Source organism: Nothobranchius furzeri, chromosome 17 (genome assembly GCF_043380555.1).
Source record: "Nothobranchius furzeri strain GRZ-AD chromosome 17, NfurGRZ-RIMD1, whole genome shotgun sequence".
Lineage (NCBI taxonomy): Eukaryota > Metazoa > Chordata > Actinopteri > Cyprinodontiformes > Nothobranchiidae > Nothobranchius > Nothobranchius furzeri.
This window is the reverse complement of record NC_091757.1, coordinates 48928535-49000323: the sequence shown is the minus strand read 5'-3', so window position 1 is coordinate 49000323 and position 71789 is coordinate 48928535. Positions and strand designations below refer to the sequence as shown.

At 41.3% G+C, this 71789-nt stretch overlaps 4 protein-coding genes across 6 annotated transcripts in view; all 4 read right to left on the bottom strand.

Moving 5' to 3' along the window:
- Positions 1-19483: 19483 nt before the first annotated feature.
- On the bottom strand, positions 19484-31429 carry pggt1b (protein geranylgeranyltransferase type I, beta subunit). Its single transcript, XM_015972789.3, has 9 exons — positions 31131-31429; positions 30742-30860; positions 29171-29235; positions 28909-29060; positions 26547-26679; positions 25147-25192; positions 23321-23505; positions 22287-22395; positions 19484-19792 (listed from the first exon to the last, which is right to left on the bottom strand). Exons 1-9 carry the CDS (start codon positions 31256-31258, stop codon positions 19626-19628), a joined length of 1104 nt encoding a protein of 367 aa, XP_015828275.1. The 5' UTR covers positions 31259-31429; the 3' UTR covers positions 19484-19625.
- A 105-nt stretch (positions 31430-31534) lies between these two features.
- LOC107394050 (coiled-coil domain-containing protein 112) lies at positions 31535-34461 on the bottom strand. Of its 3 annotated transcripts, none has more exons than XM_015972786.3 (9): positions 34238-34461; positions 33483-33576; positions 33231-33311; positions 33081-33156; positions 32861-32948; positions 32657-32776; positions 32407-32544; positions 32142-32233; positions 31535-32029 (listed from the first exon to the last, which is right to left on the bottom strand). In XM_015972786.3, exons 1-9 carry the CDS (start codon positions 34274-34276, stop codon positions 31918-31920), a joined length of 840 nt encoding a protein of 279 aa, XP_015828272.1. In that variant the 5' UTR covers positions 34277-34461; the 3' UTR covers positions 31535-31917. The 3 variants fall into 3 exon arrangements, with proteins under 3 accessions (XP_015828272.1, XP_015828273.1, XP_015828274.1); XM_015972787.3 differs by having other exon boundaries at positions 32657-32773; positions 34238-34388; XM_015972788.3 differs by having other exon boundaries at positions 33483-33607; positions 34238-34327.
- Positions 34462-36073: 1612 nt separating this feature from the next.
- Positions 36074-39019, bottom strand: LOC139063740 (uncharacterized). Its single transcript, XM_070546445.1, has 5 exons — positions 37844-39019; positions 37471-37752; positions 37040-37369; positions 36506-36781; positions 36074-36139 (listed from the first exon to the last, which is right to left on the bottom strand). Exons 2-5 carry the CDS (start codon positions 37543-37545, stop codon positions 36074-36076), a joined length of 747 nt encoding a protein of 248 aa, XP_070402546.1. The 5' UTR covers positions 37546-37752; positions 37844-39019.
- A 28215-nt stretch (positions 39020-67234) lies between these two features.
- Positions 67235-71789, bottom strand: part of fem1c (fem-1 homolog c) — a 6524-nt gene continuing 1969 nt past the window's right edge. Inside the window, exons 2-6 of the mRNA XM_015972785.3 lie at positions 68947-69116; positions 68661-68849; positions 68063-68574; positions 67803-67979; positions 67235-67726 (exon numbers count right to left, since the gene is read on the bottom strand). Coding sequence (XP_015828271.1) covers positions 67462-67726; positions 67803-67979; positions 68063-68574; positions 68661-68849; positions 68947-69116 — 1313 coding nt within the window. The 3' untranslated portion in view covers positions 67235-67461. The remainder of the gene's footprint in view (positions 67727-67802; positions 67980-68062; positions 68575-68660; positions 68850-68946; positions 69117-71789) is intronic.

The following is a 71789-nucleotide window of genomic DNA, read 5'->3' as shown; positions in this document are numbered from 1 at the left end:
AAAGGATGTCAAAGTCGTCGGTTTTTTAAAGAAGTGAAGCAGGGGTCTGATTACGTTTGGAGACTCCGGACCCCGAAGGAATTTGAAAAAATAACTGGAAGTGAGGTTAAGAAAACAGATTGCAATAATTTAACTGATTTAAGTGACTTTCTGTTTAAATCCAATCAACCAGAGCCAATAGATTATGACGACACAGAGGATTTTATCGACCTACTGAGAAAGATGTTAAACGTGGACCCAGCACTTAGGATCAAACCAGCGGATGCTTTAAATCACCCATTTATAACAATGAAGCATCTACGTTATATCTCAGATGAATTTTATTTAACAGAATCCCAAAGGATTATGAAGGAATGCCAACACAGAGAACAAGAAAACACTTATAGTTCTCTTTCCACTCCAAACAGCAACAGAGAACAGACCCCAGACCTGGATTTTAGTAAGGAGGGAAAGATAAATCCCTCACATTTAGTTCAGACTAAAACCAGGACAGGAACCAGTGGCATTGAAACAAAAGCTGAAAAGAAAAACACGCCACACTCTGACCCCAGGAAAATTTCACCTGATGATGAGGAACACAATCAGTTGTTTAGCAGTGACATTTTTGAAGGAGCTAATTCAGAGGACTCAAAGATGGACCAGTCAATCAAATGGGAAACGGATTCCTCAGACACAGACGAAGGGTCGTTTTCGACTGACTCACAGTGCACCCCTTCAATGTTAACGCCAGGTATGATAGTTATGGGGAATTCAAAGGTTTACCAGGTAGAGGAAGTTCTTGATTCTGGGACGTTTGGAGAGGTGGCCAGGTGCCACATGGTGGGACAAGATAAGATGGTCGCTTTGAAAGTAATGAGTGGACAGTATGAATTAGAATTTTTAAATGAAGTTCAAGCGCTACAACTTCTGAACAAACTGACGCATTTCAAACACTGCTTTGTCAAACTGAACGACAGTTTCACCTATCGAGGCTTTTTATTTCAGGAATTCGAGCCTTTGGATCAAACTTTGTTCGACTATATGAAAAAAAGAGACGGCACTTTAAAGGTGGCTGAAGTCAGAGCCATTGCCCAGCAGATCTTAGTAGCGTTTAGTGCTTTGAAACAGCTTGGTATTACTCACACAAATATAAAAATTGATAATATCATGCTTGTAAATCATGAAGCACACCCATTCAGAGTAAAGCTGATTGATTTTGGGTTGGCTTTTGAGAATGAATGTTTACCACAGAAAGGTATCTATCAGGATTTGCCATACAGAGCTCCAGAGATAACGCTTGGTCTACCACGAGATGAAGCTATAGACACTTGGAGTCTTGGCTGTCTCTTGTCTGTTCTGTTTCTTGATTGTTATCTGTTCCCATATGAAAACGAATACGATAATCTGAGAATAATTTTGAAGCTCCTTGGTCAACCTGACCAAAAACAACTGGACGAGGGGACTCTAGTCTCAGACTATTTCATAAAAGTTAAGAACGGGTCTGAATGCTCTTGGAGATTTAAAACTCTGAAACAATACGAAAAGAAGAGTGGAGTGGTGTCTACGAGGGCAGACGCAGCCTATGATGATTTAACAACGCTGGATGACTTGTTTTTCTTTGAAAACACCAAAAACTCAACTGAAAATGAAGATATCAAAGCTTTTCTTGACCTTGTGAAGAAAATGTTAACAGTGGATCCAGCAAACCGGATTCTGCCAGCTGATGCTCTAAAACACCCTTTCATCACGATGGAGCATCTTGATGGCTGTTCAGATAAACGTTATGTGAGAAATGCTCGTAAACTAATGAGAAATGTCCAACCAGGGAAATTTCCTTCAGATGGTGAAAGTGTAATCAGCGAACGGCCTGGGCCCAGTCAGGTGCCAGGTGTTCAAACAGACTTCGATAGATCTTTACCAAAGGCAGAATGTGATAAATTGGCATTCAGTACAAAATTTAGATCAAAAGAAATAGTAGAGGGTTATTTAAAAGAATGCAAAAGAGGAAAAGTTACAGAGAAAACTTCTATTGACACAAGAGAGAAGAATGAGTTACTTCGTGTCTTGAAGAATGAAGAAGCAATTTGTAGCAAAAAGTTATTAGAGAAAAGCAGCACAGTAAACACAGAGGAACTGCTTATGGATAGTCTTTCATCAGACCTATCTACAGACTGGGAAACATCTTCCTCAGACACAGATGAGACAAATTCATCTGACTCAGAAAGCTTATCTTCAAAACTAATCCCAGGTATGTTGATTGATGGCAATTCAAATGATTACATTGTAGAAGAAGTACTTGGATCTGGGACATACGGAGAGGTGGCCAGGTGCCGTATACAGGGAACAGAAAAGGTCGTAGCTTTGAAAACAATGAGTCGCCGTGATTACAGCAATTTTTGCAATGAGACTAAAATATTAGAACGTCTGAAGAAACTCCCACAATACAATAACCATTTTATCAGACTGAACGACAGCTTCTTTTTTCAAGACCTTCTTTATCAGGAATTTGAGCTTTTGGATAAGGATCTGTGTGAGTTTATGGAGAAAGGTGGTTCTTTAAAGGTGGCTGAAGTCCGAGCGATTGCCCAGCAGCTCTTAGTAGCTCTTATTGCTTTGAAACAGCTTGGTATTACTCACACAGATATAAAAATTGATAATATCATGTTTGTAAATCATGAAGCACACCCATTCAGAGTAAAGCTGATTGATTTTGGGTTGGCTTGTGAGACTCAACGTTTACCACAGAAAGATATCTATCAGGCTTTGCCATACAGAGCTCCAGAGATAACTCTTGGTCTACCACGAGATGAAGCTATAGACACTTGGAGTCTTGGCTGTCTCTTGTCTGGTCTGTTTCTTGATTGTTATCTGTTCCCATATGAAAACGAATACGATAATCTGAGAATAATTTTGAAGTTCCTTGGTCAACCTGACCAAAAACAGCTGGACAAGGGGACTCTAGTCTCACATTATTTCATAAAAGTTAAGAACGGGTCTGAATGCTCTTGGAGATTTAAAACCCTGAAACAATACGAAAAGAAGAGTGGAGTGGTGTCTACGAGGGCAGACGCAGCCTATGATGATTTAACAACGCTGGATGACTTGTTTTTCTTTGAAAACACCAAAAACTCAACTGAAAATGAAGATATCAATGCTTTTCTTGACCTCGTGAAGAAAATGTTAACAGTGGATCCAGCAAACCGGATTCTGCCAGCTGATGCTCTAAAACACCCTTTCATCACGATGGAGCATCTTGATGGCTGTTCAGATAAACGTTATGTGAGAAATGCTCGTAAACTAATGAGAAATGTCCAACCAGGGAAATTTCCTTCAGATGGTGAAAGTGTAATCAGCGAACGGCCTGGGCCCAGTCAGGTGCCAGGTGTTCAAACAGACTTTGATAGATCTTTACCAAAGGCAGAATGTGATAAATTGGCATTCAGTACAAAATTTATTTCAAAAGAAATAGTAGAGGGTTATTTAAAAGAATGCAAAAGAGGAAAAGTTACAGAGAAAACTTCTATTGACACCAGAGAGAAGAATGAGTTACTTCGTGTCTTGAAGAATGAAGAAGCAATTTGTAGCAAAAAGTTATTAGAGAAAAGCAGCACAGTAAACACAGATGAACTGCTTATGGGTAGTCTTTCATCAAACCTATCTACAGACTGGGAAACATCTTCCTCAGACACAGATGAGACAAATTCATCTGACTCAGAAAGCTTATCTTCAAAGCTAATCCCAGGTATGTTGATTGATGGCAATTCAAATGATTACATTGTAGAAGAAGTACTTGGATCTGGGACATACGGAGCGGTGGCCAGGTGCCGTATACAGGGAACAGAAAAGGTCGTAGCTTTGAAAACAATGAGTCGCCGTGATTACAGCAGTTTTTGCAATGAGACTAAAATATTAGAACGTCTGAAGAAACTCCCACAATACAATAACCATTTTATCAGACTGAACGACAGCTTCTCCTTTCAAGACCTTCTTTATCAGGAATTTGAGCTTTTGGATGAGGATCTGTGGGAATTTATGGAGAAAGGTGGTTCTTTAAAGGTGGGTGAAGTCCGAGCGATTGCCCAGCAGCTCTTAGTAGCTCTTAGTGCTTTGAAACAGCTTGGTATTACTCACACAGATATAAAAATTGATAATATCATGTTTGTAAATCATGAAGCACACCCATTCAGAGTGAAGCTGATTGATTTTGGGATGGCTTGTGAGACTCAACGTTTAAAACAAAAGGGTGCCATGCAGAATTTGACATACAGAGCTCCGGAGATAACTCTTGGTCTACCACGAGATGAAGCTATAGACACTTGGAGTCTTGGCTGTCTCTTGTCTGGTCTCTTTCTTAAAACTTTTCTGTTCCCACATAACAGCGAATACGATAATCTGAGAATAATTATGAAGCTCCGTGGTCAACCTGACCAAAAACTACTAGACAAGGGGACTCTAGTATCAGACTATTTCATAAAAGATGAGAACGGGTCTGAACATTCTTGGAAATTTAAAACCCCGAAACAATACCAAATGAAGAAAAGAAAGGCGTATAGGACTGTAAAACCAGTCTATGATCAAATAAGATCCCTGGAGGAATGGTTCTTCATCCATAACACCAAAAACTCAACTGAAAATGAAGATATCAAAGCTTTTCTTGACCTCGTGAAGAAAATGTTAACAGTGGATCCAGCAAACCGGATTCTGCCAGCCGATGCTCTAAAACACCCTTTCATCACGATGGAGCATCTTAATGGCTGTTCAGATAAACGTTATGTGAGAAATGCTCGTAAATTAATGAGAAATGTCCAACCAGGGAAATTTCCTTCAGATGGTGAAAGTGTAATCAGCGAACGCCCTGGGCCCAGTCAGGTGCCAGGTGTTCAAACAGACTCACATAGCCTTTTAGTTAAAAGTTATGTGAAAAATTATCGTAAATTCATGAAAATTATAAGCATCCCTTCATGCAGTGAAACTGAAATCACCAGCACACACATAGATACAGTTTTACCACCAAAAAAGAATAAATCAGCTCACAGGCCAAATTCAAGTTCAAAAGAAATAGTGAAAAAGTCTCTCGAAAAACAGAAAGGAATAAAACATACTGATGCCAAAAGAAATACAGGCCTTAAGTGGATTAAGAACTTCTTCACCGAGAAGTACAACTCTGTCAAACGTTATTAGTCTTGAACCTGGTAGTTTAGTATATATGTAGAACTTGTTTTAGTTATAGTATTTTTACCAAATTAGTACCAAAAATGGGGCTGCATGGGACACACTTACTCTAAGCAAGAAGATTGCAGGTTCAGATTTCACCTGGACTTCTCTTACGTAGTTAACACGTTCTCCCCATGCATGCGTGGGTTTTCTCTGGGTGCTCCAGTTCATCAAAAACACCAAAAACATAGCAGGTTAGGTTTCAATCAATCAATCAATCAATACTTTATTAATCCCAGAGGGAAATTAAAGAATTTATTAGTGTATTTGAATTATCCCTAGGTGTGAGTGAGTTAGTCACCTGCCCAGGGTGTCTTATGTCTCTTACCTGGTGACTGCTAGGCGGCACCAGCTCATTCAGATAGTGAGTTATTTTCTGCTAGACTGAAGATACTTTTAATTACGGGGCGACGGTGGCACAGGAGTTAAGTGCTCGCCCCATAATCGGAGGGTTGCAGGTTCGAGCCACGCTCAGTCTGTCGCTGTCGTTGTGTCCTTGGGCAAGACACTTAACCCACGCTGCCTGCTGGTGGTGGTCATAGGGACTGGTGGCGCCTGTGCTCGGCAGCCTCGCCTCTGTCAGTGCGCCCCAGGGCAGCTGTGGCTACATCGTACCTCATCACCATCAGTGTGTGAATGTGTGTGTGAATGGGTGAATGAGTGATTGTGTTGTAAAGCGCCTTGGGGTTCCAGGACTCTAGAAGGCGCTATATCAAATACAGGCCATTTATCGTTACCATTTACTCCTGTAGACACTAAGGAAAGCTAGGGAGACATTTCAGCTGTTAGATTCACCCCTTCTTTCTATCGGCCATGAAGCGAGTCATGTAATGTACTGGTGATGTTTTAACCGCAAACTTATTTCCAACTGGACGCAATTCTGACGTGAACCGAGAGCGAAAGCACTCCACACAGCTGATCCTGTGACGTCCAAAAAATCACTGGAGAATCGCATCACCACACGTGATTTCAGACGTCCACGCAAAGGCAAGGCAGCTTTATTTGTATAGCACCTTACAGCAGTATAAATCTGACCAAAGTGCTTCACAGAAATTAAAACATTAAAAGACAATACACAAGATAAAAATGCATAAAAACTAAAGCTTAAGAACTAATACTAAAAAGAATCTCATGCTGAGTTAAAAGCCAAATCATAATAAAAGGTTTTCAAAGAGATTTGCAACCAGACAGTGAAGAGGCCGACCTAATTCAATTCAATTCAATTCAAGTTTATTTATATAGCGCCAAATCACGACAAGAGTCGTCTCAAGGCACTTCACATAATAAACATTCCAATTCACAGTTCATTAAGCCAATCAGAAATAATGTTTCCTATATAAGGAACCCAGCAAATTGCATCAAGTCACTGACTAGTGTCAGTGACTATACAGCAGTCCTCATACTAAGCAAGCATAAAGCGACAGTGGAGAGGAAAACTCCTTTTTAACAGGAAGAAACCTCCAGAGAATCCTGGCTCAGTATAAGCAGCCATCCTCCACGGCTCACTGGGGATCGAGAAGACAGAGCAGGCACACACACACACACACACACACACACACACACAAAGACACATCGAGACTTGGGAGACGGGGATGTCGAGACTTGGGAGACGGGGACATCGAGACTTGGGAGACGGGGACATCGAGACTTGGGAGATGGGGACGTCGAGACTTGAGATGGGGACGTCGAGACTTGGGAGACGGGGACGTCGAGACTTGGGAGACGGGGACGTCGAGACTTGAGATGGGGACGTCGAGACTTGAGACGGGGACGTCCACTTCAAAGCCGGGGCTTGAGACGTCCACTTCAGAGCCGGGGCTTGAGACGTCCACTTCAGAGCCGGGGCTTGAGACGTCCACTTCAGAGCCGGAGACTGGAGGCGTCCACTTCAGAGCCGGAGACTGGAGGCGTCGACTTCGGGGCTGGAAGTGCCGGACTGGGCGGAGTCTCTTGGACGGGATGGACCGGAGCCTCTTGGAAGGGCTGGACCGGAGCATCTTGGAAGATGCTTGTATTCAGCATCTCAAAATAAAGTTTTCAGATTTTAAGTTCAAAATGAATCTAAATTTTGTTCAACACAGCAAGTCTACAGCAGAAAGATGTATGCGTGAATGAGTAAAATGGCAAACTCATTCATTTAAAGGAACAGCCAAGTTCAAAATCCCTTTAGGTGGGAAATCAAGAACAGGCTGATCTCACATAGGGCAAATTTAAGATAAATCAAGAGAATTTAAAACCAGTGAAGGGTAGCTGTCTGTTAAGGATGGCTTGTCCGGCCAGTAAAACCTAACATGAGAACAAAATGTGACTTTTCAAGAATAAAAAATGTATGGAAAAGAGGTCCTATAACATCTATAAAAACTCTAAAAACGTTTTATTCTTTTGACCTCTCTGTGCGTGCGTGTGTATGTGTGTGTGTGTGTGTGTGTGTGCACGCACGCGTGCGCGCTCTGTCTTTTTAACGTCGCAGATGGGGCTGCCATGTTGGATTCATATGAGCGAAGAACACACTTTGATTGGCCATGTCATGGCTGTATTTTTAGGTACATCTAGCCAATTGATTCTTCCAAGAAAATGGATCAACAGGCTCAGTCCACCTGAATTAAATAATAAAGGTGAATTTGTGGTCATTGCCATTGCCTGGTTCACCATATCAATTTTAGAGCTGTTTATTCAGTAAACTTAGCATTGTTAAACCATTAAAACCAGTTCCTGCCTCTTGTACTGACCATCGATCATGAGACGAGACCGTTTTTACTTACATACCAGCGCCCCGAATCAGTATTTTATCAACGGAGATGCTACTTAACTACCCCATAAAGCCACATAAACCAAAGTGCTCATGAATAATTAATACAACACACTGATTGGCATGTTTAACAGCACAGCATGACTGAAGTTAAATAACTAAAGAAAATCCAGTCATTAGAAATGATTCAGCAACAACATAAAAATTTTAATGATTTTGTAACCCAGAAGCTAGAACCTTAATGAGGTATTAACTAATTGGCTTACTAATATGATCCATCCTCAATTTAGATAAAATATAAAATATAAATTAAGGAAATTAACAATACTAATTAATAGATATCTAATTAACTAATAGATAATTTCATAATGAATTATTGGAAGGGTGAATAACTAAAATAACGAGTTTAATATTAAACATCGGTTAAAACAAGAATCTTGAACATCCCTAACAGAAACAGAAGAGGAAAGCTGTATACTATTGGTCCAGGTGGGAATCTGAAATTTCATTGGCTGAGAGAAATAAGTCCCGCCTCCGCGAAATAAAACCGTGCGACGCAGCTGAGCGAGAGGAGAGACAAACGGCTGTGCAGCACGCAGATACAGAAAGCAAAGACTGAGCGGTTAGAGAGAGAGAGAGAGAGAAAAAAAAACAACGGTCGAGGCCGTGAAGAACCCTGATTTGGGTGCCGCATAGATAGAGGGAGAGGCGGACTTGACTCCTTCTAATAAGAGCTAGGAACTTGGAACCAACGCGATTTGTGTGGAGACGACAGAGTGAACCAATCCTCTGTAGGAGGGAACCGTTGGAGCGCGTTGGCTGGTTTTTTTTTTTTTCCCTTGGGTTTGATCCCGACTCCTATGATCACTCACTTGGAACGAGAACTGGATTTCTTCCTGACGAGGGAGATGGCGAGCCTTAACCACTGAACGAACCAGGACATCTCAAGTAACTGAAGAGCAGACTGCTCTCTTCTGTGAACAATCTCAACGGTGTGGTAGGAAAAAATCGCACCACCGGACTCTGACTTTCACCCCAAGCGTGGGGATTTGACTTGACGCCGGCTGACTTGTGACTCATATGATCAAATCTCATACCGACCATTTTACTATTGTCGATTGTTTTCATCTGTTTTTGTGTGTTATCTTTATGTGTTATATTTCCCATTATTATTAAAATTTAGTATATAAACCGTTTCATGCTATACCCGTGACTCCAGTCATTCTTAAACAACCTCCAATTCTCCCCGAACCTAATTATTGGCCCATTTGTTTATTTTTTCTTTTAATTATCTTATTGTATCCTGTAATCCGGTTACATAAAACTTGGCGAGCCAGCCAGGAGAATTGTAGAGTTGTTACCTTAGCTAACCATTGACTGACATCATAAGAGTGCCTGGAGGTCACAGTGGTTTGCCATTTTGGCATTATTGGTACTTTTGAGTGTTTTAAAATGGAAGTTGTGAAAACAGAAAAGGTCAAAGTTTCAAATGCTGTTTTAATCAGTGGGTTAACTGATACAGACCTTGATAACGAAGTCTTTGGGTTTATGGAAGGATTCGGACCAGTTAACAGGCGCATTAAGTTACCAAACTGTGATCAGATTATTGTGGAGTTTCAACATGAAGCCACTGTTAAGGAATTAAAGAAACAATGTTTACCCTATGACAAACCTTGTACTAGGAACCCAGATGTTTTCTTTCATATTCAAGACCTAGCCAGCGCGTACAGTCTAGAAACTAGCACATCTGCCACTGATGCCTATCTGTCAGAGCTCAGGGACATAGCTGCGCGTAGCAATCAATCATTTAAAGACCTTCTAATGGAGGAACTGGCAAAAATTGGGGAATCTTTAGGGAAGGGATACCCATGCATCTGAACCAGTCACTGAACCAGAGCCAATGCTCCATAGTGACCAAGTTACATATTCCCTGCCTTTAACACCAGAAGTTAACTATATGAACAACTCAAAGGACAATTGTCCACCTACAGAGACTGGAAAACAAAACCCTTGCATTCCACCAAATCTTTTAAACACACCTGAGGTTCAGCGAGTTATTGTGGAACACATTGTTAAAAGCAGTGAGGTTATCCCTCCGCCTACTTCACAATACAGACTAAAACCGTTCTCAGGGCGAGTTCCACACCCTTCTTTTGAAACTGACTATGATACTTGGCGTAGTAGTGTAGTGTTATGCATAAATGATCCTTCACTCACCAAGTCCCAAATTGTACGAAGAATCGTGGAGAGTCTGTCAGCCCCAGCAGCGAGCATCGTTAAAGCTCTTAGTCCAAAATCCGACCCGGAAACGTACCTTGAACATCTCGATTCAGCTTACGCAGCTGTCGAAGACGGCGACGAGCTCTTTGCTCGCTTCTTAAACACAAACCAGGACAGTGGTGAAAAACCTTCCGATTACTTTCAGAGGTTATACACCTTGTTAAACCTAGTTATTCAGAGGAATGGAATTTCCTCCAGTGACGCCGACCAGCAGCTGCTCAAGCAGTTTTGCAGAGGCTGTTGGGACAGCTCGCTGATTTCAAACCTGCAACTCGAACAAAAGAAAGATCCAACCATTGGCCGAGTCATTCAGCTGCTTATGACTGACAATAAACCGCCAACTGATACTATTGCAGAACCCCCGGTGGTTCTTAACCTTTTGAGAGAGTGGAAACGGTTTGAGTTTCAAAATGATTTACTGTACCGGAGACGCCAATTAGGACCAGAGACATCATTGCAGTTAGTCTTGCCTGATTCATTACGTTCAACAGTCATGCAAAGCCTACATGATGATATGGGGCATCTTGGGGTTGAACGTACGACAGATCTCATTCGGTCCCGTTTTTACTGGCCAAGAATGGCTAGTGATATCGAAATCAAAGTTAAAACTTGCGAAAGATGTATCCGTCGGAAGGCCCTCCCTGACAAAGCTGCTCCAATGGTGAGTATTACCACCACCAGACCTATGGAGTTAGTTTGCATGGATTTTCTCTCCATAGAACCAGACAGTAAGAACACTAAAGATGTCTTAGTGATTACAGACCATTTTACAAAGTATGCAGTGTCCATCCCAACCAAAGATCAGAAAGCCACCACCGTCGCGAAGAACCTGTGGGAACATTTTTTAGTCCACTACGGGTTTCCTGAGCGTCTTCATAGTGATCAGGGACGGGATTTCGAATCACGTACAATCAAGGAACTTTGTTCTTTACTTGGTATCCGTAAAGTCAGAACGAGCCCTTATCACCCTCGTGGCAACCCCGTTGAACGGTACAATCGTACATTACTCAGCATGTTGGGAACTTTACAAGCCACTGAGAAACATCACTGGCGCGATTTTGTAAAACCACTTACTCACTCGTACAATTGTACAAAAAATGACGTGACGGGATACTCTCCCTACGAGCTAATGTTCGGTAGGCAGCCTCGGTTGCCTATAGATATTGCCTTTGGGTTACCGCATTTGAACAAGCCCTCTATAACTCATTCTCAGTATGTTAAAGAACTGAAGAGTCATCTGGAACAGAGTTATGACATTGTCATAAAAAACTCTCAAAAAACAGCGAGGAAGAACAAAGAACGGTTCGACAGAAACATTCGTGAGTCCACACTAGGTGTGGGAGATCGTGTTTTAGTCCGAAATCTTCGCTTAAGAGAAAAGCATAAATTAGCAGACAAATGGGAGCAAACAGTGTATATAGTTCTCAAACAGATGGAAAACTTGCCAGTATACACTGTAAAACCAGAGAACGGAGAAGGACCCAACAGAACACTCCACAGAGATCTTTTACTGCCTTGTGGTTTTCTCTCTTCATTAGAAAATGAAACAGAACGCGTTACGAAACCTAGCAGACCTCATACAAGACAGAGTTCAGCCTTAGAACCTGACCCAGATGAGCCACTTGACGAAGAGGTAGATGAGTTTTATTACTCTGATCTTCCACAAGTGCTAAACCGACCATCCTATCAAATAGCGGTCACCTTGCCAAATAGGGAACTCATAGCAGATTCAGGACCGGTAAATAATATTCAACAACAAAACACACTATCCTTACACACAGGGGATCGCAAGGAACCAACCTTAGCTGGTAATGAAAATGCTGAATTGTCCTTACTTGACAAAGGCATCAACACCGAAACATTCTTACCTGACAGAATGAGTGAAACTGCGACATTCTTACCTGAAAGAGTGAAAGAAGCAGCAACATACTTACCTGAAAAAACGAAAAAAAACGAAGTATACTTACCTGACGTAGAAACGGGGGATGAAACTAACACAAACCTACCTCAATTGGGTGGTGTCCTAAAGTCGCAGCAACGTGATGTAAGTTTTGAACCCATCATACACGATCAGACACATACATCTGAAAAGACCAAAGTCTTAGAGAATAGCTCATCAGCTCTGTCGGAAACAGAGAGCTCACTTCGTCCTGTCTCAGTTGAGAATCAAACCGAAACGGATGAGCATGATACTGTGCAACCAGAGATGTATGTCAGGAGATCTGAACGAAGTAGTCAGCCTCCTCAAAGACTAACTTACTCTCAATTGGGCAATCCACTAGTGACCGTAGTTAGGTCCCTTTTCCAAGGACTTAACAAAGCTTTTATTGACTCTCTTACTCAAGAAGTTGTGTACCCCGTAGAAACAATGCACAGGGACGTGCATGATATTTAATGGGGGAGGATGTAACCCAGAAGCTAGAACCTTAATGAGGTATTAACTAATTGGCTTACTAATATGATCCATCCTCAATTTAGATAAAATATAAAATATAAATTAAGGAAATTAACAATACTAATTAATAGATATCTAATTAACTAATAGATAATTTCATAATGAATTATTGGAAGGGTGAATAACTAAAATAACGAGTTTAATATTAAACATCGGTTAAAACAAGAATCTTGAACATCCCTAACAGAAACAGAAGAGGAAAGCTGTATACTATTGGTCCAGGTGGGAATCTGAAATTTCATTGGCTGAGAGAAATAAGTCCCGCCTCCGCGAAATAAAACCGTGCGACGCAGCTGAGCGAGAGGAGAGAGAAACGGCTGTGCAGCACGCAGATACAGAAAGCAAAGACTGAGCGGTTAGAGAGAGAGAGAGAGAGAGAGAGAAAAAAACAACGGTCGAGGCCGTGAAGAACCCTGATTTGGGTGCCGCATAGATAGAGGGAGAGGCGGACTTGACTCCTTCTAATAAGAGCTAGGAACTTGGAACCAACGCGATTTGTGTGGAGACGACAGAGTGAACCAATCCTCTGTAGGAGGGAACCGTTGGAGCGCGTTGGCTGGTTTTTTTTTTTTTTCCCTTGGGTTTGATCCCGACTCCTATGATCACTCACTTGGAACGAGAACTGGATTTCTTCCTGACGAGGGAGATGGCGAGCCTTAACCACTGAACGAACCAGGACATCTCAAGTAACTGAAGAGCAGACTGCTCTCTTCTGTGAACAATCTCAACGGTGTGGTAGGAAAAAATCGCACCACCGGACTCTGACTTTCACCCCAAGCGTGGGGATTGGACTTGACGCCGGCTGACTTGTGACTCATATGATCAAATCTCATACCGACCATTTTACTATTGTCGATTGTTTTCATCTGTTTTTGTGTGTTATCTTTATGTGTTATATTTCCCATTATTATTAAAATTTAGTATATAAACCGTTTCATGCTATACCCGTGACTCCAGTCATTCTTAAACAACCTCCAATTCTCCCCGAACCTAATTATTGGCCCATTTGTTTATTTTTTCTTTTAATTATCTTATTGTATCCTGTAATCCGGTTACAATTTGAAATATAAAAACAGATTTAATCAGAATTATTTTAACATAAAATCCAGTTTTTATAGAAGAAAAATATATGTTTTTGAATTGCTCTACAAAAATGAAAGCACATTTTGAGTCTAATGAAATATTGCCCTTTTTTCCTCAAGTTTCCTTCTGTAAATTACTTTTTAAACACAAAAACAACACGTCTGATTCTGTGTTTATATTCTGTCATGACCTCGACTCGCTCAGCATGCCACTTGAGCCTGGCTCAGATTACCGTGTCAGTGCCAACAGTGGAGTCAGTGGCTGTGCTGTGCGGCTCCCAGGTGGGAATAAACTGCATGTGTGCTTCCATGTGTGATGGGTTAAATTTCCCCTCCTCCACAGCTTTTAATTAGGTCTTAGTCACTGACCTAGTAAGGAAAGAGCACAACGCTTCAACGTTGCAGGAAAACGAAGCAAATTAGGAAAACTCGCAACCAATTACATCCTTGTGTTTAAAAATGGAGACAGGAGTCACCAAACCACACGCTCCGTCTGTCATTTTAGAAAACCGGAGTTCTCAAAAGATTCATGTCACATTTAGATGCCCTTGTTTTAAATGAATACTAATTGCAGAGGGAAAACTGCAGAGTTTGCGTCAAAGATGAATCTACAATTCATTCCCAACATTGTTTTTCACCAGTTGGGATCACTTTTGACACATTTGCCCTTTCTAAGATTATGTGGTTCTGTTGACATCTTCAATCCATGACATTTAGTGAGCAAGGAGGATGTTCCGAGACATAAGTGACATAAGGATGGAGACAGACATGGACCAACAGGGTGGGAGGGATTTTAAATGTGCATTAAGGGCAGAAGGGTGTATCTACACTCAACAAAAACATAAACTCAACACCTTTGTTTCTGCTCCGATTTTTCATGAGTTGGACTTAAAGACCTAAAATTCATTCCAGATACACAATATTACCATTTCTCTCAAACATTGTTCACAAATGAGTCTAAATGTGTGACAGTGAGCACTTCTGCTTTGTTGAGATAATCCATCCCACCTCACAGGTGTGCCACATCAAGATGCTGATCCGACATGAGTAGTGCACAGGTGTACCTTATACTGCCCACTAAAGTTAGCATTCATGGAGTAACCCGTCTTGGCTCGAGACCACAGAAAGCTGAGTTGATTTACCATCCAGGAGAGAGCAGAGTAGGTCTTTGCTAGCAGAAGCTAACCATTAGCATTAGCAATTCCACAAGATTGCGAACTCGTTCAGACTATAGTTTAGTTTTGGAAACACATTGTTTTGTTTTGTTTTTTCCCCAAAAGAAAAGCAAATAAAGGCAACAGAAGAGTTGCATTGTTGTTAGCCAAACAGAGATATTTGAATATTGATGAGTAAGGCCTGGAATATACAGGTGCTGGCCAGTAAATTAGAATATCATCAAAAGGTTGAAAATATTTCAGTAATTCCATTCAAAACGTGAAACTTGTACATTATATTCATGCAATGCACACAGACCAATGTATTTCCAATGTTCATTACATTTAAATTTGATATTCATAAGTGACAACTAATGAAAACTCCAAATTTGGTATCTCAAAAAATTAGAATATTCTGAAAAGGCTGAATATAGAAGACACCTGCTGCCACTCTAATCAGCTGATTTACTCAAAACACCTGCAAAGGCCTTTAAAAGGTCCCTCAGTCTTGTTTTGAAGGCACCACAATCATGGGGAAGACTTCTGACTTAACAGCTGTCCAAAAGACAATCATTGACACCTTGCACAAGGAGGGCAAGACACAAAAGGTGATTGCTAAAGAAGCTGGCTGTTCGCAGAGCTCTGTGTCCAAGCACATTAACAGACAGGCGAAGGGACGGAAAAAATGTGGTAGAAAAAAGTGTACAAGCTCTAGGGATAACCGCACCCTGCAGAGAATTGTGACGACAAACCCATTCAAAAATGTGGGGGAGATCCACAAAGAGTGGACTGCAGCTGGAGTCAGCGCTTCAAGAACCACCACGAGGAGACTCATGAAAGACATGGGATTCAGGTGTCGCATTCCGTGTGTCAAGCCACTCTTGAACATGAAACAGCGCAAGAAGCGTCTCGCCTGGGCCAAGGACAAAAAGGACTGGACTGATGCTGAGTGGTCCAAAGTTATGTTTTCTGATGAAAGCAAGTTCTGCATTTCCTTTGGAAATCAAGGACCCAGAGTCTGGAGGAAGAGCGGAGAAGCACAGAATCCACGTTGCATGAGGTCCAGTGTAAAGTTTCCACCGTCAGTGATGGTGTGGGGTGCCATGTCATCTGCCGGTGTTGGCCCACTCTGTTTCCTGAGGTCCAGGGTCAATGCAGCCATCTACCAGGAATTTTTAGAGCACTTCATGCTTCCTGCTGCTGACCAACTTTATGGGGATGCAGACTTCACCTTTCAACAGGACTTGGCACCTGCACACAGTGCCAAAACCACCAGCACCTGGTTCAAGGACCATGGTATCCCTGTCCTTGATTGGCCAGCAAACTCGCCTGACCTTAACCCCATTGAAAATCTATGGGGTATTGTGAAGCGGAGGATGCAATACGCTAGACCCAACAATGCAGAGGAGCTGAAGACGACTATCAGAGCAACCTGGGCTCTCATAACACCTGAGCAGTGCCACAGACTGATCGAGTCCATGCCACGCCGCATTACTGCAGTTATTGAGGCAAAAGGAGCCCCGACTAAGTATTGAGTGCTATACATGCACATTCTTTTCATGTTCATTCTTTTCAGTTGGCCAACATTAGAGAAACAAACATTTTTTCATTGGCCTTTAGAATATTCTAATTTTCTGAGATACCAGATTTGATGTTTTCATTGGTTGTCACCTATAAATATCAAAATTAAACGTAATAAACATCGGAAATACATTGGTCTGTGTGCATTGCATGAATATAATGTACAAGTTTCACGTTTTGAATGGAATTACTGAAATATTTTCAACCTTTTGATGATATTCTAATTTACTGGCCAGCACCTGTACTTGATTTTTAACCTCCCACTGAAACAGGCGGCAGGCTGTGCTACTGAACTGCACGTAGTACTGGAGTGTTCCACTAGGGGCCACAGTAGTGAACTCAGACCAGATAGTGTCTCTGGTTTGTGGGGTATAACCAAAAAACAAACACGGTGTCAATAGCAGAGATTGATAACTGGTTAATTTTGAGATCACGACATAAAGACAGCGGCAGTATCGTATGAAGGACCTCTGAACCAGAGGAGGAGTGATCATGGTGAGTGTCCCGCTCATTTTGTCAACTCCACCTACCGATTATTCATAGATCAACGCATGCGTACATGTTGCGTTAATTTCGGGGGACATGAGCAAACGCTTCAAATCAACTCAAATTACGCAAAGCAGCCATTTTACACATGCGTACATTTAGTTAAAAATCGAGTAAATTCCAGGCGTTTTCCCCGCTCTTTCAACTTACCACAGCAGAATTATATTTACAAAGCGCACGCCTACTTTAAAAATATCATCTGGCTTTTAGTATAGATATACAGTATCACCCAACTTGTATTGTGATGTGTATCGTATCACCAGATTCTTGCCAAAACACCCCTAATATCAAACAAGTCTACAGAAAACAAAACAGCCATAAAAGTTAGTAATTTTATTTACCATAATTACAGTTTGCCGCCAAGCTTGAATCAACATTAATGTGTCCAGATTCAGCAACGAACTCCAAGAATTCACCAACATCTGCTTGTCCATTTCTGACTGATGGAAAACATTTTGTTCTTGAGCACTTGTACAACAAAAGTCACGTATTTATAGACATTTACAACTTTTTACACTGAACATGCCTAGAGCACAGAAGCCCAATCACATTTAACGTTCCGTCGTAACTACATGTGGTGGTACCTCACATCAGAGCGAGGGTTTCATGATTGGTGCGGTATTTTTGGCTGTGGTTCAGAATCCATTCACAGCTTTGTCGCTGCAGCTGTTTACGAAGTGCAAACCCGTCTCGTGCTGTGGGACGGAGCAGGTCTGCAGAGTGATGCAACCGAAAAAAAAATTTATAACAAAAAGGAAACAGCTTTGTGAATTTTTTTTTCTATCCAGAAAATATAAAAACACGCCCAACAACGTCTACCAGCCAATGAAAGTCCAATTATTTAAACAAGCTTGTCTGTTTAGACCAAAATGTTGATCAAACATTAAAGTAAACTGTGTGTGGATGTGTAAAAAGAAGCACTTGAGCAGCATTGAGCCAATAAAAATAAAATAAAACTAGATCAGGCACATTATGAAGGCAACAATATCATGACGTGTGACTTGGTCTATATACACAAACAGACGAAAGCAATAAAATGGGGTTATTTTAAGAAAGACACAGATGAGATTCATTCATATCATCTTAACTAACATGGTGCTGAAGCAAAAACATTCGTCATTCAGCGTGTTTTCATCTCCAGAACCTTGATTAACACCAAGAAAATACTGAAATATATCACATATTAAATAATAGTCAAAAAGCACATTTTGCATTAACATGTGAAAAATATGGAATATAAAGTTACTGAAGGGGTTTACAGCAGGATTCTAGAATAACAGTCTTTAAGACGAGATCAAACACTCTCAAGTGTTTGTTTCAGGCCAAGAAAGAACAGAACAAAAAAAACAAAAAATGGGTTTAAAACAGCGATCTGGGTTTAGAGAAGCGGGTATAGTCTCCGACAGTTTACTTTTAATAATAGATGGCTCAAATTATTTATTTATTCTCCTCTCCTCCCATACTCTCTCCTTACATCTGTGCTTCTAAATAAATAAAATAATCATAGTCTGGCAGGACGAGAGAGGCAAAGTCAGGTGTTTTAAGCCCTGCAGGAAAGGTGCAGCAGACAGACGACGGTTTTTCCAGCCTGCTTTGAAAGCCTTTCCCCATCACAAGCTCTGGTGGCAGCTGTAAAAGGCAAATGCTTCGGCTCTCCGAGGGTCTCGTTAAAAATCAGAAACTTTCATTTCGGCTCAAACCCGCTAAATAAACGGTTAAACCTGCGGAAAAATAGATGTTTCTGTTCGCAGACGACCCGTCACACACCCGAGCTCATTGTTCTGCTTCGCATCCTTTCTAAACAGAAATTTCCCAGAACAGATCAAAGCCCGTTTCTTCCAGTCAGGATGCTTATTGTCTGATCCGTCTCCTATTGCGTTGCAGCTGGGAGTAAAACACATATATAGAATTAAACGTGAATGAGCGTAGTTCAGCTCAAGGCTCGCTAAACACTGCTGCTTTTAAAGGGGGAATGCGTTTTTTTTTTTTCATACAATCTAAAATGCAAAGAAAATATTTGGTTGTGATCTGAAATCAGGTCATTAGATAAGCTTTAAAAAACTTTTTTTTTATAAAGAAATTTGCTTCCTGAGGTAGCTTTAGCCTCCTTTTTAGTGAATTTCATCCATTATTTGAACTTCTCGTTCCTTAGAAAATGAAACTAGAGGATGCAGCAGGTGAGCAGCTTGAAGCTTTGATGCATTGTAACAGCGCTGTACAACAGTTGCTCGTGGGAAATGAGGAGAAAATACATTTTTGCAGGGTGAGAACTTTTTTTGTGCATCTTAAAGGGAAAAAAATCCAGATAATCCTAAAAGGAACTAAAAAAATGGAGGAATCAAAAATGGCACGTCACTGCATTCTTACAAGCCACATTTGTGATCGACAGCTATGTTTATGATTAAAAAGGCAGCAAAGAGGTATGGCAGGTATTGCTCAACACTAAAAGGTAGATTAAGATGGACGTAAAACAAGGTCCTCATGATTATGAGCCTTGCAGCTTGAACCTCAGAAAAGTTCAGTGACCGGTGACCAACAGCTGGTTGTGATTTACTGGAGCTATTTAGCGTTGGATCATCCTGCCGTCAGTGTTGTCCGCCACAGCTGTTGGTGCTCTCCCTCCACGTCTGCTGCAGCTGCTGGAGGTGCTGAAAGGCTCTCTGGGTGATGTTCAGAGCTGGGTGGACTTTCCTCAGACTGGGCTCTCCAATCAGAGAGAGACCACAAAGGCCCAAGTAGGCGTGAAGGGGGTCTGTTTGGGAGGGAAGCAAACGGGGACAAAAGGGCAGAAGCATCAGCACGGCAGTAGACGACATCTTGGAGTCCTTGTGTTGTTGTAATGCATACATGCATGTCACTAATGCACACAGGCAGAGGCTGTTCGTCTCCCCTGGGAGGGGAGTAAAAGGTGCCCAGACCCATAAATGGAGTTTTGATTCAATTATAATGAAAGGACAGCTGATTGGACATCAGAAGCTTCGTCAACTGAGAGTCCGATTCAAGGTTGCTCTGAAAAAACTTCCTGATTTGGAGCTAAATTTGATTATTCAATTCAAAAAATACTGTTGGTGAATAGAGTGTGCTTTGTGTGTGACCAGCACAGGAGTGCATGGAAGCAATGACATCATCGTTTTAAGGTTTATGTCCATAAGTGACAACAGATCTTTACTTATTTTGACTCATTTCAAGGCAGAAAACTGGATTTTACTTCAGGAATAATCTGAATTATAAACATGGGTTTAAAGGTAATCCGGTTCACATAATCTGAGACATCAGCTGGCTTTAAATGATAAGCTTTGCTCAGGTTTGAAGTAGAGGGTGAGAGCAGTTCGAGTCCGGCGTTGGAAGTTTTGGCCCGTTGTACGAGGGGATTTCCCAGATTGTCGGCGCCACTGGGATGAGAATCAGTTCCTCTAAATCCAAGACCGTGGTCTTGAGTCGGAAAAGGGTAGAATGCCTTCGGGTCAGAGATGAGGTCCTGTCTCAAGTGGAGGAGTTTAAGTATCTCAAGGTCTTGTTCACGTGCGCGAGACCGACAGGCGGATTGGTGCTGCGTCTGCAGCGATGCGGGTGTTGTACCGATCTGTCGTGGTGAAGAGAGCTGAGCCAGAAGGCGAAGCTCTCGACTCCCATGACCCTCACTTGTATAGCGCCTTTCACAGTCAGAGGACTCCAAAGCGCTTTACACTACAGTGCATCATTCATCCATTCACACACACACATTCACACGCTGGGGGTGATGCGCTACGATGTAGCCACAGCTGTCCTGGGGCGCACTGACAGAAGCGAGGCCAGCCGAACACAGGCGCCACCGGTCCCTCCGACCACCACCAGCAGGCAAGGTGGGTTACGTGTCTTGCCCAAGGACACAACAGCAGCATTCCCTGTCTGGAGCAGAGTTTTAAACCTGCAACCTTTTGACTACTGAACAACCTGCTCAACCTCCTGAGCTACTGCTGCCCGGTCAATCTATGTTCCTACCCTCACCTTTGGACCGAGTTTTGGGTAGTGACCGCAATAATGAGATCACGGATACAAGAAGCCAACACGAGTCTTTTCCACAGGGTGGCTGGGCTCTCCCTTAGAGACAGGGTGAGAAGCTTGGTCACCCGGGAGGGGCTCGGAGTAGATCTGCTGCTCTTCCACAGTGAGAGGAGCCTCCAGGATGACTCCCTGGTGAGGTTTTCTGGGCACGTCCGGGAGGAGACCGAAAGAAAGGCACGGGACACGCTGGGGGGACTTTGTCTCTTGGCTGGCCAGAGAATGCCTTGGGACCCCCCAGAGGAGCTGGCCCAAGTAGCTGTGAACAGAGAAGTCTGGGCCGCTGCTTAGGCTGCTGCCCCCGCCACCTGACTCTGGATAAGCGGACAAAAATGGTTAGATGGATGGATGGATGGATGTTGGTGGCACTGAGCTGCTGCGATTTTGAAGCTAAGAATAAACCAAAATCAGACAAAAACTGATTTGTTTATCACCATAAAAATGTAACGCGACATTGCAGAGTGGCAACAAATGATTCAAATCCATGAACCATGAGTGAGAGTGTGTCTGAGAGCAAAGACTGAATAGTCTACTGAGAATAAACTCCTCGGATATGAAACGTTAGCCGTCTTTGTCTGTGTAATCCCGTATCATCCACTTAAGACAATAACTGTGCTTTACTTTGGAGTCTATTGTCCCAGGTCAATGCGACTAAACCCCATTCATCTGGACACTTTAGACCTCTCCTTTTGTCTTTTTGCATCCTTTTCTTTTCTAAAACTTTTCTTTGGTGACATTCACAAGGCTTTGTCTACCTCCCCCTCTCGGTTTCCTACAACACATCTTCTCCGTCTCGTTCTGGGAATGTGAGGAGGACCGTCTCCTGTGTCCTTGCATCGTCTCTGAACAATCGCCTCATCAATTACACATTACTAGGCTACATACACACACACACACACACACAGCAGTGTAGGGTTACAAGAGTCTTTCCATTGATCAGGGTAAAGCTAGCAGCTCCACCCTGACCTCGCTGCACCTGTGGTGGGAAAAGGCACCGACTGTTCCTCGGGCAGAGGAAGTAAATGAACCGTACCTACTCGGACCCGCAAGCGTTTTTCTTCTTTATGAGATTTCTTTAAAGCTGCAGAAGAATGAGTAGCCACTTCCACACGGACAATAAGCTGCGATCCATCCCGAGGCTTTTAATGTTTCATAAAGCACAAAGGAGTTGGGTTTGATGAGTTTTCCCTTGTCCCGCTGTTTACCTGGATGGCTGTCCGGCCACTTGGCGAAGCCGCCCACCAGACGGTCCTGCGTGGACAGAATGAAGTTCCTGTTCTTCTCAAAGTTGGTGTACCGGAACACGTCCAGCAGCTGTAACGAGACAAATGTGGAGATGTTAAAGATTCGGCAATAAAGACATTATTTAAGAAATTTTAACCCATTTCTGCGACTCAATTAATCTTGTCTAATTTTTTTTATGCTCTGTTCAAACATGAGAAAATAAAAATATATAATCTGTCCACTGAGTGCTATTTAATTAAATGGTGTAGGACGGGGTGTCCAAACCTTTCAAGAAAAAGGCCACAATTATTCATTTAAAAGACCTGTGGTGATTTTTTTTCTTATTCATACAGAAAAGGGCCTAAAATAGACAAATAAGTAACAATCTGAACTTAAAAATGTTCAAACAGCCTGGTGAAGAAACAAAAGTACACCCTTCTTTCAAAAATAAATGAATAAAAAGGCAAGTGGGAGCCAGAAAAAATAAATCACTGGGCCACAAACGGCCCCTGGGCTGCACTTTAGACACGCCCAGTCCAGGAGTCACCGAAGCAACCGTCTGCTGCCTCTGATGCTGGAGTTTTAAACTAAGATCATCTGTGTTGAGAAATGATGGGCTTCTAGTACTTTTTGTCAATTTTGAAATTATACACATCATCCCAATCTATCAGCAGTCCAAGACTGTGTTATGCACGACTCCTAGCTATAAGGCATCCCACTTTAGCCCAATATCCCTATGAGAAGTTTTAAAAAGGATGTGTTGAGACTGTGTTTGTGACCTCCAGGGTGAGATTATTTAAAAATAGTCCTGTCGTGTGTCAGATTAATTCCTCAAAGTTGATGACCAAGTCAATCCCACGGTTTCTTTTAACTAAAGTAGCTAAAACCATAACCAGCATGCCCCTGGTGAGAAAGGTAAAAATGTACTAAAATGTCCTTTGAACAAACAAAACTTGTTACAGCATGCAGGATGGTGTGTGTGTGTGTGTGTGTGTGTGTGTGTGTGTGGCTTTACCTCCAGCGTGGCTCCCACCCAGAAGGAGTAGCATGTGTCTACAGGCTTGTTGGGTCGCCCGTGGAAACCGCTCTGCTGCCTCATGATGCACCAGCGCCGGATCCTGTCCAGCTCTCGCTGACTCAGCGCCTCCTCTAGTCGACCCATCAGACACAGAGAGGCTATGGCGCAGAAGGTCCAGCCGCCTGGACACACCGGTGCACGTGTGGTTGTGTGTGAGTGAAAAGAACAAACACGCTGAAATTCCCCCACTTTAAATCTTTCCTATGGATATAAATTGATACTTTTGGGATGAAGTATGTGCTTTAGGCTGTTTGGATGTTGATGAGAGAAAAGTTTCTGATTAGAGACGAAGCAACTTGAAACTAAAGCCATAAAAACAAACACTCCACCAACTGATAACAGGCTGGGAGGACTACATGGTTGTCTCTCTGTGTGTGTGTGTGTGTGTGTGTGTGTGTGTGTGTGTGTGTGTGTGTGTGTGTGTGTGTGTGTGTGTGTGTAAAAAAGGCTTAAATCTGCCACTAAGCTGCAGCCGCTACTAACCAACCAAACCTTGTTCGTTTACTATCTGCTGGATAAACAGGAAGAGGGAAATAAGCGGCCTAAAAGTGACTTAAACAATATTTAAAGTTTTTGGTTTTTTTTTTACATCATTTGTCATTCATATAAACCAGCACTTAAAGAGCGCAGAGTCACTAAAGAGGCAACAAATTTAAAACCATAAAAGCCGACATTCTGAACATACACCACAGAAAAATCCAGTTTCTTTAATTCCATGTTTTTCGTGCTGAAGTAAACGAAAGAAAATAAATTATTTTTTATAGCGTCTCTCAAGATAAAAACTACGAGGCACTTCACAAAAACATAACAATTCTTAAAAAAATTAAATAAAAAATCTTCAAAAAATTATCAAAAAATAAGTTATGAGAAAATCGATAAGGAAGAGGGAAATCAGTGGATCCCGGGAAAGGCAGAATAGGTAAAAAGAGCAGAATAAGGAGAGGGTGATGACGAAGGTCACACCAAAGGCAGCCTGAACAGGTGAGTTTTTAGCTGCTTTTTAAAGGAGACCACTGAGTCCACTGATCTCAGGCTCAGGGAGAGAGAGTTCCTGTCTGGGGGCCACAGCAGCAAATCATCTGTACAAGTAAACAATTAACAACTCAAGTGTGTGTATGTGCGTGTGAGTGTGTGTGTCACATCAAAAACAAGTGTGGGAGGTCTCAGGGCTGAACACACACAAACACACACACACACACACACACACACACACACACACACACACACACACACACACACACACCTCAAGGGTAGATGGGTAATGGGCCTCGACTAAGCATCTCTAATATATCCTCAGAGTCTGGTCGCAGGAGCCCAATTTATCTCGAGAAGATTGCTAAAGCGTATCCGAATCTGAACCTTCAAACTGCCACAATGCAACAGATTTATGTAACCATGGCAACAAGGAGTCCATCTGTCAGCAGGGCAAAAACAGGCTCCAAGTGTGTGTGTGTAAGGTGAAGGCTTTTGTGTTAAAATAATAAGGTTCAATTTGGTGTGTGTGTGTGTGTGTGTGTGTGTGTGTGTGTGTGTGTGTGTGTGTGTGTGTGTGTGTGTGAAATGAGGGGTGCGATTAGAGAACAATGCAGTGTTTCTATAGCGATGGGATTTAAACGGTTAATCCTTTGAAAGCAGTCGTTTTCATGCCTTCCATGACCTACTTAAACGCTTAAAAACCCTTTAATACTAAATTATTACAGTTATTAAATCATTTCCAAATGTCTGATTCACAGATTTTGAGTGGATGTAAAGCACCAACTCACCATGAGACTCTCTCCCAGCTCCCTGGCCAAATGCGTTGTCATATGACTGCAGAAGGAAAAAAATGTTCATTACTAATGATGACTTGTATGAAAATAAAAGATAAAAGTGACGCACCCTCAAGAACATGAGCAGATCACGTGAACTCACACTAAAGCTTTAGAGGAACACACACACACACACACACACACACACACGACCCTCCTCATCCTCATCTTTCTCAATCTCAAAGTTTCACCTTCCTTTTTTAAAGCCTCTAATAATTATAAAATCATAAAATAAAGCTTAAAATAAATATATACAATTATTAAATGCTGTAAAATTAATTAAAATAATGACATAACTCAATAATATTAAATGAATGATGTCACTAAATATTTATATTTAATTCATAATTATTAAATAAATAAAAGTGTGGAAATTGAAGAATGAAGAACAGAGCAGCCAGGAGAGAACTAGGGAGATAAACATAAATCAACACCTGATAAAAACAACCAGAGGTGTATTTGTGTTTTTAATCAGGACAAGGTTTGATTAGTTGTACTGCAGCCAGCCACTAGGGGGCTTCTTCATTGCTTCAACTGCTGCATTACATTCATATCTCCTATTAGTAGGGGTAAGACTAGAATAAAATAATTAATCTAATTAGAGGCTTTGTAAATAAATAAATAATCTTAATCACATTTTAAACCGCTGAACAAAAGCTAAAGCAATTTTTTTTATGAAAAATAATGAGGCAGAGAATCGAACCCTAGTCAAATGGGGTAGACCAATTCATCGGCCGGCATATATATCAGGCTGATATTTACAGTTTTTATACAATCGGCTGATATTTTTCCTTAGTGAAGCCAATTTTAAGTCAGGCACATCCTCAGACATCCTGGTGCTGTTGCAGAATTTAATCTAAATGTATTTTTACATTTACTAACAAAATCTGCATAATAAATACTCTAAATTAACATTATTTAGGTGTCTGACTAACACCGAGCAGAGCACAAAGTTAAGATAGGATAGTAGGTATGACACACACACACACACTCAGCTTTGTGAAAAGTCTCTGGGGATGTGTAAGAAGACAAAACCTCCCACTCAGAGCTTTGATGTGTCTAACGCCCAGCAAAGCAAACACCAACAATAAAGTAGAGAACGCGATGCTTTGTTGTTTAACTGCTGGAGTGAAACGCTTCTGCTACAGCTTTAGGACCACAAAGCATTCTGCTCCATTTATTATGAATGAAATATTTCCAGGCATCTCTTTAAAGTGGGTGGCCTATATTTTTGTTTTATGGTTCCTATTCATCTGTTTTAGCTCCGACCTGCAAGATGTAGAGAGGTTGTATAGGTAGGGATCAGTTCTGTTGAAACAAACACTTTTATCACCTGGTTTAACGTTTGAACCCACCAGACTTCCTCGGATGTACTCGATGGCCTTCTGGATGTCCATGCCCGACCAGTCGTCCAGCATGTAACAGATACAAGCTGCACAGTAGATAAACCGGATGTCATTTTCACTTCCCTCTGGCACGGCGTAGAAACTAAAAGCAGAACACAGAAAGAGAATGGTTATTTTATTGTCTGTGCTAAGAACTAGATGGTCCTCACATCAAATCAACCCCCCTGAAAGAAAATCCAAACCAACACCTAAAGTTTTATTAACTCCTTTATTTATTCATAAACTTTCAGACACTGAGCATCCCCAGAGGGACTGAATGATGTTCCTTCTTGAAGGGACTCAAGAATAGCCAATTTTCACCAGGAGAAACTGTTCTTTGAGCCCCTTTTACTATGTTGGGGCTCAAAATGACCCAGGAGCCCTGATAAATGGCAAAATACAATCCCTACAATGGAAAGACTGGTTTGCCCCGCCCACTTGGCCAGTACATGAATATTAAATGAGTTGCGTGATGATTGGCCAGTTTACCCTAATGACTCTATAACGCTACCTGAAGCTAGTAGCTCTGTGTTCAGTCATGTATAGTATCCAGATGACGAGTAAACTATCGATCTTTCTGGCATTCATTCAAAGTCTTGATATTCCAAACATCCTGGATTGTTGCGTGTGTGCTACGGCATTCTTCTTTGTTGTTTTCTTCTCATCCAACAAGGACATTAGCAGTAGCTCAGGTTAGCATCAGCAGCAGTAGCTCAGGTTAGCATCAGCAGCAGCTCTGGCTGGCGTTAGCATTACCATCACTGACATTTATATACTGCTGAAGCTGGAGTGGGTTGGGACTAGGACTGCACGATAGTAGGAAAACCTGCGATGCGCGATAACAATGATTAATATTGTGATGACAATATGACTTGCAATTAATAAGCATATTTAACTCAAGAACAAAACAAAATCTAAATTTTTAAATGACAAATATTTAAAAAAAATGGGAAAAGCAAAAATTGTGATCAAAAGATGTACGGAAAGGGAAAAAGAAAATGAACAAGATAAGTCAATCAGCAGATCCCAGGACAAGCTAAATTGGCATTAACGAAGCTAACTCAGGTGTTTGCTAGCCATCCAAATTAGGCGCTATCTGCTTACGGCCTGGAGGTCCGGTATCCAGCAGGTTTTATTTTTAACCGTTTCAACTCACCTGCATTCAATCAGCAGGCGAATACCAGGCTTCTGCAGAGCCTGATGAGCTGTTGCACAGGTGTATCTAGTGTGTTGAATCAGAGAAAACACTAAAAAAGGCTGGATACTGGACCTCCAATATCGCATGCCAATATCGCGATGACGATACATTTGCGATATATTGTGCCGCCCTAGTTGGGACTTGCGAATGTAAGGGTGTGTATCTAAGCTTAAAGGTGCAATATGTAAGAATACATTATAAATGCCATCCTGTGGTCAAATTTAGTTACTGCAGCCCATATTCTCCAAGTAAAATGTCACTGTCTTACTGCTGTTCTGTGAGCCTCAAATTAAAACACACACACACACTTAGAATTTATTTGACATATTAAAATTAAAACAACAAATAAATCACCTGGGTAGTGCGCAAAAACAGAATTTTTTTCCCATAACAAGTTATTTTCTTAACCCAGGAGTCTGCAACCTGAGGCTCTATATTTTGTTTTGTTTTATTTAGTAGAAGAGATGATAAAAATGGCTCTTTTATCATAATGGTGGCAAGCCCCTGACTTAAGCTGAATTTCTGCTGAGGCTGCACTCTCACAGCTAAAATAAGCTACGGACTTGGAGCATCAGACTAGAAAAAAGAAAACATGGTTAACAAGAACAGTTGTTCTTTCTTTATAGCAGAATGGTGAGTAAGGGTTTTAGGTAACGTTTCTTTGTGATCTATTTGAACTCATCTATAATTGAGGGGGAAGCACCGTGAAGGTCATCAAAAAAGAAAATGAAGGTATAATTCTCACCAACACAAACAAATCCTCACTCACATTAAGCTTAGCGGCTGCTTTTGCACACTGCATCTCCTGCTGATTTTCATATTTACTCAGAGGGTTGGAGGGAAGATGTGCTCAAAAAGTCCTAAATAATTTTTGATGGCATTTACATCATCACACACCACCCCTCTGGGATGTCTGTTGAACATTTCAGAACTAAATCACCATCATCCTGAGCTCTAAAAAGATGGAGGCTCAAACGCCAGTTGGTGCTTTTGTGCTCACATGGCTTCAGGTGTGTGTGAGTCAGAGTGGAAGTGTCAGTTTAAATAGGAGTGTAAGTGCAAACGTGTGTGTGTGTGTGTGTGTGTGTGTGTGTGTGTGTGTGTGTGTGTGTGTGTGTGCGCGCGCGCGCTAACCTGCCATCCTCCAGCTGCAGTGCTCTAACACCAGCCAGACAGCCTTGTTTGTTGACCCGACTCAGGTCATCTCCGAGGATCAGCAGCGAACACAGTCCGGTGTACGTCATGGCTATGTGGCCACTGTCATACGGATGGACAACACCTGGACCCTGAGCAAAATATCAAGATGAAATGATAGAAACACAAAGAAAAACAAGTTGTTTTAATAGTAAAAATAAGACAAATAGCATAATTTCACTGCTTGGGTGGTCAAGAATACCTTGGTGCTGTAAGGAACTCCAATATGTGACGATCCCCGAAATCCACAACAGCTAAGGTTGGATTCTGGGATGATAAAGTGTGGAAAAGTGAGAAAATTTCTTGTATACATGTGGGGGGAAAAAGTGGAATTTCTTTGATTTATAGTCTTGATTCCTTTCAGTTTGTTGTGACCTTCAGTAAAATGCTGCAAAGCTGCTCAAAAAAAGAAAAGGTGCTCTGCTGCCACCTGCTGGTCATGACAAACACCACAAACCATCTAAAATATTCCCAATGAACAAAACATACAATTAAATATAATCCATTGTTTTGTGCGCATGTTTCTGCAGCTTTGCAGCATAAAACTGATCTATATAAATGAGACACAACTGTCTGTAATAAAAATGTAACTTCACGCTGATGTTAATGTGTCAAAATGCTGTTTTTCCTTGACTTTCCTGCCAATACTTGTTGAAAAAAACACATTTCATACATGCTAAATAAATGTATTCATGCAAATTAATTCAGTTAGCACACCTGCACTCTGTTGGGCTTCAACAACACTCACAAAAATATCTAAAAGACTTAATAGTTTCAGAAAAGGCGCAAAAACATGTTGAGGAGGAAACCACAGCTGAATCTCAAGTTGATGTTTTCTAATTTTATCACTAATGACGAGAAACCTGCCAGACTCTAAACATATGGCGGCGGCAAAACAGAGTCCAATCAAGCGTAACTATCCCTCCATCATTTCTGTTGATGTCTTCAATAATTAATTGAACGAGCATCTAAGCAGATGGTATAGAGAGGCTTGTTAGAAACAAAAAATAAATAAATTATTTTTTTCTTAAATTAATAAATAAAAATCCCCAAACAAGTCATTAAAACCTGAGTGTAAAACTTTTCTTTGATGAACAGCTGGAAAGTGGAAACAGGTGAAGCCGAGACATTCGGAGGCCATTAATCAGTGCAAACTTTTGAGTTTGACAATTTGGAAGCTAACTGAGGACAACGGTTTGAAGCAAAACTTGGGAGGAAAGTTGTGTTAAATAAGTTAAGAGTGCAGCTAGGCTGAAGAAAGAGAGAGAAACAGGTAGATTGAGGCTGAAACAGAGGTCAGAGAGGAAGTCAGGAAGCAAAGCAGTTGATTTAGTCAACATCAACATCCTTAAGAATATCTCAGAGTCAGGACTCAGCATTGGGGAAGAGGGAATCAGGAGATCAAAGCAGGTCCACTACACATCCACAAAAGCAATGATGTGATGGTGCAGTTTATTCCAAATCCCTCCTGGTTGCCTCCCTTGGTGGGATTTCAGAGCATTTTCTACTGAGAGGAGACCCAGAACTCACTGGAGGAGCTGGAGTGTCACTGGAGAGAGGGGCGCGCCTTTGTAATCCAACGGATACAAATGGATGACGAATAAATCCGTGGGAGCCTGGTTTTCTCCGAAAGATGCGGAAATTGCGAAACTCGTCTGCATCACATTTACAAACAAGCTGCAACAATGATTTTCACTCACATCAAGACTTTCTTTGCAGCTCATCCATTGTCCTTTTAAGGTAAAGAAAACAGTGAGAATAAATTCAACTTACTATCCTCTGTGGGTAAAACCTGCAGGGAGTAGATCCACTCAATCATAATGTTGCTGTCAACCACATCAAGAGCGTCCAGCACATCGAGACCAGACAGGGCAAAAAACAGGATGGATAACCTGGAAGAGAATGCAAATTCAGACACCTATAAACAGAATTAAACATACAGCTAAGTAAACATGAGCTGGGCTAGCAAGCAGCTACGTTTAAGAATGTTTTTATTTTTGTAAGACACTTTATTTACCACACAAATGGTTAGAAGGGGGTATGCTTAAAGCAAGTTCCTTCATTCAAACCTGCTGCTAATGAGGTAGCTAGCTCACATGCTAGTTGAGTTATTTAATAAAACACAAGAAACGTAGCGGAAGTCGTCACTCCAGTTCACTCACCGGGTTGTTTCCAGCGACGCGTACCTCTCTGGTAACACTTGAAGCGTTCTGTGGAAGAATCTGACATGTCGGTCTTTTAAAAAGTCTATTTGCTCAAATTCTTCAAACTGCTTCTCCTCTTCCGCCATCTTTGTTTCCGCACCTATGGGGAATCTTTTCCGGTCGGCTTACTTTTCAAAATAAAAACCTCAATCGCAAACAAAAAAACAAATCTTTTTGTTTAATTCATATTTTTATATTTGTTTGTTTTTGGTTTACAAGACATGTTTCTGTGGGAAAAGATCTTTAAAACTTTAAATAAAGTAAATAAATAAATACATAAATTATAAAATGTACAATATTTTTGTATTTCATATATTTTGTCATTTTGGAGGTTTTTGGCTCGCTTTACAAATTCAACTCAGTTCAACTCAACCTTTATTTCGAAAGCGCCTTTCAGGCACAGGGGTGACAACAAAGTGCTGTACAGACTAATATTAGTAGCGTCAGTTAATTTGTTTTGGCACATGGGGAAAAAATGGTCCAATACAATACACAATTACAGTTGTGCTCTTGACAGTAAATCACATTGTTGCACAAGTCTTGAATTTTCTTCACAAACTTCCCAAACACATCTTGTTTAATCTCCCCTGTAGCCGAGGTGTCATCTGAAAAGTAGCTCAAGATTCTTCAACTAAAAAATGTATTAACACCCATTAACATTCTAACATTAACATTGACTGAGGATGCCTCATGGAAATAGTCTAAAAGACAAAAGGGATGATCAGGTGCCAATCTGAGACTCTAATTAAGCAAGCTGTGTCATTGTATCTTTCTTCTGTTTAATTTTCTCTTCTTCTCTTGCCAGCATTTCCCTGAAATCCTTCAGTCTTTGATACCACACATTGTTGTTTCTGATCCTGAAAAAGGTTAAAGTAATGAACTGAAAAAGCCTGGAAACCCATGTGAGTGTATCAAGCGATTTTAGGACTTCCTGATTTCATTTTTCACTCATTCTCTCATCAGACTCACCTGCGCTGTTCGGCCACTTCCTCCCTTCTTTGTGCAGCTTTTAATTTCTGACGTTGTTCTTCGGCTTTGTTGGCTTTCCAGCGCTGAATAGCCTGCATAGGACACGCAGCCTAATATTGTAACTTAAAATGACTTTAGTTAACTACGTGTACATTTTTTCCCAATAGCAAATGTGACTCATAATGCCTTGTTTGTTTTGTAAATTTCCAAAATAAAAGCACATCATTAATCATTCATCTGAGCCTATGCTTTCCCAGACTTCTACCTCTTTCTTTTGGTCCTTTAGGCTGAGTAGATCTTGGTGCCACTCCTCATGTTGTTTGACCTCCTTCAGCCTTTTACCTGGTAGGTACTGCAGAACCTCCTCCCGGTAGGATGATTTTCCACGATGCTTCATCCATATCTGAAATTCCAACAATCAAGTGACGTGTGAGCTGCAGTGGTTAAACAATGGGTGCAACGCTCTGCAAGTCAGTGTTTACGAAGGATATTTGACACGGATGTGTTGCTCTCACTTTCATGAAGACTCGGTGATCAGACTGATCCCAGCCTCCACATGGACCTCCTGAGTTCTGCAGGAAAACTTCCAAAGCTATGACCTCTGCAGGGAGGTTCCTACGTGAGGGGCCGGCCTTCTGAAACAGAAGATAAAAAAATGCAAAATGAAAGATAAAAAAACTTAAACAGGCAAAAAGAAAGAAAATATAGGAGAAACAGACCTCTGAAGCGAGTTTGGAAATGTTCTGGTTTTCACTGATGCTGCTGCTGTCGGTGTGCTTCCTCTGCTCCTTCACGCAATCTTCAAGGCTGAGAAAAACAAAAAAAAAAACACAGTTTGACTCTTTATATTTATACATGCAATCCCTCCAGGTAACAAAAAACAAAAACAAACAAAAAAAAAACAGTTGTCAGTTCAAAGATCGTGTTAAATCTTGTTACCATGACTGCAGCTCCTCCCGCAGGTTGGTTATTGAGTTTTCCATCTCTGACAAGATTCTATCAAGTTTTTCAATCACTAAGAAATCAAACAATGATAAAGCAGATGTATTAACATGTTCTATTTGTACTGTGTAGGATGCTAAAACTTACACTCAAGAGTTGGTTTTGCATGAGTCCGCTGTGCTTCAAATGTTTTCATACCGCTGCTGATTTGCTTCAGAAGAATTTTTGCTAAAAAATAAAAATATTGTTTTATTGTAAATTGATGCAGAAGGACATTGTTTCTTTTTGTGTTTTTTTAGGAACTCCTCTTCCTCCACTCATGGTAAAAATAAAGCAGTTTTACAGGTTTACAGTCTTTTCCCACAAATGTAGAAATGAGAAAACAAATCAAAAACTCACATTGAGTCTCTCTTTTCTCCCCGGGCACGCCCTTGCTGTCTGCTCTGACAGTTCTGGATGTGGTGGTCCCGGGGACACTGGACCCTCCGTCATCCTGAAGTAGTAACATGTAAACAAACAACAGACTACAGCAAAAATAAGAAAACATACATGGAAAAGACAAACAATAAATAATAATTATCATAATTCCTGTTTTTAATATGAGCATGTTTAAAAAGAGCAGGACGAAGCCTATGCTTATTTAACTCTTCTCCCTTCATTAACCAATAATTAGGTAATCTATTCCCTGTCTAATTTCACCAAAATAATGTATCGTAGTCATATAATATGTGAATCCATGGACATTTTCCAACATTTAGATAAATATGAAATTGTAACAACTTGCAGAACACATACAGTATACGCAACGCGTGGAATTCGTGAACACCCCTCTGAAGTGAATTACCGTAGTTAGCACCTAAATGTCAAACTTTACATCTTTTTCAAAGTAGTTTATGATTACGAACCACTGCCTCCGATTGGCTCGGATCCTAAATATTTTGCCCAATCACTGACATGAAATGTGGACAGAAAAATGCTGCTTTCATGACATCTCGGAAATCCTGGCAATATTCTGTTAAACGTAATTCCAGAACACAATTTTATGGGATGGGAACTCTACTGTCAGCTTAACATTTAGCATAGTAGTTGTAAAATAATCATCACGTGTTGTATTCAACATGTCAGCTTGGAAAAAGAGTTTTAATCTCACTTACCGTGCTGATATTTTTACGGGTGGATGCTAGGGCGGCCATGTTTGAACGGCAGCAAACTTTACCTAAAAGAAAATCTAAAATGATTTTTTTGTAGTTGCTCCTTTTAGCCAGCAGAGAGCCCTGTACGCTTGTAATATTTTGATAAACTACCCCCTTCGGATGAAACAGGCTGGTACGGGCTTTTAACGTCAAATGCTGTCTTCAGAATGAAGCAGATCTGGTGTAACCATGACAACCACTGAAAAAAATTAATGAAATTATGGAGCTAGTTTACTCATCAGCTAGTGAAAAACGTTGCTCATTCAAATGTAAATATTTCCTTCAATTGCCCTGCTGTATTCATTATAAACTGAATTTAGATATTTTTATTTCTGATTTTATTAACTGAAATGTGTGTGTGTGTGTGTGTGTGTGTGTGTGTGTGTGTGTGTGTGTGTGTGTGTGTGTGTGTGTGTGTGTGTGTGTGTGTGTGTGTGTGTGTGTGTGTGAGAGAGACACACCGCTGGCTATATTGTATTGGATTCATTCTTGGGACAACCATCCTTGATAAATCTTTCAGAAAAAAAACTTTCGATCTTATTTTTTAATTTGTTTAGCACATTTCCTTCCGATTATAGTTTGTGACTTCATCTTCCCTCAGCTCCCACCTCATAATTGGACTAAAAAGCCTCTTTAATCCATGGGTTTCATTTTTCTTTTTATAACCCAGTTCATGAGAAAGCCTTGGTCTGACTGCATCTCACTTCAACTATTGTTAGAACTGCCTACGCTTCTCAAGTTCTCAAATAACAGCTCAAATGCTCTGTGGAGTAGTTTTTTTTGTCATTATGTCCAACAGCTATAATTAATATGAGAGCTGGCAAAGTGACAATCAGAAAGAAAAGGGAACAGAGACTGTGATATTAATAGCAAACTGAATCTGTTATTGAGTGCAGATATTGGGGATGGTCGATCCCATGGGTGCAGAGGCTGAGTTGTCAACGCAGCATAAATGACTGCTCTCCTTAATGGAGTGTTCATGTCTCATCCTCAGCCAAGGGACTCTTCATTTGATGAGAGACACAATTGGATGAGCTTTCTGCTGGTTACTACAACAGATCATACCAACATGAGGACAGAAAGTTGATCGGATGGGTGTTTTTGCACAAAAATGCAAATGCACGAAAATAAGTCATTCAATTTAAAAATGTTCCTTCCCTTAAAGATAGAAAACAGTTTTTTTAAACTCTAACCTAGAGCTTTAACATTGGTCTCAGTGATTGTTGAGTTATAAACCTGACCATTTTCATATTTGACACCACTCTGCACCCTTTGCTGGCCAAAAACCCCACTTGATAGTTTTGGGGAGCAGTGAGGTGTCCTAGGGGGCGCTCCTTACCTGCTTTACAGCTGTTAGCAGTGATGCTAGTGGTTAGCATTTTCACTTCACTGATCGTCAATAAAAAGCACAAGAAGAAAAAAAAGTTTGCTTTTTCGGTTGGCATCATGGCGGAGCCTGGAAGTAAAAAGAGAATAAAGGTCTTCAGAGGTGAAGCTACGAGCTAAAACCAGAGTGAACATTAGCACAGCCTAGTTTGAGGAAGTTAAAGGAGGCTAAAGAAGTCGCGGACTGATGGTGACCTGGCTTTGTTGCTACTGGACTTGTAATACCATTTTTTGGATCTTTTTAATTTGTGGTTTATTCTAGTATTACTTTTTTTTTTACAGACGTTCGGACCCATTTCTCAATACTAATGTCACTTTTGCTAGACACTTCACACAGTTCTCCTAACTGAGTTTCAGCTTGGCAATACAGTTCATTTCACATTCAAACTGCACTACAACCACCAAAACACTTCATTCAGGTCTCAAACAAACACATTCCTCCAGAACACTAGCAAAGGTTGACAGCCGACAAGCACACTGTCACCCACAAAACAAAGACCTAAAAAACACAACATGTAGCATTACATTTTCTTGTGTAAAACAAGGACACATCTTTGTTCATACTTCCAATAGATGTTACTGGAATGAATCAGACATTATGCAGAATTAGTCAATATTTCATGTTGTTCATTTACTTTTAATGGTAGTTGTTTTTGCACTAAGTACTTCCAGAACACAAGACTTTGTTGACACAACATCCACTGATACAGATTCAATATGCTAATCTACTCGGTCTTCTCCATTTGGCCACAGGTTCTCATCCACATCACATCTTATGTCATCTAGGGAAATACACCTAGGAAAGAATCTTCTGGCATGCCTGATCCATCCCTGGCAATCTACTGCTGATATGTCCAGGCATCCAGCGTACATTGCATCCAGAAGGGACATTTGATCATGTGGATGATGGTCGTACACCTTCCACCGCCACGAGGCAAAGAATTTCTCTATGGGGTTGAGGAATGGAGAGTAAGGTGGGAGGAAAAGGGACTCCATTCTGGGATGGGCCACAAACCACTCTGTGACTGCATGGGAGTGGTGTAATGCCACATTGTCCCATACAATTACAATGGGGTAAAAAAAGTATTTAGTCAGCCACCGATTGTGCAAGTTCTCCCACTTAAAATGATGACAGAGGTCAGTAATTTTCATAGGTACACTTCAACTGTGAGAGACAGAATTTGAAAAAAATCCATGAATTCACATGGCAGGATTTTTAAAGAATTTACAAATAAATTCTTTAAAAATCCTGCCATGTGAATTCATGGATTTTTTTCAAATTCTGTCTCTCACAGTTGAAGTGTACCTATGAAAATTACTGACCTCTGTCATCATTTTAAGTGGGAGAACTTGCACAATCGGTGGCTGACTAAATACTTTTTTGCCCCACTGTATATATGTTGGCTGATTCCATCTGTCCGCATCCCTTTCCTCACCTAGCACAACCCTTCCATAGAGATCATGCAGGAACACAAGGAGCCGTCCAGTGTTGTATGGCCCAACTACTGGTCTGTGTAACAGCAGTCTATCAGTGGATATTGCTGCGCACATCGTGATGTTGGAACCCCTCTGGCCCGGGACATTCACTGTGGCTCTCTTCCCAATCACATTCCTCCCTCGTCGCCGTGTTTTGGCCAAGTTGAAACCTGCCTCATCCACATAGATGAAAATGTGATGTGTTTGCATGCCTTCAATCTCCATGACTCTCTGAACACAATCCACAAGGCAACATAAGCTGTTAAATTACTGTAGTAAATGTGTACAAATTGTGTGTGTTTGGTATTGTTCATTACTGGAACCGTTCTTACCTGGACATATTGGTTCCTGAGTTGCTTGACATGTTCAGAGTTCCTCTCAAAAGGCACAGTGTACAAATGTTTCATCCTGACCTGATGTTTCTTCAGGACTCTGGAAATTGTTGTTAGGCTTACACTGAATATTTGCAAAGGTAACGTTGTCTGCCAAGATACTGTGTCTGATCTCAGTGAGCTTTATCCCATTGTTTCTGATTGCCATAACAACAATGGCGGTTTCCCTTCACATCAGTGAACATCCTTCCCCTCACTCCTGTGTGAGGTAACCGTTGAGTCCTAGAGCAGAAATGCAAAAACAATTACACATAACATTATTGACATCTGACATGTGTAAGTGAGTCACATGCCCTTGCAGAATACAAGTTACCTGTTGGTCTGCCAGAAAACTCTAACAATAGATGCCACTGTAGAGCGTTGCAGATTCGGCTGCACTCTCTGACCAGCCTCTCTCATTGAGAGACCATGATTTACTACATGATCAATTAGAGTAGCTCTGATCTCATCTGAGACTCCAGCTCTTGATCTTCCTCTTATTCTTCTGCCACCACGCATACGTACTCCTCGCCCTCTCCCAGCCTCTATTCTTCTCCTCTATTCTTCCTTTCAGCCACTTCTCCATTTCTGGCTGGGTCCATGTTTACATCACAACACAAACCTATTATTCTTCTTCTTTTGGTGTTTTATTGGCGGTTGGCAAACAACGAATGGTGCATTACCGCCACCAACTAGTGTGGAGTGTGGTCTGGAACAGCGCTCACAAAACAAAACCAAACAGGGGGGAAAAAAACTCAGTCTCCCAAACATCCTTATCTCTTTCAAAAACTTAAATAAAATCTGAAAACAGTCACTTTTTGAATTCTGTCTCAATAAATCAACAAGATCCAGTTTCACTTTCATCTAAGATTGTGAACCATTGTCCTTCTTTCCGCCTGACATTTCTGACATTGGAATATAACATGAACTATAGTTTCGTCTTCGCCACAATAATCGCATTTCCCTGCATATGTTTCCCTATCATGAATAATGTATTGTTTAACCCAGTATGTCCAAACCTTAGTCTAGCAATGACCACCTCCTCTCTCCTACTCCTTCCAGTGTTTCTCATTTCTCCTACTTTTCTTTGAATGTCATACAACCATCTTCCCCTCCTTTCCTCCTCCCATTGTTTTGCCATTTCTTCTTCATTTCTTGCCTTATTATGCTCTTGATCTCTTTTTGACAAAAGTGAATATCTAACTGAACCGATGTATTTATCGTTGCTTGCTTAGCCAACTTATCGACTCCTTCATTACCTCTGATTCCACAATGAGCTGGAATCCATAAAAAATTATTTTAAGTCCCATCATGCTTATTCTATAAAGTGTTAGCTGAATCTCTAGTAGTATGTCTGGTCTGCTTTCTGAATGGCCGCACTTTAAATTGGTTAATGATGAGCTGGAGTCTGAACAAATAACTGAGAATAATGGTCTGTTTTCTTCCACCCATTGAACAGCTAACAGTATTGCGAGCATTTCACCTGCGTATACTGATAATCCATCACTCACCCTCTTTTTTTTTACTCTAACATGAAACTCAGGAACAACACAAACCTATTCAGCAGTTGACTACTTTTCTAATGACATTGCAAGTGTAACACCTGTGCAGCTGTTCATCTACAATTGGAGTCAGCTGTGGCTGGTTAAACTGCATTCATGTTTCAATTACATATTGCTGTTGGATTTTGCTGTCGTATTCAGTTTTGCAGTATGTTATTGTTTTGAACATAAGTTTTACAGTTTTGTGAATATTATGTAAGCAAGTGCAAAATGTCCTGTTAGTACAATGATTTTTGGCAGTTGTTGTGTCTGAGTGAGAAGGGACTTCATGACATTTGAGAGATGTAGTCACTCAATGCATTTTGTGCCAAAGCAATGATAATTGATCCTCAGTTTGGCCCACATAGACTTCTGTTGTGCACACTGTATGTAGAGTTTTGCAAATGTGACCTAAGTATTGAGAAATGGGTCCTAACATCTGTAAAAAAAAACTGTAGTTGGCTAGTGTTAGCTTGTTGCTAGTGCTAGCTATGACAGGGTTGTTTATGACAGTTGTAATTCTACTTTCGACCAGTAGGATGGAGGAGCAGGAAAATGCTCAGTGTTACTTTACGGAGAAACTTTATTGTCCACCTTCTCTTTCTAGACTACCTGGCAGAGTTTACTCATCTGATTTAAATAGACACATTCATCACAGTGAAGAAAGTACTTATCATAGCTCGCTTGTCCAGAAAAGAATGTAAATAAGACTGTTAAACAACGAAGTTACAACCAGCCCCTTATCACACTTGCTCCTTACAGAAACAGGTTTTTGCAAATCAATTTTATAATTTGTGCTAATTTTCCTATTTCTGCGCCACTAAGCAGCATAGATTGTAATTTTATGGTTAGAGCACTGTGTTGTGAAGGAAAGTTTAAACCAGTTGCCACTTCCTGTCTTCCTTGTCAACAAGTTTCTGAAATTTCTCTAAAAAAATTCCTGTTTCACAACCTCATTGACCTTTTGTAGCTCTGAACTCTTTCGCCACACTTGCACTCTAAAACCTTTTGCTAAAAATACATATTTGTCCAGGAGAGGCAAATAAGGAGGGCGACTGCAACTAAATTGAAAGTAAAAAAAAAAAAAGAGGGGGGGGGGGGGGTTATGACCCTTGATCTCCTCCCTGGAGCTAATGGGCAGCTTGAAAACGTTACGAGACACGATAACTGTAAAGTGAGAGGAGAGTTCTGCATTCATGAGCAAACGCAGGAGGAACTGGCACTATGTTTATCTGTGTGTGTGTGTGTGTGTGTGTGTGTGTGTGTGTGTGTGTGTGTGTGTGTGTGTGTGTGTGTGTGTGTGTGTGTGTGTGTGTGTGTGTGTGTGTGTGTGTGTGTGTGTGTGTGTGTGTGTGTGTGCGTGCGTGCTTGCATGCGTGTGTGTATGTGTTTTCAGCTCTTAAACAAGAGTAGACTGTGTTTACGTGTGTAAACTTAAAGCCTCTCTGCTTGTCAGCCAATCACTAAATGGAAATATTTTTAGCCAACATCCCTGGCACATAAAAACACACACCTACAAGTTTACACACCTATTTTTATAAGGACTCTTCAGCTGGCGTCTGCTCAAACTCCTCTGAAGTAAATTCAGCCACAGAAATAACATGTGGGCCAGTTTTTGGTTGCCATGGGAACCAATGAACCTGACAAAGTACTAATGAGAAAATCACAGCAACAAAAACACACACAAACTTCTACATCACATGTTTATAAAATGAAAAGGTGTAAATGGGAGTCAGTGGTTTATCAGTCATGGATAACATTTTAATTTGATCATTCTCTTGAGTTAAACAAGGCCCTGTGCTGTGGACCCCTTCAGGGTTTTATAAGATCTAAAAGATGTGTTCGTGTCTATCTTCAAAGTGAAATTAATCCTAAACTAATTTAAATTTTCCCACATTTGTTTAGTTTTTAAACAGCAAAAATGCTGGGTCAGCAGGCACCAGAGCAATCATTCCTCCCAGTGCTCTTTAAGGGGGGGGGAAGAGAGAGAGAGAGAGAGCACTCTGACACCTGCTGTAATTGTATATGGCATTATATAGCAACATAATCTGACTGCGTCCTGCACAACACGCCACATATATTAGACTCACACTAACTGCTGGGTGCACACGCACACACACACACACACACACACACACACACACACACACACACACACACACCTACACTCAAACACACACTCACACATGTGCATATCAGTAAATTATCTGGATCGTAAGCAGCCTGAAAGCAAACAGGAAAGTGATCAGTCTAATTGGTTTTCCTGCTGAGACTCACAATGCATCAACATTTTCTGCTGTGCACGTGTGTGCATGTGTGTGCATGTGTGTGTGTGTGTGTGTGTGTGTGTTTGACCCATCAGCTGATTTAATATCCGTGATTATTTCTGAACTTGTGAGTTTACTGCGTGCCGGCTAGCTTGGCTGCAGGTCCACATGGGGCCTAATTTACATTCCGCAGCCAGGATTCCTACACGAGCTCCCGGTTCGTGTCAGAGGCAGCATGCAGATAAGTTCAGATTTACAACCCCCGAAGCCTGGATCCGCTTTTAGGGGACAGGAAAGAAACCTAAGAGGGACAGGAGACAATAAACAAAATTTTCTCCCCTGCTTTTCTCATATCCTTAGGTTTATTTCCTCGTGAAATCCCAGGCTGGTCTAACTTTGGTCAGCCGGAGAGTTGACTTAACACTTTGGAGTCTGAATCCTGACAACTTCTGCGATTCTGCCCCTCTGACCTTTCATTTAACACCACTGACACTCTAAGGTTTCCCCTCAGCCTGCACCTGTGGCTAGGCTGGTGTCGCTGCAATGAATTAATAATCTTCTCAGGATTAAAAGGATTTCCTTCTGCGGAGTTGTCATCTCCCGTGAGATTGCAATGGAATTTTAATTCAGCACTTGCATTTCATGCAGCATCTTCACATGTAAGTGTTTGGGTTTCTAACAGATCTGAACAATACATCTAAGCAGAAACCAGCCAGCTTGAAAGTGACTGATCCTGAATGTCTCGCTGGCTTGAGCAGCACAAACAGCTGGTCACACTTCCACTCATGTGATGTTTATCTGGCAGATCTAATCAGGATCTTTGTTCAACCTGCTTACCTGAGAATTCAACATGTATATACATCAATTCAAAGATACTTTATTAATCCCAGATACAAACCTGATGAAAACACACCAGCCCTGACAGTTTAAATGTCTGAGCTTTTAATAATAAAAAAAAAGCTTTAAAAGCTCAATTTATTTGATGTCTGATGAACTTTTGGTTTATTTAGGCTCGTTTTATCACACCATGCAAGGCTTGTGTGATATTTCTATGTCCCGTTATGCAATTTTTCAGTTTCCTGCAAGACAAATAAAAAGGTTTTCGCTAATTTAAATCCACAAAGTGGCATCTGCATCGGCTTTTCAGGTGTCTGTTAAACGTGGAGCAGCGGCCAACCCCGTCTGTGTTGCGCAGGTTTCCTGCGAGGTGACTGAGCATTAACTAGAGGAGTGAATGAAGGTTCATCTGCAGCCTGAGGGCCGTTTCATAATGCAGTTAAACCGGTGCTGCTGTGTGTGTGTGTGTGTGTGTGTGTGTGTGTGTGTGTGTGTGTGTGTGTGTGTGTGTGTGTGTGTGTGTGTGTGTGTGTGTGTGTGTGTTATAGAAAGAGAAAGACAAGTGTTGAAATTACAGAGATGACCCACAGGTCTCAGAGGAGATGCCTGCAGACATGCCGCTCAGGGTTTACAGGGTGTGCATGTGCACGTCTGTGTGTGCATGCACGTGTGTGTGCATGCACGTGTGTGTGTGAGTGTGTGTGTGGGTAGGGGGGGGGTGCAATGAGCAGTCTTGCTGAGAGTTTTAATACCTTAAAAATGTCATTCTCAAAAAGAAAAGATCATATTCCTGTAAGGGTAAGAAGAATTTGATGTTTTGATTTTGATCAAAGCACAATTACACCCTCTATGATCCCGTGAAGATGTTAGAGGTTTCCACACACCAGCTGCAGTGAGGTGGTCTGGTTCACACAGAGTTTAATGGTCAATCTAGGATTCCTACTTCTGTTCTACGGTTCAAATCGGCCCTCGATAATTCGTCATGACTGTCTCCCAGACTCTCTTTGGCCCCAGCTGAAAACAAAAACCCAAGAACACTTTGTACATGAAACTCTTTTCATCACAATTGTGATTCAGTGCACCGCCCCAAATTATTGTGCGGTTATAGAAGGTAACTCCTCAGACACTCCCTTCAAAAGAATCACAAAATTTCCTTCTTCAAATTTAGAGGGATCAAACATTTCTTTGTTTTCCCTTTTTGAAAGCTGGACCTCTTTTCTATGAGTGCCAAATAAAAACAGCAGGGAGAAAGGTGTTGAAGTGGTATCAGTGGTATTGTGATCATGAGTAATGGACACCAAAAAACTGGAGCATCCGGTTCAGCGTTTAGACACTGGATCTGTCGCTGCCGGTTCCTGGCAGCTCAAAACCGGAGCAAACACTGCTGTCGCTCTGTGCGTCAATTATCGAACTAATAGGTGTCAGAGCAGAGAGGGCTGAAGTGTGTGAGAATAGAATAGAATAGAATAGAATAGAATAGAATAGAATAGAATATGCATTATTTTTTAAATGAACAGCATAAAAACATTCACAGGTTCACTCACTGTATAATATTCACTACATAAAACACTACGTGGGGGGTGGGGTTTGTGTTTTTGCATGTTCAACACTTAAGTCAAGTTTTCAAGGATTTGTTGTATAAATGAACATTAGGATGCAAACACACCCTCTGAGGTGATGGACGACTTTATTTTGCTGGTTGTAGCTACAAAAGTGTAAGTAACCTCAACTATCCCAGTCACATTCGTGTGAGGTGTATATATGTGGATTTATGTGATTAATTATCTTTACTGTGATGTGTCGACGTACACAAGCATGTTTCCCAACCTTCAGCATTCTCTTACTAAAAGTTGTCATTCCTGCTTTGGGGCTCTGAAGAGCATATGTGAAAAAACAGGAACAAACAAGTTATTATTAATTATGTTTAAGATCAGATGCACACAGCTATCTGGCGCACACTAGATGCTATCTGGCACACAAAAAATACTATCTTGTACACACTAGATACTATCTTGTTCACAAAAAATGCTATCTGGTGCACACAAGATTTCTATCTGGTGCACAAAACATACTATCGGGTGCACAAAAAATACTATCTAGTGCACAAAAATACTATCTGGTGCACAAAAATACTATCTGGTGCACACAAGATACTATCTTGTACACACTAGATACTATCTGGTGCACAAAAAAATACTATCTGGTGCACACAAGATACTATCTTGTACACACTAGATACTATCTGGTGCACAAAAAAATACTATCTGGTGCACAAAAAAATACTATCTGGTGCACACTAGACACTATCTTGTGCACAAAAAATACTACCGTGTGCACACAAGATTCTATCTTGTGCACAAAAAATGCTATCTGGTGCACAAAAATACTATCTGGTGCACACAAGATACTATCTTGTTTACAATAGACAATATCTTATGCACATAAAACTTTATATAGAACACAATAGATACTATTTGGGAAATAAAATATACTATCTGTTGCACATTAGATACTATCTGGTGCAACCAAGAAATAATTTAGTACAAAAAAAGATACTGTTTGGGACATAGAAGATATTATCTGGTGCAATTTAAAGCAGAAACACTTTTATGATGTGAAACAGAGTTATTTCAAGTTTAAGGGCAAACATTTAATGGACAACAAAATAAAAGAAATAAGAAGCATTGCTCTTAAACTGATAATGTACAGTCGCCATATGTGACAGTAAAATTCCTCTGTACGAGGCAGATCTTTCATCTGCAGCACTAGCCGCCCACAAAGTCAGGTCTGTGATTGATTTAGCACAGCAGAGCCACTGAGAAACACGGGAAGGTACAGTACGCGGTGATTAGATAGAAAACGAGGTACCTTGTGGAAATTATGGATTCTCAAAGGAGCGTAGGCTGGTCTGAATGAGTCATTGTGGCTTTGTGGCAGATGGTTGGCAACAAATGTGGGCACAGCCAAACATTTTATCCAGTCAGGAAGAATTGTTGCTGAACACGCTGCATTTTTACCAGAAAAAAATGAATCTTGGAAGAAATTAAAAAACAATTTCTGCCATGTCATCTGAAATCTTTTTCACTGGAATTTAAATAAAACATCGTACTCTTAAAAGTCTGACAGAGATATGAAACCAAAATTATGACGGTCGTGTGGATTTTCAAATGTAGTTTCTCTCCTCTTCTGGATGTGTACATTTGCCTCCAAAGACACGTGAGGAGCAGAGCTGCAAGGTGATCCTGCTGACTTTTGACCAAGGCATTTCATGCATTTCTTTAAAGGATTATTATATTTTATAAGTGGGGTTATGTGAAGTACTCATGAGCCCTCATTATCTTACCTGAAGTGAATTGATTATTGGTGGGGAAGCACAGCTAAGTGATGCTTGAAGCCATAAGGTGAAACAGTTTTTCGTAGAACTTGTCAGAACAGTGACATTTGCTAAAACACATTGTTTATGTTCTGTGTTTCTTTTCTATTTCCACTGTCGCATCCGTTGCTGTTTATCTGCGGGCAGTAGACGACGATGTCGCCATTGGAGAAACAGGATGCCAGCTCAACACACGGAAAATGGAACGCAGAAAAGAATGTGAAGGAGAAACAAGCTGAAGACACACAGAGCAACCAAACTAGAAACAGATAACGCAATAAAGAAATCGCCCATAATAGACCACTGCAAAAGAGGCGACCCTGGACCATGAATAGAGATGAAGGAGCATAACGTGATGGAGGTGCTATTCCACTGAAGGTTATTTACCCTCTCTCCACAGATGCCTCTGATACAGAACTAATCTGCATGAGACTGTCTCAAGGTCATGCATTTGCTTCTAAACTGCTTCTTTCCAGCTCAAGAGAAGAATGAAGAAAAAAGACTCTTTCCTTTTAATAAATCAAAAAACTCTATTTTAATAAAGCTAATCAAACAAAGTGTTCGTCAATAATATAATGTTGACCAATCTGTGAAATGACAATGTTGTGATTAATATGCTGTAATAAGTAATATGACTTTAGTCTAGCTGCACTAGACATGCTGATGACACAATGTAAATGCGTGACACGTTGCTTTTACTCATCCAATCAGAACCTTCCTTTCTGAAGCGTGGCATAGTCTCTGTGGTGTTTATAAATCTGCCAACTTTGATTTGACCAGAAATCAAAACATCCAGATTAATAAAACCAGTCCCCACGCCATCTTAGTTCAGTTCTCTGAGTTCTCTACAGTTCTCTGCAGTTCACCGCATGCTAAGAGAAGTATCGGACCGGCCACCGGGACTTCCCTTTTGAGCAAAGAACCAACAAGCTGGATAAAATCTGTTGCATTTTACCAACCAAGCAACGATTCCTTTCAGAATAAAAGCTGAACTCACTGACCCTCCAGGTCCATCTGATGCTGTCAACCAACTGTCGCTTTTTACCTGGAGACAATCCAAAGACCAGTCTGTCGTACTGCTGATGCTGTTTCATCGGCTCCGGTACCGAAAGGGGGTTTCGAGGACCTGGCATTCTGGATCTGTACGGAGGTCTCATCCTAAGGGTATGTGTAGAACGACAATATGGCGTAGAATGTGTTTATGAAACTCCGATCATAGCTAAAAGCAAAACATCACAACATCACTCAGACTTGCTTCTCCGGATACAAGAGTTCTGATTACAACATCACTCACACATACACCATTCATCTCACGTCTCATTCACACCAGATCCATTCATCACTTAGAGTTAGAGTTAGTCTTGTTTAAAATTGTTTAGAAATAAATCTTCTTAAACGTTTTAAAGGTGAATCTCTTTTCTTGTCTCTCAGTTAATACAAAGTGTTACATTATCCCTGCAATAAAAAGTTCCAATCTTCTGGTTAAAATAACCCAACAATCCGTAAAATTGATTTCATATTTACTATGGAATCTTGTGTCTTACGGTTCCTTAATTAGATGTAAATTAACCCCTTACTTCATGGTGAGCCATTGCCAGATATTTGTAAATATTTTTATTTGTAAATTAACCCTTTACCGGAGTTTACACACTGGATCCTTCATGGAAAGTGGTGATTGACGAGGAAGGTGTGGGTAGAAGGCGACATCGACCTCTACTGCCCACAGATAAATGGCAACAGATGTGACATCTCCAAAGCTCAGACAAAGGCAACTGGAAGTAGCCAAAACTGTCAGCAAATGACGTAAAAATGTTTCTACTGTGTGTGCTAGACAAGAACAGAAAACCAAAGATACATTCACTTCCATTTCAGCTACGTCACTTTGTCCACTCATTTTTCTGATCTGTCTAGCTTCTATTTCAAGATTTTTTTTGAGAATCTGACGTGAAAGCACATTTTACCACGCAACACTCAGTTGACGATGCTGTGGGCACTTTCCTCAAACCCAAAGCACTCACATGCAGCCCAGTTCTCATGCAACAGTTATTCTCCTATAGCTGCATGACACTAGCCTGGCAAGCCAGACTAAATAAATGTATTATTTAAAAAACTTTGCAAAGCAAGAATTTGGTCTAGTTCACTAGGCTAGCAGGACACATGAAGCCCCCTAGAACTGCAAACAAGTCACATGAGTGAAGCCACCATCAGCTGATCCCACCTTGTCTACAATAAAAGTCCCCCATTTAATGCCAACAAAATGTTACCTTAATGGACTAATGCTGTCATATGACAGCTTTTCGTGGTCTCACTACTAAACAATGGCCTGCCCTGCCTATCGGCCTGCAGCGCTTCTGGGGGCGAGGGCAGGTTGAGAGGCTGTGGCACACAGCTGGAGCAATAAACAAAGTAAGTAATGGGGGAGAAGTTAAAGTTAAAGTTGAAGCCAAAGTTAAAGGAAACAATAAATCAAAATCAGCAAAAAATAAACACAATTCTGGGGGAATTACTCTGCAATGGTAACTAAAGTAAAAGCACACTTCCCCCACACTGGGCCACACCGTTTGACAGAAGAATAAATAAGAGGATGTGCAGGATGTTACTTCTGCTGAAATAAGTTGCTGTTTAATAGCTGACAGATACTTTTGTGAATCTTAATTTCTTAATTTTAGTTATTATTTTACTCAAAGAAAAACTTCCCAAAAAAGAGCAAATGCAAGTGCATTTTGTACTGAGTGTGTGTGAACAATTTCTTCAAGCGATTCCTCGAGGGTCTAATAATATTCCAGAAGGCTTAACACTTCACAATAATTAGCTCCAGTTGTTGTCAAACCATCCTTCAGAAGGATCCAAGTGTGTGTTGATTTTGTGTATTTGTTGTTATAGTCACTGCTAACTCACCCTCTATTTATGAGTGCTGTTTTGACAGCTGACTCAAAGTGGAAAGTCTGGCTGCCAGGACAACTTGAAGAGCTACACACACACACACACACACACACACACACACACACACACACACACACACACACACACACACACACACACACACACACACACACACACACACACACACACACACACACACACACGTACAATCTGATGAGCCTCCAGCTTCAATCAGTATAAATAGCTAAGAATGAGTCGGGGGCCGTGGTGTCCAGTCCAGCCCTTCTGATCCCGTCTATTTCAGCTCTTATGTAATTTTAAAATTCATCTAGCATCACTTTCTCAGTCACCTTCTCTAAGTTTCACCATCAGGAGCTCCTAAGAGCTGTGTTAGAAGAAGTAGAAGGGTCAGCGATGATCGATGCTTGTCAGCCGGACTCTCTCGGGTCTCAGTCACATTACAGTCTGATTTACGTCACACATATGAGCTGTTACAGATTATATTGCTTTGATTGATTGTTTGATCAGATGTAAAAACAAAACAAAACAAATAAATCTACATTTTTTTTAATTTACAAGCAAAAACTAAACCCAAGGTATTATTTTTTTCTGTAGACATTTTGCAAACCCCAACTGACGGTGTGTGGAAAAAGAGCTTCTAACTTGAGCAGAACTGCTGAGTCACTGTTAGCACAATGTCCACAGTGAGCTAATTAGTCACACAGACAACTGGTGCGAAAGATTTGGTCCTAACTGTTACCAATTGTGATGCTTTTATCAGTTTATCTGTGACAAGACCGATGTCCTGAGAGGAAAAGTTTAGTCCAAGTTTTTATCGCTGTAAAATAAGAGAGGAAATGAACATTATTGAAATATCATGGCTATTTCTCTTATTAGTAGGTAAAACTTTATTTTAAAAGTGCCTCCCAAGACAAAAGTCAAAACGTGCTGTCCATAACAAAACAATAAGACAGCATGGGAGTAAAAAAGGTCACTTAAAAGATACATTTTGAGATGCTTTCTGAACACAGAGTCTACAAACTGGAATGGTATTCCAGAGAACAGCAGCGATGGACGAGAACGCATGCTGGCCCTTATTTTAGTGCGAGGTTCAATTCAATTCAAGTTTATTTATATAGCGCCAAATCAAGACAAGCGTCATCTTAAGGCACTTCACATAATAAACTTTCCAATACAGGTCAGTTCATTAAGCCAATCAGAAAAAAGTTTCCTATATAAGGAACCCAGCAAATTGCATCAAGTCATTGACTAGAGTCAGTGACTTTACAGCAATTCTCATACTAAGCAAGCATATAGCGACAGTGGAAAGGAAAACTCCCTTTTAACAGGAAGAAACCTCCAGAGGATCCTGGCTCAGTATAAGCAGCCATCCACCGCGACTCACTGGGGATGGAGAAGACAGAGCGCACACACACACACACACACACACACACACACACACACACACACACACACACACACACACACACACCCCAAGTAGTGTTTCTAGGGCTACATTGTGATTTCTTAGTAAATATTCAATTTGGTGAGAGATAAACTTTGTTGTATTCATCCTAGTGAATCTATAATTAAACGGGTAAACTAGTAGTAGCACATTCATGTCACGGTGCGAGAAGGGGGAGGTTAGAACCCAAGATGCAGAACACCAGACGACATGAGGTAGGAACGATTTGTAAATGTAAAATCCCTTTTATTAGGATGGGAAACAAAAAATCCAAAAAGGCAAGAAGCCAAACCTGATATCTAAAGTGAAAGACAAAAACCAAAACGCTCACTCATGAGCAGAGACCTAGAGACCTAGTGAGGGGGACAAAGCACACTGACAAACATCAATGGACCGACAAAACAACGCAAACAGGATTATATACACAGGGACTAGGTGATTGGGAGACGAGGAGCAGATGCGTGGGGAGAGAGAACTGAGGGGAGACTGGTGAGACCAATTAACTAAATGGGAAAGGAAAACCAAGCAGAGGGGATAACCCCTAACCTATGAATCTCTAAATAACTAAACCTAAAAGACTAAGGGCACAGGAGAACCAAAGAATAAAAATAACTAATGACCTGAGGAGTGAGGGAGACTAATTAACAAGTGGGGAAGGAAACACCCACTAAGGAGACTAATAAAATGAAAAGCTGAACCTATAGAAAAACTACAGAGGGGTGACTAGGGGAGATCTGGGGAAGACCGGGAGGGAGCTGGAGACAAAAAGGGGCACAGGAAGCTTGGGTACACATGAGGTGGATCCTAGAGGGACACCTGGAGGGGTTGAGGAACACAAGGAGCACATGAGGGGGGTGCAGACAAGGAGACACACGAGGAACACAAGGAGACACATAAGGGGAACCCACAGAGGGATGGAGAACACAAGGAAACACATGAGGGAGACACAGAATGCAGACCATGACAATTCAATGTCAAGGAAAGTAAAGTGTTATTATTAAGAGAGGGAGAATGATTAAATGGTTAGCAACAGTGTTCAAGGCATCGACATATAAATATTGGACAATGGGTTTCCATAGACTCCAATAACACATTTTTGAAGATAAATGGGAGGTAGCCACCACCGCCATTTTGACCATGTCACAGGTTCCGTCAAGCCCAGACATTTCCACAAAAGGGAAGAGAGGTGGAGCTGAGGGTGGGGCTGTAAGGCTGGGATCAACTGACGACACCCGGTCGAACTAGCTACAAGCTAACCTGAAGCTAACCCAAAGCTAACGCACATTGAGGAAAATCTAGTTCCAAGTGAACCAGACCGGTAAATTAAAACCTGCTACTCCCAGTCATTGAGGGTGCACCATCTGTAGCAAGGCTTACAGCGCGGGACTATTGCACTCCGACCCTGTCCAGCGCTCCAACGAGTGCGGTGAAAATATCAGCTGCTGTTGTTGTATCCGTCATGGGTACCAGCTCAACAAACTCCTCAGTGACGGTCAACGTGTCATCAACTCTGCGGATGAAAATCGCGGACATTACACCTGTAATGTCCGTGCTTTCATTAATAGCAACTGAAAAAGCAATAAAGGACTTTACTCTTTCCTTTTATTGGCTGTCCAAATCCGCTGAAATATCAGAAATCCTGTCTGGAATTGTGTTTCTGGTCAGGCTGATATTTGCAAAAGCTTGGCGCTTTTCAGGGCACACAATCTCCGCTGCCTTCATCATGCACGTTTTTACAAATTCCCCCTCACTAAATGGTTTTGAAGCCACTGCAATTTCATTAGCAATCAGGCAGCTAGCTTTCACTGCAGCATCACTGATATCTTGGCTGTGAGTAAACGCAGACTGCTGTTTCTTCAGTCCGGCCAACAGTTCATTCACTTTCTCTCTTCTCCGCTGTCCTTCAAATTTGTCATATTTTTCGGCATGAAGACTCACATAATGGCGGCGAAGATTATATTCTTTCAGCACTGCAACATGCTGTGAACACACCAAACATACAGCTTTTCCGTTCACTTCCATGAAAAAAATAGGGGGGTGTCCATTTTTCTTGGAACAACCTGCACTCTGTGTCCACTTTTCTCCTTTTTGACAGAGACATCTTGGGCTGAAGCACAAAATGTAGACGCCGGATTTGATATGGGGGGGGGGGGGGGGGGCAAAACAAAGTAGCTCGTCAGAACACCTGTTGCACTTGGTTGACGTACTTGCTCTGGCTAAGGATAAACGGCTTGCTTGCTTAACACAATGCCTATTACACCATCTAGTGAAGGTATTGGGAACACCAGGTTTTTATTGAAAAATTAGAGTTTATTTTCACTCTACATTGTAAATTGTGAGAATAAAGTTTATACAACCATCTCGTGGGCCAGACTTAACCCATTTGCAGGCCGAATCCGGCCCCCGGGCTGTATGTTTGACACCCCTGGCTTAGACGCTTCACATCTAAGGAATACCTTGGCTGATGCAGAGTTGATGAACTTTTCACGGACAAGAAAGTCTCTAAAATATAAATATATGAAAACACAGCATGACATGAGAAAAATACTCGTAAAACAACGTGTTTTAGCTCTGTTTGTCGGCTACAGAAGCACATTTATGAACAAAAACGTGAAGTCGCCATCTTAAAAAATAGAGAAACAGCGGTTTTGTGTGATAGACTTGTCTGCCACTAGATGATGCTATCGGATAAGAGAAATACTCCAGAAAGAAGGTTTAACTATCAAAGTCTTAGAAAAATAGATCTAATGTTCAATAACCCACATTTAATTTTTCTAATTTTCTGATCAGTTGAATCATTTCCAATATTTATGAGATTTCCATGATTCGCTTTACTAAGCCTGATATTTAATCTGTGTGGTTTTGGCCGTGGGCAGGACACTGTCTCAATGGGGTAGTGGATGGGTAACAGTACAGAAGCTGCAGAGGGGTGTGTTAAACAACGACTCTGCTTCCTGGTCTGGGCCCTGGGTTGTCATAGGACTATTACAATTGGCCAAAAGGCTGTGGTCGCCACATCTCACTGACCTGCTTGAGACATAATGGATGAAGAGGTCTGCAATGTACCTAGGGGTGTGGTTGTTCAAGACTCAGTGTGTCAGAAGCAAGGTTTGATAGTTTGCTCTAGAAAATATGGGAAGTGAATGAAGCTGAATGAGTAGAGCTGTGGCATGAGAGAACTTGTGAGAAGTGTAACTGTAGCACTTTGAGCAACCTGAAGATGGTCCAGAGAGGCAGAAAACAGACAGGAAAACAAAGAGTTACAATAGTGGGAGGAGGAAAAAGTGTGGAGCACGTTCCACTTCTGGTCTGCAGAAAAACATTACACATTTTATCAAAGTTTCTTGCCTGAGCAAAGCAAACGTGAGTCAAGACTGAAGATGGCCATCCAAGAGGAAACCATAGCTAAACTAACTATAAGATTCCTAATGGTTGGCTTAAAATTAGAAACCAATGGCCCAATGCCTTGCTAATTGCATTTTTGAGTTGTTGGGGTGCATTTGTAGAAAATGTTTTGGTGGCTTTCACACAGCTGAAACAGTTAATAAAACATGCAGTTTTAAGATTTCAGTAAGCTTAAAAGAAATGTATAATCAAATATCATCTGCATAGTGAAGTAGGCGATATATTTAAATTAATATTTAAAACTTAGTAGTCTCAGTAGTATTTTGTTTATTTTATGTTGTCTGTCTTCCTGTAATTTTCTTTAATGTATTTTAATTTCAAATGATATTTTATTTAACCTTGTGTTAAACATTTTAAAGAGCGCTCACTAAAATACTAAGAAATTTAAAGATTAGTTAACTATCGAATATAATTCTGCACTGGCATTTTTCCTAAAAAAATCTTTTTACTTTGTTGTAACTTCTTCTATGCAAATTTTCTCATTTGTGGCATCACTGATTTTTGAAACAGTTAATTTTAGGCAAATCATTCCTTAAACTACTGACAAAAAAATGAACAGGTTTTCTTTTCATATTTGTAGTGTTCATAAAAACCCATGGCAGCACAAAAGGATTTAAAAGGTGGATTTGGCATAATGTGTGGCTTTTTAATGTTAACTCCTTAGCTTAATGACAAAGAAACAAAAAATAATTTTGTGAAATTCATAGGTCATTCAGTTGTTTTAAGTTTTACCCACATATTTTTGTTTATTTATTTATTTAAGTAATGTTTAGGGATGCTTGAAATAATTCTCATCCTCATTTTGCAGTTTTGATTTTAGTTGCTAAACTTTGACAGTTTATTCTTTTTCAATCATTGTAATGTTTTTAAAATGTTTTTTTTCTTTAACTTAAAATTCTATATAAATAACAACATCATAAAGATTACACTCAGTCCTGCATTGATTTATTTAAATTAAAATGAACAACATATCTTTAAGAAGGAAAATCTGCTTATGATTGATCACTGACTTAGTCCTGCTTAATTCTGCTGGTGGTTTTTTTTTTCTGTGAAACCTCTCTAAAGTCAGATCTAGTGGCACGTGTCAACATGAGACACGAGGACAGAAAAATGCGTCCCTTGACTAAGAAGTGTTCACCTGCAGGTGCGGAGAGACAGACGAGCTGGCTTTATGTAGGACAGCTTTCCAACAGGGCATTATTAGGCCCTAAATATAGACGGGACAGAAGTAGGCTGAGCTAACAGATCCGCCAAAGGGCCTCAGAAAGGAGTCCTCATCGAGGCCATCGTAGTGAGAAGTTGGGTTTGACATGCTTATATTGTGTTTGTCAACTTTGTGTGTAAGTTTATAATACATTAGTATCTTACCCATTGTGAAAAGCTACCTGAATTAAACATTAGGACCAATGAGCGACTACACTGCAAAAACAGATTTTCAAGAAAGTTTAAAAAGAGACATTTTTCTTATTTTCAGTCTAAAATGTTCTTATCTGTAAAAACAGCACTATGCTACTTAATTAAACAAATAAAGTAAATATTTTAAAATATACTACAAAGTGATTTATAAAAAAAGTTTTAAAAATTAATTTTAAATCAATTCAGTTCAGTTTGTTTATATTGTGCCAAATCATGACAAGAGTCATCTCAAGGCACTTCACAAAGTAAACATCGCAACACAGTTGAGTTCATGATGCCAATCAGTACAAAGTTTCCTATCCAAGGAACCCAGCAGATTGCATCAAGTCACTGAATAGTGTCAGCGTCTTTACAGCAACCCTCATACTAAGCAAGCATGTAGCAACAGTGGACAGTACTATCCAGCCAGCAGCTAAAAGGGGCGTTTTGGTTTGTAAATGAGAACATCCCCCTTCAACAACAGAAACAACGCCTTTTTCTTATTTGCTCCTGAACTGTTACTTCACACCCAGTCTCAATCGATACTTCATATTAAGATAGCAATAATTTAGATTCTTATTAAAAAATTGTAATTTTTTTTTTAAAAATTGTTATAATTTTGAATAGATTGACATTGTTTAATCATCCTTTGCTGTAGGTGGAAATCTCACACTGCTAAGGATGGGTTCGGAGCGTCTTGTTGCAGAGGGACTGAGGAAGCTCCGCTCCGTGACAGCGGGTGTGATGAGATGTCACGGAGCTGCGGATTAAACAGCGAGACAGAATTCTTGGCAAGTTAAGATATTGGAGCGATCTGTGACAGATTGTTACTTCTCTGTTTAGTGGGGTTTCTTTTATGTATAAAGGAGGATGAGAAGGATTAATGTCCGGCAGACAGCTCAGCTGGAAGACGCGAAGAGACCCACATCCGGAGTCTGACACCCAAAATGAGAGTTTTGAAAAGATTTCTTCCTCTTTGATGAAGGTGAGCTGGGTCATGAGCTGACGACTCTAAAAAGAAGTGTTAACGGCAGCGCTTTAAAAAAATCTTTTCAACTTTGTTTTGGTTAGCGGTCTGCTTAGTGATGTATGGTTTCGGGAGGTGCGCTCATCATGTAGCGTGTCCTGCTGGAGCGAGACGTTGAGCAGTCTGACTCACTGAAATCTTGCGTCGTACAGTGTGACATAAACAATCCTGTGTGGCTAAAAGTCGCAGTGTGATCCGACATTATGAAAATATGTGTGGACTTTTATTTTGACAGATGTCCAACAGCAGAAATGACGTATTTTGATGCCCATTCTGATTGGTTGGTGAAAAGCTACAGTAACCCCACAGCACAATCAGTCATTCACATGCCGGTGGGGATGAGCTATGATGTAGCCACAGTTGCCCTAGGGCGAACAGCGACAGAGGGGAGGCCTGCTGAACACTGGCGCCACCTGTCCCTCCGACCACCACCAGCAGGCAAGGTGGTTTAACCCTCTCAGGCTCAAAATAAGTTTTGATAAAAAGGACGAACAACTAAGTCCTTCAGGGGTACTTCTGAGTTAAAAAATGCTCATGTATGTGGAGTAACCAGGTAGGTATCCCTACTAACACAGAAAGTCACCACAACGTCGCATTTTGCGACGTTTCCTTTGTGACGTAGTGACAACATAGCTGCTACGTTTAGGTTACTATTGGGCCATTCCCATCTGTACCTGGTCGGCCCTGCCCGGATAGCTCCAGTCGGCACCAGCCTGGCCCGGTTGATTCCGCACATCCTTGCTTAGGTATGCAAGGAATGCAGTCAGGCATTTTTAGCTTCTATGTAATCAGCACGATAATGAATGATAATGAATTCAGCATGCCTTAAGCCCATGTGGGCTGATTCTACCCACCAATCAGAAGGTTGCTCTAATGGAAGGTGTGAATCTGCTGACTGATAAGCCGGCTCATCAGTCAGCAGTGGGTGTGTTGGCCCTGGTCAACCTGAAGCAGACCACCTCAGAATTAGGGCTGAAAACAGTCTCGTTGCACCCATCGACATATATACTGGACAATTCATTTCCATAGACTCCAATAACACGTTTTGGCTAAATGGGAGGTGGCTACCACTGCCATTTTGACCGTGTCACAGGTTCCGTCAAGCCCAGACAATTCCACAAAAGGGAAGAGAGGTGGAGCTGAGGGTGGGGCTGTAAGGCTGGGATCAACTGACGACACCCGGTCGAACTAGCTACAAGCTAACCTGAGGCTAACCCAAAGCTAACGCGGAGGTGGGAGCTAAGCTAACGGAGGTAGCAACCTAGCTACAACCGGAGTTAACTGTGCACAACACCAGAGCTTCTGAGTCAGAGATACGCCGGGCTGACCGCTGGGTAAAACCGGGTGGAACACAGAGGTCTCCCGAAAGCTGCTGAAAGCCGGCAGCCGCGCAGCAGACAGAAGCCGCGATCAGACAGAGATGCGCCGAGCTGCGGGGAGGGGAGAACCAGTTGGAAAACATCGGTCTCCCGAGAGCTCCCCAAGCCGATAGTCGGAACCCAGCTCCACCAACATGTTATATTGCAACCCATTTTCTAAAGTGCAGCATTATGTTAAATGCACTGGGTTTACCCTGTTACATTTTACCCTATTAAATTTCATGGTTAAACAGTACATGTTAAAATCTAAGCTCAGCTCGGCAGTGACCTAAAATACATAAATATAATTTTACTGACGGAAAAAAATGAAGTGGAGACTCCTTGGATGCTCTATTAGTGCAATTAATGCCACAGCAAGTCATTTTGTCCAACTATTGCACAAATAATATCCAAAAAAGAATACACAAGCACAGAGACTCAAAATCCCGAAGCAGTTTCCTAGCCAGACCGAGGCTCTACTGAGGCCTTTTCACGGTGCTAGCTCTGTGGTCACGTGGGTCTGACGCTCATTAATTATACAGAATTTTAGGCTTTTAATACACTTAAACAGAAGAGTGAGAAAAAAATTCACCCCCCTCAGAGTTGTCATGAGTGTAAACTAGATAATTTAAACAAAAAACATGTTTTGGTACCAGGCTGTAAACATGTTCATTTCTGCTGTGAAATTGGTATTTTTAACATGGGAGTCAATGAGGATTTGCTCCCTTCTGACAACAGCCCCCAGTGGATGAGGGTGGAACTGCAATTTTTGGTACTTCCGGGTTGGCCTCAATTTTTGAGCTGCATTGTGGGGGCTTGGTCGCTCCCTGAAAAAAGGCAGGCCACCAAGATATGTAAGCAAGCTATGCTATCTGGGCCGGGCCGACCAGGTACAGATGGGAATGGCCCATATGGTCCCCAGGGCACGTTGTTGGTACACTGCTGAAACGTCACACTACAACGTCCTCCGAAAGTCGCTTTACAACTTCTGTGTCCTCTCTGTAACTTATTCGGCACTTTGAATAACAACGTTACTGCTACATTGTTACAACGTGATAACTGTAGTTCCAGAATAAACAAAATTTAAGAGAGACTTTATCATCAAATTAGATTTTCAGCTTGTCCATATTGTGATTCTAATCTCGATTTTGTTCAAATTAAAAATGTTTTCCTCAACACACATGAAAAATAACACACAAAGATATAATTTAATTTGGTCTTTTAATGTAGTTGCAGTGCTTGAATCATGTTTATAGCTAAAATGTCTTTCTAATTTAAAAAAAGGAAAAATGGGACTTTTTATTTTATGAAAAAAAATTCTAAACTTTGTTTACTGAAAAAAAAACGTGTTTGCATTTGGCAAAAACAAGTTCTGAATGTACCAAAATGTTTAAGGAGGAGCTACTAGATTCTTGAATGAGGATGCATAATGGGCGTCAGCTCGAAGGGGATTATTTGCATTAAAATCATATCCTGTCTACTACCATTTGTTACCTTTGAAAACCCACCAACAAAGGTACATGTGCAAGAGGTGAATGTTGATGATGATGATGATGATGATGATGATGATGATGATGTGTGTGTGTGTGTGTGTGTGTGTGTGTGTGTGTGTGTGTGTGTGTGTGTGTGTGTGTGTGTGTGTGTGTGTGTGTGTTTAAATTTGTCTACACAGTGTGCTCTTAACTAGATCAATCATATATAAAATCAACACCACTACAAATAAAGAGTAAAAACTGATATCTGCATCTGGTGTATTCTACAACTGCATCTTATTTATTTTATTTTTGGAAGCTTCTTTTAAATTACTGTTTGGAATTTTGACAATTAAACAATTTTAGTTGCAGTATTTGAATCACATTTATAGCTAAAGAAGTATTTTTCTAATAAAAATAATAAATTATTGAACTTTTCTAACTTGTTTACTGAAAAAAATCCTTTTAGCATTTGGCAAAAACAATTTCTGAATATTCAGGAATGTTTGAGAGGAGCTGCTACTCAGATTCTTGAATGAGGATGGACATTGTGTGACATCAGTATAGGCGAGGATTGTATTTAAATCATATCCTGTATACTGTCCTATATACCCTTTGTTACCTTTCAGAAAACCACCAACAAAGAAAGGTACACGTTGTGCAAGAGGGGACTGATGATGAAGGTGTGTGTGTGTTGTTGTTGTTTACAAAGTGTGTGAATAAAACTACAAATAAAACCATTTAAAAAATAAAAACTGATATATGGTGGCTTCTATAACTGCATATTTTATTTATAGAGAATATTTTTAAAATTTTTAGGTTTCACTGGCTTAAATTCCTATATTATAACAACCTGCCCTCACAGCCCTCCAATGTTTTTTTTTGTTAGCATTTGGAGTTTTGACAATAATTAAGTTAACCATTATTCCACTTTCATGGCTAAAACAGTTTTTCTACATAAAAATTGGATATTTTTTGAAACTCTGTTTACTGAAAAACTAATTTTTGCTGTTTACAAATGTTTACTTTCTTAAGTCCACCAGCAAAGAAATGTAAGCTAATTTACATGTTACTGCCCTCACAGCCCTCCAATGGAATGGCTTGTTGAAACAATTTATTTATTTTATTTTGGAAGTTTTTTTTAAATTACTATTTAGAGTTCAACCCTGAAAATCAACCAATTACTGTGGCTGATGTTCCAGCCAGTTCTCTGATTTGTTATGGTCATCACATGTTCCACGTCCATCTTCCAATCAGCTTAATCTGCCTTTGTTTTTGTTCTTATTTTATACAATTTTGTTCTTATTTTGGTTTTATACACCAAACCTTCCGTCAGGAATCTTGGCGTGACCTTTGACCCAGCTCTCACCCTGGATTCTCATGTCAGTTCTTTTGTTCGCTCTTCCTTCTTCCATCTCAGGAACATTGCTAAGATGAGTCCCATTCTGTCCCGCTCTGAACTTGAGATGGTTCTCCACACCTTCATCTCCTCACGCTTAGACTACTGTAACTCTCTTTTCACGTGTCTGAGCAGAACCTCCCTGAACCGTCTACAGGTGGTTCAGAATGCCTGTGCTTGGCTTCTGACCAAGTCCTCCAAACACACCCACATCACCCCGCTTCTCCTCCAGCTTCACTGGCTGCCAGTCAACTTCAGGGTTCATTTCAAGATCCTGGTTCTGGTCTATAGGGCCTTACATGGACAAGCACCATCTTACATTGGTGATCTTCTTAATCCCTACACCCCCAGCAGGTCCCTGAGGTCCAGTGATCAAAGCCTACTGGTTGTGCAGCACCAGGCTAAAGACCAAAGGTGACAGATCATCTGCTGCTGTGGCCCCCAGACTCTGGAACTCTCTCCCCCTGAGCCTGAGATCAGTGGACTCAGTGGTCTCCTTTAAAAAGCAGCTGAAGACTCACTTGTTCAAGCTGGCTTTTGTATGACCTTCTTCACCACTCTCTCTTTATTCTGCTCTCCCCACCTATTCCACCTTCCTCAGGATCCACTGATTTCCCTCTTTCCTGTTCACTCTCTCTCTTTCTTAACATTTTTTAATCACAATTGTCTATTTTTGCTCATTTTAAATATATTTTTAAACATTTTCTAAATGCTTTTTTTATATTTTTACATGTTTTGTTTTTGTCAAGCACCTCGTGATTTTTATCTTGAGAGGCGCTATAGAAATGATACTTTCTTCTTCTTCTTCTTATCCCATGTTTTTTTCCACAAGATTCATTTCCAGTTGCTCTTTGCTGTTTGGATACTTCGTCTGATTTATTTGCCAACCACTCACTCTTTAGTTCGCTTGCTTCAGGTAAGAAAAAGTTTAAAATCATGAGCTTGTTTATATAGTTGTAATTTTGGTTTACAAAAGGCAGTAGCATATATCTGCCCTCAAACAATGCCACATGGGTAGCTACTGCATGGTAGCTTAAGTACTGTAGTTTATTCGGTCTGTTCAAGTAAACTCAAACTAACTAACTGATTGCTCACTAATTCATACCTCCTTTTTTCCCCTTCAGGCTGAAGCACAGCATCGGGCCACACAAATGGAGGCCCATTTTTCTGAGGAAGACCAAATCAGTCTCTCCTTTGATCTCTTTCATCCAAGCCACAGGGAGATGTGCAATGTATGGAAAACAATCTGAACATGTTGACACCCAGCAGAGGGTCATATGGACAAAATCCGCAAAATATAGGTGCCGCCTGCACCCTTTCTGTTTTCTTTTTTTTTCTTCTTCTTTTGTTCACAATTTTTGCTTTTTCTATTATATATATATATATATATATATATATATATATATATATATATATATATATACATATATATATATAAAATTTTTGATCATTTATTTTTTTGAAGCGCCTTGTGATTTTCATTTTGAGAGGCACTTTTAAATTGTGTATGAAAATGTCAAACTTTTATGTAATAAAAAGCTGAAAAGTCAGTTTATTGTCCATCCTTTGTGAAATTACATCTGATCCTGCTGTCTACTACTAAACATATGCAGTAGAGCTTATTTTTTAAATGAAATCAAGACACTGCTGTCCTATATTACTTGTTTTTATGGTTTTTATACATTTGTTTTGCCATTCTGGTTGTTTTTGCTGTTAATCTGCCATTAGTTTTGCAATATAATTTCCTGTGGGATCTACATAATGAATAAAGGTGACAAAAAAAAAGATAACCTGAAAACGTCTCTGCAACGTGCCACAAACATTTAGTTGGTATGTTGTAACAACGTTACAATAGCAGTGTCACAATATCTCAGTAAAGTTGCGGATATGTCGCGACAACTTTCCAGCAACGCCCTCTGTGACGTTCTGACAACGTCGTGGCGGAACGTCACTTTGGAAGTCGCTACTACGTAACATACGACATTCCTGCAACATCACAAGGTGTCAGAAAATACGTTACGACTACGTTGTTGCAACAGACCTGCGTTAGGTTTTACCGTAGCAAATCTGCAACACCTGCCTCCAAATGGTTAACTGTCTTGTTAAAGGACTCAGCAGCAGCATTCTCTGGTCAGAACCTGGATCAAACCTGCAACCTTCCGATTACTGGACAACCTGCTCTACCCCCTGAGCTACTTCTGTGAACTGGTGGTAGCACATTACATGTCAAAGTATTATTATCAGGAGAGTGGTTAGCAGCAGTGTGCTAGCTGATGGCCCCTCCACGAGGCCACCACAGCTCAGCAGAACGCCGTAATGAAATTAGAGAGAAGTGGTTGAAGAAAGTAGTAGAGTGTGGAAAGTGGTCAGTATGTCCTCCAGCAGTCTAAGCCTATAGCAGCATAACTAGAGATAACTCAGGACAACCTAGCCTTTTAGATGGAGGCATGTAGGAGCTTTTTAGCTTTTTGTTATTTATGCAAGTCATTAACAAATTGCTAAGATTTTTTGTGCCATCACATTATGATTTTTATTAGAATTTAGTTTTTAAAAGCAACAACTGAATTATCGTCCTTAAAACAAGCAGGAACTACATATTTTTCTGGTGCATCCTGGAAGACTCCTTTCAGCTCTGCTCCTTGGGAGTTCATGGGCAACCCTCTGACTCACTACACCCACTCCCTGCTGTGCTGACAAAACATTTTCTGGAAGAATCAGGCTTTTAGAAACTCAGTTTGCTTATTTTAAGCTCTACTCCCCTCTGCATATCCCACCTCCCGTCTCTGCATGTTTAAGTTAATATCGAGAAGGATGCGGCGCTTATGCCACCATAGGTCTCCCTCTGTGGCTGTGTGCTGTACATAATAAGTGGGGCACACAAGAGCTCACACGTGGATGTGACAAGCTTCAACCTGTTCCAGGCACATAGATCGCACATACTTCACAGCTACAGCACACGTCAGCCTGCTGGCCGGAGGTTTGGCTTCAGCCTCTTCTTGGAAATCAAAGTTTTACCAGACAACAAAAGGGGTTTTAACAAATGTTCTTTAACAAGCTCTTTCAGGCCCGCATCAGCAATACAGTGATCGTGACTGATTAAGAAATTCCCACTCTCTGCTCTGTTACAGATCCTAGCAGTGAGTCATTGCTGAGCTTTCAGGAGAGGTGTGACATTCTGGGGCCGACTGATGCTGCTATACATGTGGAGGAAGCAGGTGGTTAGATCTTAAAGGCCAGAAACCTGGTGGGTAGGGTACAAAAAGCATAACATCGAATTCAGCTATTTAATGTCTGATTATGTAAAGAAAAACCCTAATCCCAATCATTTCTGTCATTATCATACTTTATAATTACGATGATTTAACACGGCTTAGAAAAACTAACCAGAGTTCAAATTTTAAAGAGACTACAGGTAGGCAACATGAAAAGTTGAAGTCACTATAGATCGTTTTTAAACTTTAAGCTAGCAGTTTCTGGACTTGGTGTCCTTGTTCCAGAGGTACAAAGCAGTCTTCAGCAGTGATTGGTATGCAAGTTACTTTTCGAAAACATTTCACAGTGTATGAAGTAATCCTTAACAGAGTTTGGTGGCGGGAGAATCTCGTCTCTGCTTTTTGCGGATGATGTGGTCCTCCTAGCTTCATCCAGCTCTGACCTTCAGCTCTTGCTGGGTAGGTTCACGGCCGAGTGTGAAGCGGCTGGGATGAGGATCAGCACCTCCAAATCTGAGACCATGGTTCTCGACCGGAAAAGGGTGGCGTGCCAACTCCAGGTCGGGGGAGAGGTCCTACCTCAATTGGAGGAGTTTAAGTATCTCGGGGTCTTGTTCACGAGTGAGGGTAGGAGGGATCGGGAGATCGACAGGCGGATTGGTTCGGCGTCTGCAGTGATGCGGACGCTGAGCCGATCTGTCGTGGTGAAGAGGGAGCTGAGCCAGAAAGCCAGGCTCTCGATTTACCGGTCGATCTACGTCCCAATCCTCACCTATGGTCATGAGCTTTGGGTAATGACCGAAAGAACGAGATCGCGGATACAAGCGGCCGAAATGAGTTTCCTCCGTAGGGTGGCCGGGCTCAGCCTTAGAGATAGGATGAGGAGCTCGGACATTCGGGAGGGACTCGGAGTAGAACCGCTGCTCCTCCGGATCGAAAGGAGTCAGTTGAGGTGGTTTGGGCATCTGGTCAGGATGCCTCCTGGACGCCTCCCTGGGGAGGTATTTCGGGCATGTCCTGCCAGCAGGAGGCCCCCGGGTCGACCCAGGACACGTTGGAGAGGTTACATCTCCAATCTGGTCCGGGATGCCTTGGGGTCCTGCCGGAGGAGCTGGTGGAGGTGGCCGGGAGAGGACGGTCTGAGCTCCCTAGTTGGGATGCTGCCCCAGCGACCCGGACCCGGATAAGGGGAGGAAGACGACGACCACGACGATGAAGTAATCCTGCACGTTTTTCAGGTAACAATAAAAGTGTTGGAAAAATGGGAGGGGATGAATCGATTTGCAGCTGAGAAAGCCATGCTTCAGCAAATTCATTTGTACCCAAAATAAAATGGTTGTGAAATTAAGTGTTTCTTTGGTTTTCTTGTCTTTCACTCAAAATAAATACCAACTAGCTAAGTAGTTATCAGCTGTAGTAGTTAAATTCTTTTGCAATGAGCTGCGGTGACACACAATAGGACAGTGTTATGGATGTTTTGTAACTAATTTTTGTTGCTGGTGAGAGAGGAGTGTTGCTGAAATATTTTTCACTGCTTCTGGGAGTCCTGTACTTTAGCAATTGGTGTAGGTCAAAAGTTCATCTTGGGCTTAACAATAAAACTGAATATTTAGCAAGTACTATTTTTTTTGCACTTTTTGAAAAGTCATTTTTTCTATACGTTTTTTTATTCACTTTACAGCCTTTTATTGTTGTGTGTATATATATATATATACACACACACACACACACACATGTATGTGCTACTGCCATAAAAATTCCCTGTCTGAAGGACAAAGGGATTTAATATTCAATTTTCATGCAACGTAGGTAACAACGTTATTTAAAAGTTTGCCAGTCCAGATCTGAAGAGAAAAAAAATCCGAAATAAAAAGCTTTTTCCGGTGAATTTTGTTCTAAAAAAACTACTTCCAGTGAAAGTAATGACTTCTGGTTAAGGTAATGACCCATCGTGTAATTTTTCTCTTAAATATGTACATATCGAAGAAAAAAACGACACGGTATGGTTTTTCCTAGACAAATCCAGACTACTTCCGGCGAAGGTAATGACCCGATGTCTTGTTTTTCCGGATACGTCACTTCCTGTCACGATAAAGACGCTAGCTGATGTCTGCAGCCAGATGCTTGTGGGCTTTCTCAGTCCTAGCACCGTCACTCTGGAACCAGTTGCCACCCTCAGTGAGGCTGTCCCCATCTCTGCCAGTCTTTGAGTCGCCTAAAAACCCACCTCCTCCGCTTGGCGTTTCCTGAATGTGTTTGAATTTGGCCCTTTTATGTTGATTTTATTTCCCTGTTTTCATTGGTTCACTCTATCCCTTGTTTGACCCATTTGTCTTCTACTAGAATGTTTTACCTTTTTTTGTAATTTGCTTTTATTTTCGATTTATTCACCATATTTAACTTTCTCTTGTACCATGTTCAGCGCCTTGGGCTTCCCGATAGGGTTGCGGAAGGCGCTTTATAAATAAAGCTTTGATTGATTGAAATTAAAATTCCTACTATATTTGTATTTTGCTGCTTTAACAAATAAGCATTATGGGCGCAGGTAGTTCTCGGAAATATTTAAAAAATAAAATAAACTCAAACGCATTTACTGCTTCGACCAGCAGCATCGTAGGCTAAGGTAGCTTCCTTCATAAATGTAATTTATGCACTTTTTGATAAGATATATAAAATCATGAACGGCGAGAATGTAAAAGAATTTTTTTAACTGATGAATTAGTTTTGGTAAAATAAACGATGAAACAAGAGAAAGCTACACAATCAACAACGGTCTTCACCAACATTACCCAACAAAAAAACCCACAAAACAATGAAGACATCCGGTCAAAGAGACAAGTGCAACACGGTTTTATTGTCAAACTGGCAATTAAGACATGAACTTGATTAATTAATGCCATATCAAATCTTAATCTCCGCTGTAGTAAAGTGCAGGTTCATATCAAGTTGCCCTGGGTGTTCCTGTACATTATCTTTCTGCTGTTGAACTGGAAAATTAAATCCTACAAATGATGAAAAAAGCCCTTTTTTGTTCAGCCCCGCACATCTAAAGCTGATGTGCAAACATGAAAACACACAAAGCTTCACTACTGTTCTCATTTGTGAGTGACGAAGCCCCCCCCCCCCCCCCCCCCCAACCTGTGGTCTGGAGTCCAGAAGGAGTTGTCTTGAAAAGGTCTCCAACATGGTGGGCGAACGTTGGCAAGCTACCAAGACGTTTTCATTTTTGACTACTAAAGAGCGGCGCTGTTTGAAGGTCAGCTCATTTTCTGAACGGTGAGGAGAGGTCACGTTTGCACACGCCTGCACTCCCTCACTGCTGCGCGGCTTTCTACTCAGTCGTGCAGTACGGAATCTTCATGAGCGAGCACCACAACACTCAACTCCTGTCCTCAGTTTGAGTAAACTCATTAAAAAAAAACAAACACACAGCTTCACTTTTTCCACACACACACACTCACTCAAATTCATTTGCTCATCTTCCAACACTGGTTTAATGGGTTCGCGCCCACCCGAAGGAAGCGGCGGCAATGAGGTAAACACAAAAACTCATGAGATATTGCACAGACTAGAGCCGGCACAGAATACAACAGTCTCTTTTGTTTGTTCTCCAACAGCGCAGCCTGTGCATAGGAAGAATAAAGCACTTATGGTGTTTGCAGACATTAACCCCTCTCATAAAGCTTTGTTGTACAATAAATTGCAGAAAAAAAAACAGGTTTGGATAAACGACTCCACTTGGCAGATATCCAGATTTTTATGAACAGACAAATAAATTGCACTGTAGAAAAAAAATGATGAAGGGTCCAAAACTGTTGGCAACTGTGATGGGGCGACCAAAAATAATCCTAAAAAATAACACTAGGAGTAACCTGAAGTTCCAGCATTTGCAGAGATACCTGGAGGCTGCGTAGACAGAGGAGGAGCAGGCGCTTTATTTAAGCCAGCATGGAGAAAAATCTCTCAAGTTTCATTCAATAAATAGTTTGGTGGAATATGAAAAAAAAAATAAATCCCTCAAGCAAAAACATGTGAATCCCTGTAATCGGGTCATTCAGAAATACAAAATGTTTGCCGTGTTGCGATGCGTTTTTAATACAGCCGCGTCGGTCGATGCTGCGGCCACTCCGTTTCAACCGATCATTTTTAAACTCTTACGGGATAAATGGAGACATTTCGTGCATGTGATTCATCCAAGTTCATACTCGCCGTTTTCACCTCTCATAACGGTGCTCGTTAAGCTCCTCGTGGGAGCTGTAAAGCTCCTGGATGCGTTCGGTCAGCCCAGCGTCGTCACAGTCCTCCCCTTTGACGATCATTATCTGTGCAGCAGGACGAAGGCTTCCAGCTTCTCGGGAATGTTTCCCCGGTAGTCCAGGCTGTGCTTGATGATAGCCCTGGCAGCAAGGCACTGCAGCGTGGTGTGGTTGATGGGCTGGATGACATTTCTTGCCAGCTCCTTCTCGGCCAGGAGGTCGCAGGCGGTTTGCTGGAAGGCGTTGGTGCTGTCGAAGTGGGTCCCGGAGGAAATCAGCAGGTTCATGATGTCGGGGTGGCCGTTAGACGCAGCTATGTGGAGGGGGCTGGTGGAGACATGGACAGTGCGACAACTGAACAACCGGACGAGCTTAGCTGGAAAAACCCTGGAATAAAACTGACCTGTTGTCATCTTCATCCCGGCTGTTGACATCTGCCCCGCACTCCAGGAGAACCGAAGCCACCGTGAGGGAGGGGAACTTGCAGACGGGATAGCGACCCACGCAGGTGGTGTTGCGGTCCACTGCCAGGTGTAGAGGGCTGTAGCCGTTTTTCCCACACGGGTGGAGCTTCAGGAACCTGAAAGCGTGTAAAACTAAGTTTAACCACAACGTTCCAGCAACATGGGGATGTCAAGGTACAACGAGCCAACACAATTTGACCTGTAAATTGTTTCCTTCTTGAAATGATCCTGCTCTGCGGTACACGGCACCTTCTCTAAAAGACAAATTAGATGCAGGATGATTGAGAGCGCCTTGCTGAGCTGAATGGGCTCAGGCGGCATCGGCCCGCGTTGCTTCACTGCTCGCTCGATCTCCAGAACGCTCTTTGACAGAATTCCCATCAAGTCCTCAAAAGACACAGACGTCCCCAGGAGGCCTTTGGCCCGGTCCTGCAGCATGAAGGAGAAGAGCTCGGCGAACGACAGCAGGCTGGAGGTCGTCATGGGGCTGAGGGGCTCCAGGTTTGTCTGCTGCATTTCCAGGGCGTACTTCCACAAGTTGATGCAGCGCTCAAAGTTTCCAGAATCAGCATAGACAGCGCCACGGTAACGAATGTAATAGGAAGTGTCTGGGTGCTGCGGCCCGAGGATTCGCTCGCGGATCAGTAGAGCCTGCATGCGCATCTCATCTGGGTCAGATATCAGTCCGTCCAGCTCCTCACCATTTGTAACCTGGAAGAAAAGTTGAAATATTGAACCCCATTTTTTGATTCTAGCATTTAATTAGGTCTGTTACAGGATTACAGGATGGAGCTCACCTCTCTGGCATAATCATACGCCATGACCAGCTGCTTGGGTTCTGGTTTCTGAACCACGTTGTTACTGTCCAGGTATCGGAGGTCCATAGCTCTCTTCCAGTACTTCAAAGCTCCAAGCAGATCCCTCTTTTTGTCTACAAACGTTGCTCCCAACAGCTCCAAGGCATCGATTCGCTCTGTGTGACTTGTCTAAAGAGCAGAGAAAGTCACTTTTTTTAATCAGCTGACCCCAAACGCCATGTTCACCCTGACAAGCTCTCCAAAGGGGAGTGACTGAAAGTCTGACCTGCGGGTGTGTCGTCAGGTAGTCTACGATGTTCGTGTGGCCTGTGACACTGGCAGACAGCAGGGGGGTCATGCCATACCCATCCTGCTCCATGCTCGCGCCGTACTGCAGCAACATTCGCATGATCTCCAGGCTGCCCGACTCGGCACAGTCGTGAAGCGCCGTGTTGCCTGTGATCATAAACGCACGCATGCATGTCAAACGGACACCAGCTCTGCAGGAATTTAAGGTTAGAACGTGTCTATCAAAAATATGACACGGTTTCCAAATGCTTTTGTTTATTGTAACCATGGTAATATCATTTAACACATTTGATCTCACTAACTGTAGCTGTATCAGCTAATATTTCTCGTTAATGGCAATTCTGCCTCCAGCATTCTCTCTATTGATGCTCAAGCAGATAATGAGCAATGAATACATTACCTGTTTCATATCTGGAGAAGAACGGTTCAATTCTGAGCTAACCGGTCATAATGAGGCTGGTTTAATAAAATAATCTTTTTAATTATTCTGAATTTAGATGTTTTTCAGGAACGTAAATATGCATTTAAAATTCAGCAGAAGCATCAGACTGCCCACGGATGTGCCAGTTTTTATTTATTTATTTAAAATTGGCTCTACTTAAGAAAAAGTTCAATTGTTTTCTCCAACTCATTTGCAATGGTCTCCAGTATAAACGAATGCCTTGTGAGTCAATGTCTGTAGGGGAAAAAAAGCTCTAGTGCTCTCATGTCAGAAGCTAGAAGTGAACCACAGCCGAAGTGAGCAGAAAAACAGCAGGTGTTGAAGTCTTACATTAATATTCAAGATATTCGGACATCTTGCCTCTGATTGGCTATTAGCAACACAATTCTACTTCCAACTACCACTTTTTACAAGACGCACCATGCCGGGAAAATCAGCGTAATATTACGGCAACTGTGCGTCTTATAAACGCGCCGTGCTGGCATGGTGATGTGCAAATTAAGTGGCAGTCGTTCTGCCTCGCTTGGTGGTAATATTGCGGCAATCGTCTGTCTTATAAATGATGAATGCGCCTTGGCGCAACAGAAGGTAGAGTCGTGATCACATAAGGAGTTACTGCAGAGCTCTGGCCGCCAAATATATTCAAAATGAAAGTAAACAAGGGCCGTAAGTTTCACTTTTGCAACAGAAACAACTGAGAAGTTAAACTGAAGCGATGCAGCGCTCCAAGAGCTTCTCAAAAACAATACGAGTCTGAATCAGCAGTTGGCCTGAAACGGCGGTCTCCTGGTCTGCAGCCAAACACTATTGGATATTGCTGGGTTTCACTCACGCAACTCTGCAGTCGCGCAAAACTCAAATGGGGGACAGGAAGCGTCCTCCTTTAGTTTATGACCCATATAGTTTCAAAAGTCGGACTTTACATTCACTGTAGACTCAGCACTGAAGCGATCGGCATAACAAATCAACTTGTGCTGCATGCCTCATATTACACTGCAAACCAAATTAAAGCCTTTACAAGTAGGGATGCACCGATACGATACTGGTATCGGCACCGATACCTATACCGGTATTGGTAAAAGTTAACCAATACCAGGAACCGATACCAATGCAGTTGTTTGAAAATGGCTTCACTGTAACTTGTCATTTCTGTTCACCTAATATTTTAGTTTTGTGATAGCCTAGTGAACTAGACCAAATTCTTGCTTTGCAAAGAATGGTCTATGCACGCTCCATTGGAACCTCAGCAGCTCCTACCAGGACTCTGGCTAGCCAATCACAGCTCTCTAGAGAGGCTTCAAACACATAAAGAGCTGTGATTGGTCCATAATGGTGGGCCAATCATAGTGCTCTATCTGCTTAGTGAACAAATCACAGAGCTTTTTCCGCTTTGTGGGCCAATCAGAGCACTCTATATGCCTGGATGACGCAACAGAGTGAAACAAGAGTACGTCACATTCATTGTCCAGTGGAATGCGGAGATCATTTGAAAGACAACGGTAGAACCCGCCCCACAACCGAGAGCCGTCGATGGAGCATGGCCAGACTAAATAATACATTTACTTAGTCTGGCTAGTTTTGTGATGATTTCCATTCATATATTTTACTTTTTATCTACCTCCCAGTCTTTTCCTGTTGAAAACAGAAGAAAATCAAATCTGTATTCCAAATCATTGCATTTTTTTGTGTGGTAGAAGTATCAGTATTGGTAATCGGTATCGGCGAGTACTCAGATCCAAGTATCGGTATCGTATCGGTTTGGAAAAAAGTGGTGTCGTTGCATCCCTATTTACAAGCCCACAGCGGTTTTATTTCAGGTTGGTTAACCTTTTATTGATCTGAGGAGGCTTTAAATGACTGCCGTGTTGTTTTTGCTCAGGTAAGTAGTGAGTTGTGCTATTTTAATTGATTAACTCATGATAACAATGCTATTGCTAACAATCAGTATGTGCTAGAATATTCTTATAACAACCATTTTATGCCTTTTTAAATCCCAATTTCTGGTACGTTTGATTTTAATAAAGGTATATAAACGCTGCGTTACAACACTAAGCTAACCGCTAAAAACATTAGCACTCTGAAAGCTATTTGCGTTGAGGACACGTGAAATAAGTATCAGTATTCTAAGTAAGTGTTAACAAAATGCCATAAAACATTTAGTAATGTCTTACCTGTTAGAAAGTGATCGCTACTGTTATAAGCCGGAGATTACTGGTCCACATCTGAAGTCTTACTTCAGTCTTTTGTGGCACACTACATTCGGGACTCTTTGTCCCGATTAGTGTGATTGTAAAAACAGAATTTCGGCATTTTAACGCCCAGAGTAAATAGGGTTCTGTGCGACTAAATGTCATTTTCTTCTTTAAAAATAAAAATGT

Bases quoted from the DNA above. Each gene is read 5' to 3' on its own strand.
- pggt1b (XM_015972789.3), bottom strand. From the start codon at position 31,258: ATGGCGGAAGAGGAGAAGCAGTTTGAAGAATTTGAGCAAATAGACTTT. The intron at 26,680-28,908 runs GTTAGCGCGCGC...TTCTGCTTTTAG, and splicing joins CTGCAGCTGGAGGATGGCAG to TTTCTACGCCGTGCCAGAGG. The intron at 22,396-23,320 runs GTAAAGCCACAC...GTCTCGTTACAG, and splicing joins GGGTGGGAGCCACGCTGGAG to CTGCTGGACGTGTTCCGGTA.
- LOC107394050 (XM_015972786.3), bottom strand. From the start codon at position 34,276: ATGGCCGCCCTAGCATCCACCCGTAAAAATATCAGCACG. The intron at 33,157-33,230 runs GTAAGTTTTAGC...TTGATTTCTTAG, and splicing joins TGCAAAACCAACTCTTGAGT to TGATTGAAAAACTTGATAGA. The intron at 32,030-32,141 runs GTGAGTCTGATG...AACCTTTTTCAG, and splicing joins GAAGTGGCCGAACAGCGCAG to GATCAGAAACAACAATGTGT.
- LOC139063740 (XM_070546445.1), bottom strand. From the start codon at position 37,545: ATGAAACATTTGTACACTGTGCCTTTTGAGAGGAACTCTGAACATGTC. The intron at 37,370-37,470 runs GTAAGAACGGTT...GATTGTGTTCAG, and splicing joins TCAGGAACCAATATGTCCAG to AGAGTCATGGAGATTGAAGG. The intron at 36,140-36,505 runs GTAGATTGCCAG...TGTGGGTGACAG, and splicing joins GATGCCTGGACATATCAGCA to TGTGCTTGTCGGCTGTCAAC.